Source organism: Sturnira hondurensis, unplaced genomic scaffold (genome assembly GCF_014824575.4).
Source record: "Sturnira hondurensis isolate 20B ecotype Veracruz unplaced genomic scaffold, ASM1482457v3 Scaffold0008380, whole genome shotgun sequence".
Classification (NCBI taxonomy): Eukaryota; Metazoa; Chordata; class Mammalia; order Chiroptera; family Phyllostomidae; genus Sturnira; species Sturnira hondurensis.
The window spans coordinates 1,142,268-1,209,774 of NW_028081011.1; the positions used below are offsets into that span (position 1 = coordinate 1,142,268).

The window sequence follows — 67,507 nt, forward strand, 5'->3', positions numbered from 1 at the left end:
AGGCGAGCAGTCAATGTTTCTCTCTCTCTCCCCTCCTTCCTCCCTCTCTAAAGTCGATAAACATGTATATTTTTTTAATTTTAAAATAATTAAAACGTTGTAGGGCCCTTGCTGGTTAGCTTAATTGGTTAGAACATTGTCCCTATACATCAAGGTTGTAGGTTTGATCCCCAGTCAGGGCACATGCAACGGGCAGTGAATGCATGAATAAGTGGAACAACGAATTAATGTTTCTCTCTGTCTCCCTCCCTCTCTCTCTAGAATCAATAAGTTTTTTAAAAATTAATAAAAATAAAATGGTGCAGTATTTGCAAAGAGGTTACAGCAAGGTAAGCCTACATATTACTTCATTCATATGAATTCAGGAGAGTACTCAGCATGTGGCAAATTCAGGTTTTGTTTCTGGAACTTTATGAGATTTTTTTCCAAATATTTTTGATCCATAGTCGGTTGAATCCATGGCTGTGAGACCCATGGATATGGAGGACCGACTATATTATAACATGATATCTCACTGGCGTCTCAAACTCAACAAGCCTCAGGTGGAACTCAAGATTCTCCTTATCCCACAGAGAGAAAAAAATCATGAACGCTCCTCACCAGACTTCCCCATGCCACAACTACCCACCCATGAGTTCAGTCCAGAAACCTCACCACCACCTTCCTCTCTACCCGCCCAATTCTTAATCAAAGCCTATGATTCCAAGTCAAACTGTATCTCAAATCTGTCTATCTCTCTGTACTTCCACAACCACATCCCAAAGTTACCATCACATACTAACCAAACAGCCTGTTGGCTGATTTTCCTTCCTGCCCTCCATTTCCCTTTTAATCTGCACCTCCCCCTTCTCCCATGCAGCTAAACAGTACTATAAAAATGTAAATCATGTCTCTCCCAGCTTAAGTCCTTTACTAACTCTCATTTCTCTTAGATTAAGACCAAATTTCCTATCAGTTCCCTGCTTGGAGCACCCCTGGCCCACCTCATACATGTCTTTCTCCCCTTGCTTTCTCTGCTCCACCTTCCTTTAACAAGGGAAGGTCTTGTGCACCTCACAGCCTTTGCACTTGCTATTCCCTCTGCCTAGAACACTTTTCCCCCTGGTGTTCATATGATATGACTGCCTTCTTATCCTCCAGATTTCCCCTTACCTGAGGTCTTTCCTTATCACCCTACTTATTAGCTCCGGTTCCAATTATTATTGAACAGAACACCCTGATCCCTGAATTTATTACAGTTTGTGCTTATATATTTATTTCTTTGTTTACAGCCTGTCTTCCCCATCGGAGAGTGGAAAACCTGGGAGTGTGTGTGTATGTGTGCTCCTTGAGGAATAGGTCCGTGTAATTGCCATATTCCTAGCTCTACAATTCATACTTGGCAATAGCGAGTGCTCGGTGAATATGTGTTGGATGAATTATTAAGTTGTTACTTAAAAAGAAAATCATTTGGCCCTGCTTAGTTGGTTAGAGCATCATCACTATATGCCAAGGTTTCAGGTTCGATCCCTGATCAGGGCACATAAAACAATCAACTAGTGAGTGCATAAATAAGTGGAACAAGAAGTCCATGTTTCTCTTTCTCTCAATCAATACATAAAAACATTTTTATAAAAAGTCTGTTGACGAAAGTAGATGGCATTGTGGCAATTATGAAAGTCAGTCCCCCAACTGAGACGTGTAATGACATCATTTCCTGGACGCGCCATTCTGCCCAGGCAGTGGAAAGCAAGTCAAGCTTTTATCCTCCTGAGGTTGGAACAGTTCCAGGGTGTTTAGCAGGACACATTTGCTGGGCGGGGGTGGGGGGGTGAGGAAGAAGTCTGGAGGGGGAGGGGGAGGTTGGACAGCATCTAGCTCTCAAACAACAGGAATCATAGGCCCCTTCAGTCTGATGGTTTACATCGTGTCTGTTTGGGTTTGGGACCTGGGAATATTTTGCCTAGGGTCCTGCCTGCCTAGCAAACCCTTTCTGGCGTTCCTCTCTGCCGCTCTGCCGGCCCTGCCAAGAAGCAGGTGGCAGACCCCTCCCCCCTCCTGTTCTTGGCCCAGACACTTGTCTCTGCTGAGGCATTCTCTTCCCCTCAGGGCTTCAGCTTTTGAAACACGTAAACCAGCTTTTCTACTTTGGGATCTGCCACATATGTTCATCCCCAGGGGCAATGAGCACAGAACCCAGAGCACAGAGAAACAGGACAATATAGGAAGAAAGAAACAAGATTAACATATAGAAATACATTATATGTTGGAAACGATCATCTGGCGACCACTTAGGGGCTGGAGGGACCGAAATGGATAAGCCCCGTGAGGAGGCAGCTTGCGGGGGAGAGAAGTGAGTCGATACACCTGGGAGATAAAAATCAACAGAACTATGTGAGGGGTCACTGGGGGAGGGAAGGAAGAAGGAGGCATCATGAATGACTCCTAAAATGATCCAGTACTGGGAGGTGGGCTGCCTTTGCTGCGGCACAGGGTAGTGCCAGTTTTGGAACACTTTCCTCCACTGTAACCCCTTCCCCTGGCCAACTCCTTCTCATCCTTCGGCTCTCTGCTCAAGCGCTCAAGCATCGCTTCTTCAGAGCCAGCTGCCTCACCTGACACTACGGCCTGTTGAATTCCTCGGTTTTATACTTTCTCTTTCCTTTGTATATTCACTCAGTGTGTGACCACTCTCCCATTAGTATAGTCCTCACCAGACAGCCAGGTCTGAGAATTGATCTGGGCTCCCCCTTGCATCCCCAGTGCCTAGCATACAGTAGGTATTCAATAAACGAAGGCTCAAGAGACTGGCCTGCACCTTGAAGGCTGGGGTGTCTCAAGGGGGAGTGGAGGTCACTGGTTTTCAAAATACACGGATTCCCTCCACCACCTTCACTCCAGGAGAGAAGGTGTCCTCATCTCACTCCCTTTAAGAATCTATGTGTGTGGTGAGACTGTCCCCAGGGTTACAGTGACTGTGCACTTGAGACATGGTAGGAAAGAAGTTCTGTGGTAGGACAAATGTTGCTGTGTTCCCACCGAGGTTCTGAAAGCGAGAGACTGAGGATCTGCAGGCCTGCGGGGAAGCTCTGAGGGGCGGAGGTATGAGCAGGAACTGAAGGTGGCAGAGTGGCCCCCACAGGTGTTCTTGACACCAGGGCTATGATCCTGTGCAGTCCCCGCCTTCAAACGATGGTCCCCCCCAGGCTTCCCCAACCTGCTCAGAAGAAAAATCAACACTCCGAGGAATGCAGGGGCGTGCGGTGCGTGAGCTTGTGGTTTTCTTCACCGCTGTGACTAGGAAGGTGCCTGTGTGTAGAAAGGCACCTGGTAGAGACGTTCCAAACGTGCTGATTGTAGAAGAAAAGAAGGAGCACGTGTTTTCAAAGTGCTCAGGGAGTCTGGGGGAGACACAGGAGATTGCCACTCCCATGTGGGAAGGCTCCTGTGTGGATTACACAAGATAATGTGTAGGAAAGTCCTGGCAGCTTAATAAACTCAGGTTCAAACTCTGGGAAGAGAAGCTGAACTGGGGTGGTGGGGGGAGGGATGGGATGGAAGGAGGCTGGGTGAGAGTCCCAGAGGCACCCTCTGGGGACAGCCTCACGGGAAACCTACTGGGGTCTTAGGGAGCCGCAGCATGTCTGTCACCGCTGCCCCACCCGGCGGGCCCGCAGGAATTTGCCCTGGTGACCTCCCCAGGCAAACTCCTGTCACCACGGCGACCAACCCCGGAACAAGCGGCCTGATTGTCCCTGCTCAGCGGGGCAGGTGAAACCCTGGCCACGTGACCGATACTGGTCCAGGTGCGGTTATGGGACACCCGCCACCTACCCGCTTTAACCCATTCAACACCGCCACCACCTGGGTACAGTGTCCCAGCCTCCGCAGGCCGCACCCGCTGGGCCTGCGGTTCCCAAACAGATGGGCGGAGCACTGCACCAGGAGTCCTTCGGCCAGGGAAGGAATTGGGGCTGGGCGGCACACCGGCTAAGGGACTGGAGCTTGGTTATTTCACCTCTCCCTCTCCGTTTTCACATCAGTAAAATGAGGATGAGAAAGTCCTCTCATTCACAAGGGAAGTCAGGACGCAGAAGTGCAGACTCGACCTCCTCAGAGGGAGCCAGTTATTCTATGCTCCTGTTTCTCTTCCCCATCACTGCAGTCTGTGAGGGGCTCAGAAGGCCTCCCCTCCAGCAACTTAACGCCCACCCTCCAAGAGGGAGACCCTCCCCAACAGTGAGTCTACTGGCCTGTTCCCAATAAGCTGGGGTAGGGGTGGGCAGCCCCCAGGTTGACCCTTCCCCAATACACTGTTACTGGGGCCCTTTTCCTTTGTTAACAACAAAGGAAAACCTCTAGCAAACTGCTTTTTCTGCTTGTTGACCCCACCCTAACCAGCCACGTGACAGAGTTGGGGGTCTCAAGGTTGTTTCTGCCCTTAGACCCAGAATTCTGGCTGGGGGCTGATGTCGAGGGTCTGGGGCCAGGCTCAGTTTACTGGGCCAGACGGGCTGGTATGGGGGTGGGAAGCAGTTTCAAATACTGCTCTTCTGAATTACCAACGTTACATGAACTCCCCCTTCTCCCAACTCTAGCTAAACACTGTTTGTTCCACTCTCTGAGGACCCCTCCCAAGCCTCAGACCAGCCTCCATCCAGGGCTCAGGTGTCCTCCTCACTTCCCTTAATGATTATGCTGGTAAAGAATGATCACACCACCTGGTGTATGTAGAGTCTCCAGTGACTTCAAAGCCCTCCTCAGATTAGAACAAAACACCTGCCAGTCCTCAGGCTGATTTAAGCTGGGAGCCACTTTATTAGGTAAGGCATTTATTAGGCCTTGGAGTGAGAATGCCTTCTACTGGTCCTGACTTCATCTGGCCTACTCTCAAGAGGGGAGAGAAAGGCAGGTATCCCTTGCTAGCCCAGGTTGTCATCTCCTGGAGGGGTCATAGACCCAGCCACCAGGTGAACCTTCAGTTAAGCTTCAGTTACTGCCCTGAATCTCTCCATGATCATCCAGTAAAATTACTACCTCACTTAGCACCAGGTGAACCCCCAGGTTCCCCCGAAGGAACTCTGGGTCCTCCAGGAGCCCCCAGCCTATGGTGGACATAGAGAAGGCCAGGTCTATAGTACTGTACAGTACACTGTCAAATGCTTTGAAAACATAGGGTGAAAGAGATTAGTTTCAATCAAGGAAATCTGAGAAAGCTTGAGGAGGGGGCGGAAGTTACCCTAGACTCAGCGACTAGCTATCTGGAATGCAGGCACAGCATCCCAGCAGACAGAGTGGGGAGTTGTGGTAAAGACCTAAAGGGAGGTGTGCAGTGTGGTTCTCTGGGTGCCTCATTGGGGAGTAAGAGAATGGGGAGAATGGGTGGCAAAGTAGGGAGGATTGGACTGGGGGAGGCTCGGAATGTGGTGAAGTTTCAACTTTCAACTTTAGGGATGGGGAGTCCCCGAAGATTTCTGAGCAGAATGCTGTAGAAAGAGCAACCACTCCTGCAAACCACTGAAGGTCGAAGCCAGCTGAGACTTGAGAGGGCATCACCACCGCCACCTCTACCCCAGACTAGGGAGAGGAGATGGCAGCGGGTCACAGTTCCAAAGGAAGGCAATTCCTCTGCTGGATGCACTGAGTTCTAGGGGTGGGAGGATTGTTTATTGCTCGACTGGTAAAGGGGGGCTAGGGAGAAGGGAGTAGTTTTGAGCCATTTCAACTCAGATGCCACCATCAGTACAAACATCTGACCAGGGTTTTACCCTGGCCTCCCCTTTTGACTAGCATCATGAGCAGCAGGCCAAAGGTTCCGGTTTGCCTGTTCCCCCATCTGTAATGAAAGGGGATAAGGGATAGTTGAAGTTAACTTCCAGAGTCCCTCCTATCTCTTTCCATAGTCCACAACTTCCGGATGAGTAAGAGGTAATCCTTCCTGCCTGTCCCTTTCCACCCACTCGCTGTGAAGCACTGTGCCTCCTAGCTGGAGCCCTAACGCTGGGGAGCCACTCCAGGAGCCTCTCGCCCGCGCCCCCTGGCGGTACAGAAAGTGTAGCACCCACCCAAGGCGTGTGAGGGCAGAGGAGCTGACCAGGTGCAGCGCCTGGCGCGGGTCCTGGCAGGGCCTCCTAGCCTTGCCAAGAGCGTGCCCCGCGGCCGCCCAGAGCTCGTATCAAAATCCACGACTTTCAGAGAAGCTGGGACTGGATTCTCATATCACTGGCCTCAGTCTCCGAGCAAGGATTTTGCACCGGACGAAGCTTCGCGGGGCGGGGCCAAAGCCTTTAGTAGCTTTGCTCAGGGCGTGGCCAAGGGCGGTGCTTTCTCCGGTGGGTGTCTACGGGATTAGGTACTGGCGCAAGGGGCGGAGCTAGAGGAAAATTGACTGATCTATGGCATTACGTAAGGAAACCTGAACGAAGGCGGGAAATTCCGCGATAGCGGGCGGGGGGTGGGGGGGGAGGGCGGAGCTCCAGTATGAACTGGGCGGGACTCAGCAAAGACGAGAGGCGGAGCTAGGACACAGGAAGTGCTTGCAAGGTGCCTGCAGGGAAGCGGCTTCCGGGCATGCTCAGCTGGGCTCGCACGTGGAGGCTCCCGTATGGGGGTCTCAAGCTCTCCAGAACTAGCTTCTCCAGGGTGCTTGTCGCACCCAGCAGCAGCGGCCGAGGCGGTGCCGAGCCGAGGTCAGTGAAGGGCGCCCGGTGGGAGACCGTCCTTCAACCCTCCTCCTCCAGCCCGGCCCCTATGGCCCCACCTTCTCCGCTTGGGCCCGCCTCCTCCCAGGCCTCTTCCTTAACCTCTTCCCCAGCGGACTCAGACTGTACTTCCATCCTTGCTCTATCCTCCAGGTCGGTGCCGCTCTCCTACCAGCTTCTGGATGGAGAGGCGGGCCGCCCAGCCCTCGTATTTCTGCACGGGCTCTTGGGCTGCAAAACCAACTTCAACTCTATCGCCAAGGCCCTGGCCCGACAGACAGGCCGAAGGGTGAGCTTCCGGGAGAGGAGGAGCTCGGAGGAGGCAGGGTGGGATCAGGGATAGGCCCGAGGCGGGGCCAGCTCCTTCGCCCTTTCTCCTGGGCCCAAGCCGAACAGTGGCAGGGCTCTCTGAGCAAAAATGAAAATAGAGATTCACCTTCTAAAGATGGATCCCACAGGGCAGGCCCAGGCCCTAAATGGACTCCTTTCATTCCCTCAAGGTCCCATCCATCCAGTCTGCCTTCATTCGCACGTTGGAAACTGAACTAGGCTCCACTGTCCAGTGCCTAAATGCCAACATCCTCCCTTAAGAGGGCCCAACCCCCTGCTTGTTCATCGGGCATATGAGGGGACTTATCACTTCTTATAGCAACCCAACCTTCTTTGGCATCTGCTTTCTCTGGAGTTGTCACCCAGGCAGGGCAGACCTACAGAAATAAGGTCACACTCCTTGGGCCTTCTCTTCTGTGTGAGTGACCCCAGGTTCTTCCTCTGGGCCCTCTCAACATATGGGCCCTTCTTCCACTTCAGGATCAGTCTCCAGGTTCTCCACCCCCTCAACCTGCAGGTCTTCTAGGACTTTGTGTATGCCGGTGCTGTCCCCCTCTCACCCCACTCCTCAGGTGCTGACAGTGGATGCTCGTAACCATGGTGACAGCCCCCACATCCCAGACATGAGCTATGAGGCCATGAGCCAGGATCTACAGGACCTCCTGCCCCAGCTGGGCCTAGTGCCCTGTGTCCTCATTGGCCACAGCATGGGAGGCAGGACAGCCATGCTTCTGGCACTACAGAGGGTGAGTGGTCCCTATCTGGGGCTTCCTCCCATCCAGGATAAATCCTGAGTGCCCAGCAGGCAACCTGGGACTCAAAGGAGCCTGGAATGGTCCAGTGCAGGATCAGCAACTTGCTGTGCATGCCCTAAGGCTGGTCCCCAGTCCAGTTCTCTCCCACAGCCAGAGCTGGTGGAACGTCTAGTTGCTGTGGACATCAGCCCAGTGAACACCACATCCGTCTCAGAGTTTCCAGCCTATGTGGCAGCCATGAGGGCCATAGACATCCCAGATGAGGTGTCCCGCTCCTGTGCCCGCAAATTGGCTGATAAACAGCTCAGCCCTATTATCCAGGTGATACCCTCCAGCCCCAAGATGGTGGGTCAGGACCTGTAAAGGGAAGAGTGTCAGTGTAAGCCCGGGCCTCCCCCTCCCCCAACAACTGGACCCCACCACAGGACCTGGTTGTGCGGCAGTTCCTGCTCACCAACCTGGTGGAGGCAGACGGGCGCTTTGTGTGGAGGGTGAACTTGGATGCTTTGGCCCAGCATATAGACAAGATCATGGTCTTCCCACCACAACAAGAATCCTACCACGGGCCAACCCTCTTCCTCCTTGGTGGACATTCTAAATTCGTGCAGTAAGTCAGGCTGGGTGGTAGGTGGAGCATGTGTTATAAGGGGGCCTGGGGAGCCTGCCTTGGGAAGGGCTTGGGTGTGGGCAGGGAGTTCCAGAGAGCTTGGAAACACCGTGAGGCATGTGGCGTCCATCTCATTCTGCTCTTTCTCTTCCCATCTTCCCACTTTCACCCCTTTTTGGTGGCCTTTTCTTTGATGGACAGTCCCAGCCACCATCCTGAGATAAGACGACTCTTCCCTCGAGCCCAGATGCAGACTGTGCCTAACGCTGGACACTGGATCCATAGCGACTGCCCACAAGACTTCATGGCTGCCATCCGAGGCTTCCTGGCCTAAGAGTTACTGGCCAGAGGGGCCATGTTTGAAGCCCCAGGCTTCAAGGTCCTGTGGCCTGTTCCATGTTTTTGCGCAGAAGGACTCAGACAGGCACTAAGAGGGCACAAGGTGCAAAGGTGGTCAGACCTCAAGTTTTAATAAATAAAGACATTGCTCTCAAGGTTCAGGGCTGAGCTATCTCACCACCAACGCCCCCACCGACCCAGGGGGAATGGGACTCGTGCCCTGGCTGTTCCAGGTTCCATGGGGACTCTCACAGTGTCCCCGGACTCTTTCTGCAGCTTACTGTCGACCCGCTCCCTCACCATCTGCTGCATATCCTCCTGGGGGCAGGAGAGCAGGGTCAGGGGCAGACCCTGGGCCCACCTACCCACACCTCCCAGGCCCAGCTGGCATTCACACCCTACCTCCCAGGCCTCCACCTCCTGCCTCAGCCTCAGTTTCTCCTCCAGGACCTCCAGCAGCTGGGCCTCCACAACTCGTAATTTGGCTTTGCATGTGTCCAGCTCAGCCTCCACTGCCTGCTTCCTGCAGGTGGCAGGAAGAACAGCCTGAGACCTAGTACCTACAGGTCTGATCCTGGGCCCCAGGGCGGGGGAGGGGGGCAAGTGTGGCCGCAGCTCCTGCCTCGTGACAAGGTGGTGGTTTTTGTGGCTTCTCTTCCAGAAATGACTGGCTTCTTTCTCCTTTCTATCAGGACAGGGTCCTGAGGGTGAGCCACCCACTGCCCCCACAACCCCCACAAGCAGGTGCCTCTCACTTGGCAATGGCTTCATCCCGCTCCTGAAGGACTTGGTCCAGCGAGGCCTCTACCTGGTTGTCCCCCAGTGCTCCAGCCACTTAGGATTCTGGGCTCTGTTGTAGGGTAGCAGAGGAAGGAACAGTGATCTTGGGTTTGCTTGGATGAGATGCCTCACCCTGGCCTTGGCCTTGGCGCTGATATCAGAAGGGGACAGGTCTGAGACACTCCATACCAGCCCCTCAGTGCCCCAGTCTCCTGGATGCGTGAAAGTACAGCATGGGGACTTACGCTGTGGTGAGAGTGTAGCAGGTGTAGCCTGTGCCTGGGCTAAGATTAAGGAGAGAGGGCCTGGTGTTTGGACCCTCAATGGGGAAAGGAGTTCTCACCTGACCCCTAGGAAAGAGACAGGTGGGTTGAGGAGGATACTTACCCCTCAAGGGCCCCAGACAGAGAGGGTGGCCTGGTGACAGGAACTCTTGTCAGCTGGGTGGGGCAGTTGGAGGACGGGGCCCTTTGCCCTCCCTTCCAGGCACACCCTGTTAGGCACCGCCTCAGGCAGGCAGGCCAGGTCCCTGCCTCCTCTCCTAGATCCTGGAGCCCTCTGTGCCCTGAGGGGGCGCTCTGCCTGCATCAGGAAATGAAAAAGGTGGGACAGATGGCTGAGACAGGTGCCCCAGCCCCACAACCTGAAGGTTCGGCATCTTGGTACCTTGAATGGCATTTCCACATGTATAACTATTACCGCACCTCAGCAGGAAACAGAAGGAAAAGTTTAACCATTCCTGTCATGTTCCTACTAATACCTCGAATGTTCATCCTCTCTAGAACTATTGCTCTCCATTCCTCCAATATTTCCCCCGTCCTGATCCTTGAGCAGGGGTGGGTCAGCTGTGCCCTGGAGGGGGTCTCAGTGTCCCACTCCTCTCTGTGTTGTTATTGAGCACATCAGTGACAAGAGGTGTAAAAGGGAATTTTCCTACTGAGAGGCTTCCTCAGTGAGGTTGCAGCCTGAGGACCAGGTTCTCAACTCAGCGCTGAGGAAGGTGTGGGCCGTGGGAGTTGGAGGAGGGTGTGAGGGGATGAGCGGTGAGGGATGGAAACTTGGGGTGCTGAACACACTACAGTGTGCACATGATGTGTTGTGAAATTGTGCACCCGAAACCTGCATAATTTTATTAACCAGTGTCACCCCAATAAGTTCAATAGAAAGGAAAAAAATAGTTCATCCAAGACCCCCCAGGAAATCCCCTACAAACATGACGCCTGGTTGTCTGTGGTTCCCACCCAGGTCACATCCAGCTGCCTGACTTGACAGTTTCTTTGCTGTAACCCCCGGTGAAGAGGTGGGGTTGAGCTGTACCCCCAGCACACCGCCACCTTTGTTGAGATTCAGTGTGTTTCAAGAGGCTGCTCTGTGCCATGATCCGGGCAGGACCCATGGTCTCAGGGACCTCCAGGGATAGCAGGGGTGGAGCATACGTATCGTCAGCACAGGGTTTCAGGGGCCAAGGGCAGTGGGGGCACAAAGGCCCCTTATCCGCAGTTAGCCAGAGGGGGTTCCAAGGGAGCTCATTCAAAATGACTCCTGCAGGCCTGCAGGAGTCAGCCAGGGGAAGGGATAGCACTCTTACCAGGCATTTTTTAAATTTTACGTTTTTGTTTGGGAACATTTTAAACTGCTCTTCGTTGTCCAAAAAATCTGATGTGGTACCAAGCATTGCACTCAGTTGCCACATCTCTAGTCTTTCTTCCTCTAGAACAATTTAAAGGCTGAGTTTGATGACCTTGACATGTTTGAAGATTACAGGGAAGTTATTTTAGACCACCCTTCAACTTGGGTTTGCTACACATTTTGGGAAGAAATAGCACAGAAATGATGCAGTATTCTTGTATCCAGCATCATTTGGAACCATGGCTGGTGGGGTTCCTGTTGACCACTGGGTTGTGGTTAGTAAGTGTTGGGGAAGGGAGGTGATTTGAGGTGTTGAAACTTCCTCTTTTCATCCCGCTTCTACTCAGGTTTCAGCATCCATCACAAATGATGATTTTTCTAATTTCACCATTTCTTCTACATTTATTTGGTAGCATTCTATTGTAAAAAATGGTCTCCTCACCCCCATTTATTCATTTATTCATTTGTATCTGATGGACTTGTGGTTTCCTATTTTATTCAATGCATTATAACCCACTTCCATCACTTATTTCAGTGCTCCAGTTGTCCCAGGTTTAGACAGGTGCCCCTTGCCGATGTCTCGCTGCTTTGAAATGTGCCACCACCCTTTGAACACGGACTTTCTTTCTGGCTCAACAAGATAGTCCAGACTCATCTTGTTCTTCCCTGAGCCAGCCCTGGAATCAGCCATTTCTGCAAGCATACCTGGGTTTTTTGTGTTGTTTTTTTCTGGGGGGGGAGGTAGTATTTAGAAACCAAGGTGTGCTTGTTGCAATCAGGGTAATCTCTGCTCCCAGGCCCACGCCGGAGACACACATTTACAACTGTATTTCTTTATCTGTGTGATGTTAATTTTATGTGTCAATTTGACTGTTTAAACATTATGTCTGGGTGTGTCTGTGAGGTTTGACCTGGTGGGCTGAGCAAAGCCGATAGCCCTCCCCCGTGTGGGTGGACATGATCCAGTCCTTTGAGGGCCTGAACAGAACGAAGAGGCAGAGGAAGGCTGAATTCTCTTTTTCCCTGACTGCCTGAGCCGAGATACTGGTGTTCTCCCGCCTGGGAATTGGCGCCTCTGCCGTTAGTGCTTCCGGTTCTCAGCCGAGGTACTGGAACTGGAACGGCCCCGCCAGCTTTCCCTGTGTGTGTTGCAGGTAGCAGATTGTGGGTCTCCTCAGCCTCCATGACCTGGAAGTCAATTCCACGTAATAAATCTCTTTCTATGTATTTATCCTATTGGTTCTAGTTCTCTGGAGAACCCTAACCCATACAATTAGCATATATGGAAAAAATTTACATTTAGAGCTTAAATTCCAGTCCAACATCACAGGGTTCATCCCAGCTTTCCCCCTTTCCATATCTTACCCCTTTGCCCCAACTGCCTTCAAAGCGTTTCATAATTTGTTCAATGCCCCTGTTTGTAGCTTATCTCCCAAAACAACTGGGCTTGCCCTGACTCGAATGCCCTCTTTACATAGGCTCAGTTCCTGCAGGGCTGCCTTCCCACTCCACCCCACTCCAGTGCCTTCCTCATGCACGGCCCTGGTTGCCACTGGGGAAGGAACATTTCAAACATTTCTAAGGCCTTTACAGTCATTCACTCAGTCCACAAATATTTACTGAGCACCTACTATGTTCCAGGCATGTTTCCACATGATGGACATAAAACAGGAAGACAAATTGAATTCTCTAGGACCTTACGAGCTCACATTCTTTTTTTTTTTTTAAGATTTTATTCATTTATCTTAGAGGGAAAGGGAAGGACAGAGAGAGAGAAATATCAATGTATGGTTGCCTCGTGCATCCCCTGCCGGGAAGCGGGAACTGGCCTGCAACCCAGGCATGTGCCCTGACTGGGAATCGAACCGTGATCGTGTGGTTCGCAGGTCCGCGCTCAATCCACTGAGCTACACCAGCCAGGGCATGAGCTCACATTCTAATGAGGGAGGCAGTCAATAAACAAAGAGTATATCAGATGGTAAGTGCTGTGGAGAAAAATTAAGCAGGGAAAGAGAATGAGGAAGGACCTGGAGACCTATTTCATATAATTCTGTGCTACCTAAGTAGATCACAAATATTAATCCATCACTTAGATTAAAAAAAAAAACAACCATTCTCATGACTTGTAATAATATTTCCATCAATAGCATCATTCATGGACTCAAAACATGCTGTATTTCCCAGCACAAGCGAAGATGCCATGCTCAAGAAAACTATCAGGAAACTCGGGCAGTGCCAGGCACGACATCGGACACTGAAAGGCAGAAACGCACATGAAGGGTTTGAGTAAGCCTTCACAAAGCACAAAAGTAAAAATTGTTTCAAAATAAAGTTATTCTCAAAAGTATGTGATGTCAAACATTTAAATTTTAAATATTTTCATGAAATATTACATAAGTAGGGAGATGCTTATCTCATTTGCATCCTTAAATGTTTAAATTAGGATATCAGGCCAAAAATTTTTTAATCTCATTGGGAGAAGGAGGGAATGACTTTATGTTCAGGCACATAGTGAATTCCATCCCAAGGCCCTTCCTCAAACATCACACACTGAGCCATGGAACTTATCCTCCGCTGCCCACTGCCCACATCACCCTGTCCAGCTCCTCGCTGAGATGGACTGGGGATGGGTCAGGAGCGGGAGGAAGCTGCCAACTGGGCAGGGGGCTGCGCTTTGTGGTCAGAACAGCTGGGATGTGTGGCGCTGGGCATCTTGCAGACCAAGTCACCCAACCCTCACAACCTTGGCTGTGTTCACCTTCCTGAGCCTCATCATCCTCATCTGTGAAGTGGGCTCATGGAGGGCTGCACGGATGGGGTCACGGGAAGGGTTAGCTGAGGCACCTCACACAACGGCCAGTACTTTGATGCACCAGGGTCAGACTTCAAAGGAAAGGAGGAAGAGGGAGTAAGCCCGTTGGAAGGCAGCTATGCTCACCACTATACCACCACCGCTAGAGTAAGCCTGTTGGAAAGCAGCAGAAAAACAATGAGAGAACATCAAACATACACTCCCCACGGTTCTGCCCCAGGGGCAGTTTTGTTTCTGAATCCAACACAAGTTGCCTCCTCTTCCTCATCCAGACCTCTACAGTCCTGTACTTCCCCATCATTGTCTTGTCACTGTCAGGGTGTTTCTCCCACCAGCTGGAGGGCTTCTGAAAGGCCCCTGGTGACTGGCATCACCCCAACCTCAGCACAAGGGTGCTGAACTCTGATGACATCGGTGAGGCAGCACTGGCCTTGCCCAGCAGGTGGCAGCAGCTGCCAACATCAGGGATCCAGTGGGCAAAGGGCCACCCTGGCCTTGCAGCCTATGGGATAGAAACCCAGGGGCCTTGGGAGCTTTCAAATGCCCAGCCTTTTCCCCAGAGCTCCTCTATGGGAACACTGCTCATCCCAGCATGCAGGTGTTTACCACTCACTCCACAAAAACATTTTTGGTGCCAGTCTTGGTTAACCAATGAGAACATGATCCTGTTCCTTCCCTTCATCTAATGAGTGGACACACCCTCACCACAGACTATATTCACACAGGACAATGAGTGCTGTTCTCCATGTGGCCACTTCCTACTCATACTTTAAGCCCCAATTCAAATGCCCTGCCTCTGTGAAGTGGTCCCTGACTGCAGGGAGCTGGCCGCTCTGGGGACCCACGGCATCTGGTGCAGCAGTGCCTCCTACAGCCTTTGCCATGTTCTGGCTCCTCTGTCTCCGCCCACCCTCACCTGCCACTTCCGCCTTCAACCCTTGTTTCTTCTTCCATAGACAGACACACACACACACACACTACAACCCCCACCTTCACACAAAATCAGACTATTCCTGCCTCCCAAGACTCCAGCCGGTGTCCTACACCAACTCCTCACCGACCCACTACATGTCTTCCTGGATGTCGTGGCTACACATCCCGGTCTGAAGTCTTCCACTTCCCTGGATCTGCTCCTCCTCCAAGCACAGTTCTGCTCTCATCTGTGCACAATCAGTCACCAGGGCCTGTGGTCACTAGTTCATAATATCGTTACTGTTTTTATGTTTTATGTAAGATACAGTCTTTTAATTATTGAGATAAAATATAATGATATTAAATAAATCTCTTGAGTGCCTTTGACACTTTCCTGCAGCCCAGTGGGTCCTGCTCACATTTAGTTGGCCACGGTCTCTGGTCTCTCTCCCGGGTACCACAGCAGGCTGCTATAGCCAACTGCCCTCCATGCTGCTACAGAGGGCCCCTTCCCCCACTTTGAAACTTCCTCCATGCTGGCCACTTCCAGCCTGGCCCTCTCCCATGAACCTCAGAGTCTACTCACCTTTCCCCATTGGGAAGTCTAATGTGCAACCCAAACTTAACAGGTTCCAAACCCGAATTCTGATCTACCCCCACCTTCAACTTCCTGCTTATCCAGTTCTTCCTCTGCCTCTGCACATGCAACACCCTCTGCTCTGGTGTTCGGGTCAAAGCCCCTTGACTCCACTCTTCCTTGAGTTCTCTCTTTCTCGAAGTTGGCTCTATGTTTAAAGTGTATCCAGAATATGACCACTTCTCACCACTACCACTGCCATCACCTTTGTCCCAGCCGCCTGCAATATTGCAACCACAAAATGATGTCCCTGTGTCCTCCATGTCCCCTTCAGTCTATGCTCCACCCACCAGTCAGAGTAATCCCATTAAAGTCCAGGATGGAGCCTGGCCCTCCTCTGCTCAAAACTCTCCTACGACAAAAACAAACAAGCAAACAAAAAACCAAAACCTCCTGGGCTCCCATCCCACTTAGAGAGTCAAAGCCAAAACCTGCTATCACTTCTTAGGCCCCTCCCTCAACTTCTCTGACTTTAGCTCTTCTGAGTGCTTCCTCGCCCACCACACTGCACGCATCCTTGCCTTCTTGCTGTTTCTCGACAGGCTCCCTGCTCATGGTCATTTTCCTCATGGTCAAGTTTCCCTGCTCATGATCAAGTTCCCAGAGGGTACTTCGGGTCCCTCTGCCCAGAATGCTTTTCCACCAGAGGCATGCATAGCTCACTCCCTCACCTCTTTCAGATCTTTACTAAAATGCTACCCTCTCAGGCCTCCTCGACCACCTCATTTAAAATTGGAATTCACACCTCAGAACCAGCACCCCCTATTCCTTCTTTCCTACTTTATCTTTTCCATAGTATATCATCACAATTGTATATATTTTTTGTTTGTGTATCATCTCTTTCCTCTTCTAGAACATGGACTCTACGAGGACAAGAACTTTTGTCTGTCTTGTTTTCTACCACATCCCCAACACCTGCAACAATCAGCACATAGTAAATGCTCAATCAATACTTTTTAATTAAAGGAGTGAATGTCTGATACTTGATCTCTTCCTTGTCTGCACAATAAAATTTAACATTCAAGTCCTCCCTCACTTATCTCCTATCCACGCTCACTCTCATACCTAAGCGCAGCACCACAGCAGGCTCCTGCAGTTCTCCAAATGCTCCCCAACCCATGCCTTTGGGTACGCTCCTTTCTCTGCGCAGGAAGCCAGGGCACCACCGCATGCCGCAATCCCACTCCTCCAACACCCAACTCGAACATCGCGGCCTCTCTAGGAAATACCCTGGACCCCTCACATACTGAAATCATGCCTGTCTTTCCCACTACACTGGAAGCACATTAATTTCAGAACAGTGGCCCCAGAGCATGGTTTCCAAGGTCATATTTGATAAGTGATTGAATGAGGATAAAACATATATGAGGCCCTGCCTTGTGTAGCTCAGTGGGTTGAACTCGGGCTGCAAACCAAAGGGTTGCCAATTCAATTTCCAGTCAGAGCACATGCCTGGGTTGCAAGCCCGGTCCCCAGTGGGGGCCATGTGAGAGGCAACCACACATTGATGTTTCTCACCTTCTCTTTCTCCCTCCCTTCCACTCTCTCTAAATGAATAAATAAAATCTTTTAAAAAATATATGAGAAAGGCAGAGTTTAAGGTGAAGGGCACATGTTCACTATTTATTTTCCATGTTATCATTTAATATGCATTTCAATAAGCGATACTTAGCATGACATTTGGGATCTCTGAGGGTAGGAGCTGTGCTTCCTATTATTGCCCTCTCCCCATAGGGCCAGGCACTGGGCTATGGGGTACACCCAGGACCCACCCCACTGAATTATGCTGCGCACACGAAAGCACTCTGCACCAGGAGTCAGGCTGCACCTTCCCCACCATTTGTTCCCTGTAACCCTGAGCCAGTCCCTCTAGCAGGTGAATCATGGTTTTGCATCTGTCAAATGGGCAACACCAAAAAGGGTACAGGGAGGAGGGAACACCACCAATGCTTGTTCTGTGGGACACTCAAGGTCTGGATAACAGGGAAGGGTGTGGCTGTCTCTCATGCCAGGCCATCTCTGAGCTACTTATGGGCCAGATTTTCCATAGATGGCTGGAACAGTGTCTCTAGCCTGTTTACCAGCTAGCTAACCTGTGCCCACAATCTGGGACAAGTGCCAGGCCTGGACATATTGGGCAGCAAGGGGCTGGCCCAGCTCCAGAGCAATACCTTGGCAGCCCTGGGAAAGGGAAAAGGGTGTGCTTGGCCTGAGGTCAAGAGGGTCTGGGCCAGGGCACAGAGGAGGCAGCTGGGGTGTGTGTGTGTGGCTGCTGTCTCAACAGGATGCTGGCAGAGACCAGAAAAGGAGCATCTGCTATTGACTAGCCCCCACCCACAGCCCCTCTACAGTATTGCTAAGATCTTCCCATTAATGCTAGAGGGAGCTGGGTCCCTGCTTCTAGATAGGAAAGAGGATCTCAGGCTTGGAGCTGGGGCTCAGGGCTGGGGATGCAGGGATGAGGGAAGGAGAGGGAGCTATAACTTTGATCTCCCTTCCTCGAAGATAGAAGTGTTCCTGTATCCTACTGCGAGTAGAAACTAAAGGAAAAGGGGGGTGGTCACCCACCATCAGACTTGTGAACTGAGAAATATTTCTGAGGAAAGTGGGGGTCAGAGCCTGAGTCTAGGTGAAAGGGTTGGGAAAAGGGTGTAGGACCGGGGCTCGAAGGCTGGAACACTGGAGGAGGTTTTTGAAGGAGAGGTGCTGGAAGTTCCAAGCATTAAAAGCAAGAGAGGGGTCCAACTTCCAGCAAATCCCTGGGGATGTGAGGGACTGGGGCGGGAGGGGGTCGGGGAAGGTAAAGATCTAGGGTCCAGAACGAAGCTGAGAGGCTGAGTCGAGGAGGAGTTGGAGAAAGATAGGGAGCAGGGGCTCTGAGACCCAGTCTAGGCAGGGATCACGGGTCAAGACGCAGGAAGACGAGATCCCAGGGATTTGACAGATTTCATCTGTGGGAGATGAAAGTAAGGAGCCCGACTTCCAGGTCCTACGCTAGGTCAGAGCCTGGAGGGGAGGGGCGGGACGGACGCTGGGCGCGGCAGGGCTGGGGGCTGGGCCGGGGTCCCGGGGGCCGGGGCGGGGCCCGGCCAGCGCTGCGCAGCCGCGAGGAGGCCGCCGCGCATGCGGGACTCACAAGGCTGCAGCCGGCGCCGCGGCCACTCCCGGGAGCATGAAGGACCGAACCCAAGAGCTCCGCACGGTGAGTTCGGCCTCCGCTCGCCTCCCGTCCTGCGCGCAAGCCACTCCTCACCCAGCTCCTGTAGTCACCGGAACGGCAGCCCCTGCGTCCTCGACCCGGGGAGCGAGCCAGGCGGAACTGGGAACCCGAAGCCCCAAACGGGTCCCACCCCTCCGACCCACTCGGGGTCACGGACTGGCGTGGGCTCAGCCCCGTTGGCCGGCGGGCTGGTGGATAGAGTCCGGGGTCCTAGTTAAACTTTTGCGCCCTTCCTTGTTGCGAGGGGTTGGGGGTGGAGGGTCGAAGGGGTATTGATTGGATATCGATGGCAGGATAGAAGCCTGACCTCTCTCCGGGCCTCCGGAGCTAGTCCGGTCTCTGTCCGGAGCGAGACCACACGATGCCTGATCACTGACCCTCCTGTCCCAGCTCTGGTATAAACAGACGACGGGACCGTGCTGGGAAGGGGTCCGGAGGGGTCCCCTGCCTAGAGCCCCGCTGCGGGATGCGCTACGGAAACCCGGCGGTCGGGTGGGGCCCGGCTCCATGGCGGGCGCTGGCTCACGGGGTGTCCCGCCTCCCCATCCCATCACCTGTAGCTCTCATCACCTGTGGCTTCCCAGTAGGTCGCGATTGGGATCTGCTGCCAGCTCGGTTGCGGGAGGGGTCAGATCCCCCCCCCCCCCCCAGTCCACCTTCATGGCCTGCGGGCAGCTCAGCACAGCATTTCAAGACCCTTCAGGGGTTCTGTAGTCCGATTCAGACCTGAACCTATTTCTCACCTGTGTCTCAGAGGCCTCCGGTGTGTAGCTCCCGCGGCGCGGTTTGCGGGAAGAGGAAGGATGTGCAAAGGTTCTGAGGGCCCACCCTCTCCGCAGCCCTGACAGAGACCCCTACCCTCTCACCTCACTTCTGCCTTTTAGCAAAGTTTGCACCTCTGCCCTTAGGGATTATCAGGTCCGCGGGCCTGTGGGGTGGGGGTGGGGGTCAAGCACTGAAGGAAATGAACCCTACCTGTGGGGAGTGGGGGCCATCAGTGCGCTAGAGCAGGTTGAGTTGTGTCTGGTCCCCAGGCTGACCACCGTGCTGGTAAGCCGCGCCTGCTTTTTTCTGGGGGAGCCTTAGCTCAGCAATCCCCAGAGCCCTTCCCCTGCTGCCCACCTTGGAACCACCAGAGACCTAGGTCCCCTCATACGGAAAGTTCCAAGTGTCCTTTGGGCTTTTGGAAGCCCATGGATCCCATGGCTTGTCCTCCTGCCCAGAGGCTCCCTGTGTTTGTGCCTGGGTCTTCCCCAGTATACCAGTCTTGTGCCCTGGGCAACCTGGGGCTGGGCCCTGTACATTCCTGCCTTCATTTCCCTCTTGCTCTGACTGCTAGGCCCCACCCTACCCAGCAGACCTGTGTTATTCCCAAGTGTCCAGCCCCCAGGGTGAACCCCAGGAGGTTTCAAAGGAAGAAGGCAGTCCCTCATGTCCTATGTGGTGTCTGAACACTTCCCTGCCAGCCTTTGCGGTTGCCCTCAAGTTTCCTGTGCTGCATTGAGTCAGAAAGAGTAATCTGTGCAGTGAATGGTCTTGGGGTGCTTCTGCTGATGTTTGGGTACCAGGTGGGTCAGAGAAGAGTGTGTGTGGGAGCCAATGATCGCAGTCCTCTACATATGACAGGGCTTCTGGCTCTGCTGAAGGGGAAACTGGGGCACAAGAGAGCAAGTGGCTTGCTTGGTAGATCAAGAGGGATGGTAGAAAGGGGCTTTGCGTAGTCCTGAAGGCAGGTGAACTGAGGCCTGGCTGGGACTCTCCCGGGAGAGTGAGTTGTAGGGAGCTTGCACCCAAGTCTGTTGGCTCTGGTTTGTGTTTCTGTGATCCCTCTACTCTGTCCGCCCAGGTGGGTGCTTAGATGGTAAAGCCTGGTTTCTCTGTGAATCATTCCTCTCCAGACCCCAGCCCTCAGGTATTCTGAGCTCATGGAGGCTGCCATACTCATTGCTGGGGGCCTGCCCATTAGGGGTTTCTAGCGCCCTGGATGAGGTACTGGAAGGAACCCACAGTGGTGGGGGAGGGGTGTGGAATAGTTAGTCTGGGGCTGCCATTCCCACAGCTTTCCCCCTGGGCCTCAAGTTCCCATCTATGAAGTGGAGATAGGAAAACCTAGAACCCAGATTCTCAGGGCAAGAGGTGTGGTCATAGGACTCCTGACTCTGACTCCATATTTCAGGGAGACCTTTAACCCCTGGAGCCAGAATTTTCAAACCAGAATTCTCAGGAACCAAGAGGCCAGTAATGGACAGAGGTGGTGCTTGGGACAGCAGCATGCAGTGTCCCCAACCTCCTCATCCCCCTTCCCCACCCAACCCTACCACATTTGGAAGGAAGGCTGGCAAAGGAAATTTATAAAAGTTACACTAGGTGAAGGGGCTGGCTCATTTCCTCAGCGTTCTGCAGGCCAGGTTCAGCCCTCCAGCCTTCTCTAGTCCCCTGATCTTCCCTCCTGTCGTATGGAGAGTGAAGGGGATCATCAGAGCCAGTGTGGGGCCTCAACACTGTGGGCAGTCCTCAGAGATCAGAAGCACAACTGGAGGCTCAAGAAGAGCAAAGACTGACCCAGAGTTACAACTTGGGAGACCTTGGGGACAAGGTGCCTGGAAGCCCTGCCTGGCATGCAGCTGCCTCCTTCCCCCAATTCAGAAGCCTCCCTGGTTTTCTTTCTGAGAACTTCCTGGAGCCCATCCACCCTCCCTGGACCCAGCACTGTGTTTATGTGCATGCTAGGCTATGCGGGACACAAGGGACCTGCCGCAGCAGCCAGAGGACAGAGGGAGGAGGCAGAGTCTGTGTGGCCAGACCCTGGAAGAAGCCTTCTTGGAAGAAGAGGACTTGGGATGACTCAGGAGGAGGAATTTGATATGAGTGGGAGGGAAAAGGTTGTCCAAAAGGAGGGGCCAGAGTGACCAAAGGCAGAGAGGTGGGAATGCCCAACAAGAGGACGGGGTTGGGGGAGGATGGCCCTGACACCAATCTGGAGCAGGGCCCAGCCTACTGGCGCTGCCCAGGAGGGCCCGTGTAAGAAGTCCAGTCCCTCTTTGCCCACCAGTTTCCCTTTTCTCCCTCACTGCTAGGAAGAGACCAGGGGTCCTAGAGTAACACCAGGCAGGTTTGTACCTTATTCTCTCTGTGCTCATTTCACCTGTACAGTGGAGCCAGCAGTATCTGCCTTGAGGAGTAGAAAAAAATGGGGGTGTAAAATAGGCCCTTCTTCCTTCCCTCCAATGATCTCCTTGGGGTTTCCCCAAAAGAAGCGATGGATTTGAGCACATTTTCATCTGGGATGCAGCTGGAATGGCCTTTGGGGATGCTCTGGTCCAACCTCCTATCTTACAAGTTAGAAAACTGAGGTCCAGAAAGGGTCAGGGGTTTTCCAAGGTCACACAGCAGCTGCAGCAGAGCCCAGCCCCTGCCCACCACCTGAAGCTGCCATCCTGAGCTCCTCTGTGGCCCTGCTGAGAGCAGGGATCCAGTGGAGGAGGAAGAACACAGGGTGGGGGATCAGACTGGAGAACCCTCTTGCCTGGAGACCCAGCTCGGCCTCTCACACACCCCACTAGGCTCTGGACCTCTGTCTTCTAATGATATTGACTTTGATTAGTCATTAAAAAGATGAAGGGGGAAAAATAGCCCTTGAGGCAGACAACAACAACTCCTACTCAGTAGGAATGAATCAACCTTGTCGCTAGCCTGCTGCCGCCATCCCTGGGGACTGGCCTGCAGGCGCCTCTTGGAAGAATCAAGCTCTTGTTTCCAGGAAGGTGTCGTGGAATCTGGGAGCTTCTGCCAGGCGCGACCACCAGGACTGCCTAGCCTCCACTGGCAAGAAGCTTAGGGCTTCCTAGTGGTTCTAGCAGGGATCCTCTCCTTCCTGAAGGTTGCTGTGGTTGGGGCAGCGTCCTCTCCCACCCCTGTCCAGTTTTCATTCCTGCTTGCTCAGCCTGGAGGCACTGAGGCCGGGCTGAGACAGCCAGCGTGTCAGAAAGGAGTGAGACCAGACCAGAGGTTCTCAATCTTGAGGGGCCTCACCATTCCCACCCCCATAAATTCTGACTTGATCTTTCTGAAGTAGGACCCTGGAAGCTGTTTTTTCAAATCCCTGGGGTTGAGAACCATTGAAAGATGAACAGAAAACACTAGGACAGATTGAATGCTGGCTGGGTGTGGGGGGAGGAGGGAGAGCGTTGGTGTCTCCCAGTTTCTGACCTGAGGAGCCCTTGGGAGCAGGGGCTCTACGCAGGGGGTCTAGAGGAGGGGTTCAGGAGAAAGACAGAGCCTGTCTTTGGCCAGGTGGCAGGCAGCATGCCCACACGATGGCTGGGTGGGCTGACCCAGAGGACTTTTGAATCTTCAAGCTTGTAGTTGCCCCATGGCTCTAGCTGCCACTTCTGTGCGGGAGCCACCCAAGTACCCAGTTCCACCCCTGCTGTCTTTGTGGAGCTGTGACTGCCACTCAGAGAGGGTTGGTGGGTTCCCGGAGGGGTCAGGGCCCTAATCATTCAACAAACACCACTTCCTGTATGGGGGGTCAGGGCCCTAATCATTCAACAAACACCACTTCCTATATGTGTGTGATACTCACTCCGGCCCGTCCAGGAGTGCGTCTGGGCGAGGGGCAGGGGAGGTAGCGGTGCTGGCTTCCTACATCCTTGTCGTTTACTTGGTGTCCATCGATGAGAACTGATTAGCATGAGAACTGATTAGCGTCTGAGTTGATCTGGGGGACATCTCTAGAAAGGCGCTATTCCAGGGTCTCGGCCTAGATGTGGGTGACATTGCAGGGCATGACGGACTCCTGAGCCATCAGGTTCTCACAGACTAGAACAAGGATCAGAACAAATGAAGAAATGAGACAAAAAAGTTCCTTCACTCAAACCCACAATCTAACCACGAAGACAGTGATAGGGAAGGACTTGAAGCTTTCCTTGACAGGGAGTGCTATAGCATCAGATAATTTATGTGATCTCTGGCTGCATTAACAGAGGTAGAATATGTAGGAAGAGGGAGGGGATGGGCCAGCTTTTTGGCACTGCTCAGACCACAATCAGCAACAGATTGCCTTTGTATCCTGTACTACAGGGGAAGACAGAGGCCAAGCTGAACAAGTTAATGGTCAGCAGCTATAATTTAGGGCCCCTGGGAAAGATCTGAAGGGGTGGGAATGGCCAACAAAAACTCAAGTAGGGTGTGGATGCTGCCTTCAGATTTCTGGCAAGGCCAACCAGGGGAGAAGACACCAAGAGATTCTTTATGGCCTGGGGCTAAACCAGGAAAGGGAGGGACTTTCTAGCAACTGGAGTTGCCCAAGATGGGCAGAGCTGGCTGGGGAAGCTAATGAACTCGCCATCACAGGGGGTATGCAAGCTGAGACTGGAAATGGGGGGTCAAAGAGACTTTGCAGGTCCCTTAGGGTTTGAGAGTCTGTGACTGTGGCTCCATTAGGGGTGTGACTAGGGTGTGGGGAACCAGAGAATCGAGATACTGACCCAAGGGAGCGGGGGAAGACTTTTGGAAGGAGGTGGCATCTAGGGAAGAGGAGAATGTCAGTGTCATTGAATCAGCATCCCAGGCAGAGGGAACTGCATGGGAAAGCAGGGAGGACTGTGGGTGGATTGGAGGGGTAGAGATCAGATTCAATTCCCCTGGAGTATCCCCTCAGGGTTTCACTTGGAGTGACAGCTGGTTTGACCTAAGCTGTGAGGTCAGGCGCTAGCTAGACTCCCCAGTTGTCTTTGGGGCCAATCAGAATGCCCCAACCTGGGTGCCTCAGTCAGACCCTGGCCCCTGTGTCCTGTTCCCAGCTCTACCCTTGTAGATGGAGAGCCTGGAGGGCTTTCTTGCCAACCTTCTGTGGGAGCCTTCGGCTCTCTAGGGACCTGTGAAGGTAGCAAGTCAGAGCTGGCTGGATATCTGGAGAAGATACGTTCCTGTTTTACAGATGGGCAAGCTGAGGCCCAGAACAGGACACCAGCCCAGACTTCCGGGGTCTCTGGCAGTGACTCTTATCTCTGGTGACTCCTGTGCCCTTGTTTTAGGCCCTAGCAGGTCACTACTTTCTCTGGGAAGGGAGCTGGGAAATTCTTCTGCTCCTCTGAGTGCACCCCCGTCCTCCGGGCACGGGGATGGAGCGGGCAGGGCCCTGAATGGTAAGAGCTCCTAGGGTCAGATGCCAGCCTGGCAGGCTGCCCAGGAAAGGGAACTGGGCTCCTTCCAGGCTGCACTCTACCTCAGTTTCCCTGGAGAGTGTTCTTCTAGTTCAGCTCCTGGGCAGGGCATGGTCTGAAAGTGTGGAAATGGCTCCTAGATTTCCTGTGCCTATGAGTGGGCTTGGGAGGGGGAGGGGGGCCACCTGGTAGCCGCTGCAGGCACTTATGGGCGCCAGGATTTATTTTAGCTGCTGGGGAGGAGGTGTGATCTCTCAATGAGAGGGGCCTCTCCAAGCTGTCTCTGTAAAGCTCCTAGCCCAGCCCCACTTTGGTGGGGTAGTGGGACCCCGAGAGCCCTGGAGCACATTCCTTCACAACATGTTGTGCTTCCCCATCCATCCTCAACCCTCCCTCCCTGCAGCCAAGTGTCACTGCCCCCCTTTTGTAGAGGAGCAAATAGACCCACAAAGTAAGTCCCTTAGCTTCCCTCTCTTCTCAGCCTCTGTTTCTCTCCTGGGCCCTGATGAAAGAGAGCAAGGAGGTAAGGGCCAGTACCTAGCTAGCTAGTACCTCCTCCCCTTGGGACACCAAGAAATGAGGAGGTGTGACTGAGCTTGAGAACCCTGAGAGGGACAGTCCTGCCCTGGGTATCCTGGCCTTGGCTGTGGAGAGGTCCTGGGTCTTGCCAGTGGAGTGAGTTTGACTCTGGCAGAGTCAAAGTGTAGGGTGGACAGTAACAAGCACGGCCAGCATGCTGGGAAGTCATAGGCGTAATTACCATGCCCCCCACTCTGTGCTGAGGGTGGCTTTTGTACGGCTGCTCCTGGAGCAGCAGAGCGAGGCCTGCACCTGTGGCTGAGGCCGAAGGTGGGCTCCAGCCAGGTTGCAGCATGACTGGCCTCTTGTGCCTGCTGGGCCCAGCTCTGGGCCTGGATAGAAAGAGGGTAGCCTGAGAGGACTGAGTGGGTAAAGCAGGCACCTGGCAAGGCAATCCCTCTTTCAGGCCCATCTGGGGTACTGTAGGGATGGCCCTGTGTCTGAGCCATCTGGCCTTTTGGGAAAGAAGGCTTGGGAAGACCTAGCTAGGAGAGTAGACAACTCTGGCTCCCAGGTAGCCTGTCTCAGGTGAGGTCTTATGAATTGGGGTCGATGGCCTAGAGACCAAGCCCTGAGGTTTTCTTGCTCGGCCAAAGGCAGGGCCTCCCGAGCAGCACTGTAGAATGAGGGAGGTTCTGGGAGGACCCCAGTCCTGTGGGGAAGGGCAGGCAGCTGGGCAGGGAGGGGAAGGAATCCATGGCCTGGAGACTGAGACTTGGCCCTGTCACCAACTTGACAAGCAAGGCCCCTCTCCTTTTCCCGGGTCACCAGGGATCTTTCAGGTCTGACTGTGGTTGTTCCTGCCCTGGAGCTGCAGCCTGCAAGCCTGCCATGTGTGGGTGCCAGGCAGTTTGGGGTCCCAGGTCCAGTGGTCCTACCATAGGTATGCTCACATGTACCCATCCCTGTGCAGGCTAAGGACAGCGATGATGACGATGATGTCACTGTCACCGTGGACCGAGACCGCTTCATGGATGAGTTCTTCGAACAGGTGGGAGCCAGCACACCTGGCCTTTACCCATACACTGGTGGGCCCTGGGTGACCACAGCTCAGCGCTGAGCTGGGCCCTGCACCTACATTCCTGTTCCCAGCTCAGCAGCCTTCAGGCACCAGTTAAGGAACCTATTTTGAGGGTGAATAGATGGAAGCTCAGAGGGGAGCGAAGTTTAGGGTTGGCCCAGCCCACTTCTCCTCACCCTGGCATGGAAGGTACTTGGAGCAGCCGGTGCCCTGCCACGAGTGGAAGCCTGGCCCTGAGCCTCATCTCTGGCCCCATGTGGATAAGCCATGGGCCCAAGGAGCCTCGACCCTGGATTTTCTCCTGACCACCTGGCCTTGGCCCACAGGTGGAAGAGATCCGAGGCTTCATTGACAAGATCTCAGAGAATGTGGAGGAGGTGAAGCGGAAGCACAGCGCCATCCTGGCCTCCCCCAACCCTGATGAGAGTGAGTGTGTAGGTGTAAGGGATGGGTTTCGGGCTCTATAGGCCTCCAGGAAGGTGCTGTGGCCCCAGGAGGGGCACCTGGGCCTGGCCAGGATGGGGAGGAGGTCAGTGCCCATTATCACATGCTGGACCCAGGCCTCCCACAAAGACTCCCAGGTTGGATGGGTAGCCCTCCTCAGGCCTGGGTGGGGTCAGGAAGCCAGCCTGCGCTCCTCAGGTAAACGCTTTTTCCCTAAGGCCCTGGGCTGACTGCAGCCCTGGGATTCTAGGAGGAAGGCATGGTGGGAGGGAGCTCCCTCTGATGAATAGGAGGCTTCTCAGCCCAGCCCCTCCCTTTCCCTTGCCTCCCTGGGGAGCAGATGGCGCTCTGAAGCAACGACGCTGTAGGAGGGCAAGCTGGCCAAGCAGGCAGAGCTTCCGGAAAGAGCCGGCAGCCTTGATACCTGGCCACTGGTACCCTGGCACTGGGCATTCTCAGGGCTCCAGGAAGTCACCTCCCTCCACACAGGGAGCCTGTGTCCCCAGACACGTCTCCCTGACCCGGTTGTCACAATTCCTGTTGAGGTGTTGATTACTACACTATTGTATGCCAGGCTGACAAGGTGCAAGCCGAAGGTCCTCTCCCCTGGTCGGGGCAGTGGCAGGAGCCAGGGTCACAGCCTGCTACCCAGGCACTCAGGACTTGCTTTTCATTTCATTTCCAGCACTGCTTCCCTGTCCATGACCTTTTACCCCAGGCCCACAGGCATCCGTAAGCACCCAGAAAAATACCTCTCCACAGCCCCACAGTGTGCCAGAACCTAAGGCCAATGCCATACCGCCAAACCCAGTGCCAGGCCCTTGGAAGGCAAAATGAGTCAACTGGCAGCCCGGGTGACTGTCCCAGAAAGGGGTAGAAAGGAGGGAGGGCAGCAGGGCGCACATCCGCACAGCCACACAACCAGTGCAGTGGCCATGCTTCGCCTCTCTCTCCCCGCAGAGGCTTGTCTGGGACAGTAACATGACGTGGTTTGTCGATGTGCCCATGTGTGTCCACGGTGGGTCGAAGGGGGCAGACTGTGGGGCACGAACTATAAAGAACTGCAAATTTGGCCTCTCACCCGCTGGAAGGTGGGGTGGCGTGGGGTGACACGCTGCCTAGCTCCCCCGCCAGACTCCCTTGTGCCACTTTGGCACTTCTTCCCATGTCACACAGTTAGCAGCAGCTAGTTCAGAACTGCCACCTGTGGGCGGAGCAGTCAGGAGGTCGCTGAGACGGGCTGAGTGAAGTGAAGTGTTCTAGGGCAAAGGCAGGCAGAGTTAAGGAAGAGTCACGAGAAAAGATGGCAGTGAATGGGGGGACTTTCCTGGGCTGAGGCTTGCTCTGCCTCCTCTGGGGACAGCCATCCGGGCTGGGCTATTTTGGGTCTGTGCTTAAAAGGCTGAGACGTTAGAGCGGCTGGTGCCCAAGTTTTCCTTTGTTCATACGAAAGAGGCTTCCCTCCTCCTCTCCTCAAAGCCCCACTCCGCCTCACGCATACTGGGCTCTGGAGCAGCCCCACCCGATCCTCCACTGTACACACCCCTCTCCAATCCTTTATAGACCCTTCTAAAGAGGCCCCAGCCCTGGAGGCAAGCGGAGGATGGGTGAGAAAGGTTGCAGCCTGGAGCTCAGTTGTAGTTTCTCCAGAAAGTGGAGTCTGGGGGGCTGCCAGAACCCACTGGTTCACCCAGCCAGTACCTGAGGGAAGCAGCCACCTTGCCCCCTTTGCCAACCAACCCCTCACAGGGAGTGGGGCAAGCTGGGCACCCTCCTGACTTCTGCCACCTTTAGGGAGATCGTTCCAATTGGGACAGGGCCCAGAAACACCAGCTATTGCCCCTCCCTCAACCTCTCCCTCTCATAGGCCCTCTGACTGCTACCTCCAGGGGCCCCACCTCTTTGAAGCTCTTTCCCACCCAGACCTCCAGGTGCCTCCTGACCCCATCCAGCCACTGGGCACTCAGCTGTTTGCCTCCACTGAGCTCAGTACCTAGGGAGGGAGACTTTGTGAGTAGAACAAGGTCTGCCGCCCAGCCCCCTTGCCCCCTGGCCCCCTGGCCCAGGATGTCTTGATGTAGGGGCTGGCTTCTGCCTCCCTGGTCCCTGGTCCTGCCCGCCCACTGGTGGGCCACCAGGTAATGCTAGGTGAGCCCACACCCCCCGCCTTCGATTCAGGCAAATATCAAGTAAATGCACCCCAGTGCCAACTGCAGCATCACCAGCTGCTCCACAATTTATTTTTGCCTTAAATTTAGACCCATCTGTTATCTGCAGGGGTGGGGGAGCCAGGGGAAGAAGGGAGGCTCCTTGGAAGGCAGCACAGGAGGGGGTGCGACTGCAGCTGGTGTGGCCCTGGCTCAGGATCGGAGGGGCAGACAGAGCCTTAGCCAAGAAAGAGGGAAAAGGCAGGACCCAGGGTCTATCTAGACCCCCCCGTTGGCAGGCCCCCTGTGCAGGAGACTGAGCCTAAACACTGGCGTGGGGGAACCCAGGGTGTCTATCCCCAACCTTTTGCCCCCACAGAGACGAAGGAGGAGCTGGAAGAACTCATGTCTGACATAAAGAAGACAGCAAACAAAGTGCGCTCCAAGTTGAAGAGTGAGTCTGGGCTCCAGCTTGTCTAAGGTGGGGGGGCATTCTAGGCCTGTCTCCTCCATGCCCACAGGGTTTCTTCAACGTAAAGGGAGAACACTGAGCCTTGCTTTCCTTTATGAGGCTGCCATCTTGTGCCATTCACTCAATGGCTACCCTGCAGGCCTGTTTGCGCCAGGCTCTGGGCTGGCCCTTAGAACATGTGCCTGAGGCTTCATCCAGGGAGTGCTCCACCCTGGGCACTGTCCTCCACTTCACACCCGAGAGGAGTGTCCAGCACTGCCTGGATCCACACAGAGCCTCCATGCACCTGGGTGGGTACAGATGTGCGTGTCTGAAGGCACAGGCCTAGTGCCTGTGTGCCCTGCAGGTTGCAGCCATCTGGCCCTCCCCATTTGGGCATGGCCTCATGTTGGTTGTACAGCCTTCCTGAGCACCAGAGAGACAGCATGGGCCTGAGCCACCAGGCCCAACATATAGTGGGTGCTCACAAGTGGGGGTGCATATGTGCACATATCTACACATGCATTATGCCTAGAAGGGCCTCTGTTGGCTCCTCCATCAGTTCCTGGCCCTCCCTTTTTTTCTTTTTTCCAGTGACTCCACTTATAGGCCACACAAGACTTCCCAGGGAGTACCTAAGCCAGATCCTGGGGGTGTGGGTCGGGGGTCAGTGGTGAATGGGGGGCAGATTATGGCTGAGCAGCTATCTGTTCCCCCAGGCATCGAGCAGAGCATTGAGCAGGAGGAAGGCCTGAACCGCTCATCCGCTGACCTGAGGATCCGGAAGACGCAGGTGCGGGCTGGGCCTCTGGGGTGGGCACCTGGCCTCTGAGGCTCTCTGGCCATTTGGGACTGGGCCTGACACCTGCACCCCCATCTCGGACCCCCAGCACTCCACACTGTCCCGGAAATTTGTGGAAGTCATGTCTGAGTACAATGCGACACAATCTGACTACAGGGAGCGTTGCAAGGGCCGAATCCAGAGGCAGCTGGAGATCAGTAAGCTGAGGGGGTGGGGCAAGGGCTGAGGTGCCTGGCAGGGCTGCTGCCAAACTCCCTGGGGAGGATTGCACTCTCTGTGACTCCTGCTTGCAGCTGGCCGGACCACAACCAGCGAGGAGCTGGAGGACATGTTGGAGAGTGGGAACCCGGCTATCTTTGCCTCTGGGGTGAGTATGGACTCCACAGGCACCCCTCCCACCGGGACCCCTCCCACCATGACCCTGGAGTGCTTGATATGGGCAGTATTTGGACACAGCCACCTTGTGAGGCAGGTTTTAGAGAAGAGAAGGATGAGTCCCAGAGAGGAGGGGACCAGGTTGAGGTCACATAAATGTTAGTGGCAAAGGTCTCCTCGTTCCTCTCAGTGGAACCACTTTCTTGCCACCCCTGCCCATTCCCCACTGGCTTGGGCCTCCTTCCACCATTCTCAGGACCTTCTTCCCCTCTGGGAAAAGTGTGGTGCTCTTGGCCATCTCTAAATTCAAGTGAAGCTCTGCTCTGTTGAGCAGGGAGCTTCCTGAAGGAGGTGGCATATAGGTGAAGAGGCAGTTTGGGGGAATGGGTTCTGGGAGGAAAAAGTAGGGGACAGCTATATTCAGTACAGGAGGAAAGGGGACTAGAGAAAGGCAGTGTAACACCCAGGCCGATTGGGCAGTCATCTTGGGCTCTGTACCATGCTGGTGATAAGAGCTCTCACTCAGCAGTTACCATGCACAAGCACAGGTAGGGAGTGTTAATAGACCCCATATGGCAGGTAGAAAATCGGGTCTCAGAGAAGTTAGGTAATGGCTAGTAAGAGCTGAGCAGAAACTGGGGGAGGGCCACAGCTAAGGAGGAAGCCTCAGGCTCTCCTTCCAGAAACTTCTGCTTATGCCACTGTCCATTCCAACTGCTTTTGCAGTTGGCTTCCTGTTTTCCTGGTCCCCACCCCCTTTGGCAAACGCCTGGGTCCCAGCCCACTCACTGCTCCTGTCCCTAGATCATCATGGATTCCAGCATTTCGAAGCAGGCACTGAGCGAGATTGAGACTCGGCACAGTGAGATCATTAAGCTGGAGAATAGCATCCGAGAGCTGCATGACATGTTCATGGACATGGCCATGCTTGTGGAGAGCCAGGTGAGCGCCCAGAGCCCTGCTGCTCTGTCCCCCATCCACGGCAGCACCCAGGGCTGCACTAACCCCCACCCTTTCTGCCCGACATGCTGCCCTGCCTGGGAGGGACCATGTCTTCAAGGTAACTCTAATCACCGGCTGTTGAAACTGCCTCCAGGGCCTCACTCCCGGAGTCTCTTCTGCATGGCTCTGCTTGGCCCTCGAGGATCTCAGGCCCTGCATGGCCCTACCCACCTCTTCCTACCTTATCCACTAGCTGTTTGTCATGTAGGCAAGGTGGATGGGCATTTTTCTAGGGACAGTTGAGAGCCTGCTTCCTGGAGCTGAGGTCTATTGGATGAAGGGCAGCGTAAGTAAATGACAACTGTCATTCCAGTTGTGCCAAGTACTCAGGAAATGTTAGAAGGCAGCATGGAGACAGAGCAGTAGTTCTCAAACTTGGAAGTACCCAAGAATCACTTGGAGGGCTTTTCTTTAAGTTTCCCTGTTGTAATTCCCATTCCCAGAGATAAGTAGGTTGGCGTAGGAGTTTGCATTCCTAATATGCTAAAGGGTGATGCTGATGTTACTAATCCAAGGGTCATACTTGGAGTACCACTTTGATACAGTCACTGTGGAGGCCACTTTGGGTGGGGGGTTAGAGGGGCCTCTCTGAGGAGGCAGTGTTTGAGCTCTAGAGACATCACAGAGGAAGAATGAAGAGCTGGCCCAGACAGAGGGACGAGCAACACATATTTGAGGGGCAGAACGGAGGTGCATGTGGCCGGAGCACAGGGGCAGTTGGAGATGAGGTAGACGGGGGCCTTGGCAGGTCGAGTCTCTTCTAGACTGGAGGGTCTTAAGTGTGGGAGTGGTGTGACCCACCGTCAGGAAGCAGGGAGCTCCTGAGCATGCTGCTGCTGCTGCCACCTGGGTGAGAAATTATGGTGACACGGACTCCCATGGAAGCGGTGGACTTGGAGAGAGTTGTCAGTTGTCAGCACAGTGCCGCTAGGACTTTTGGGCGTGTCACAGTCAGAGTGGCCTCTGCAGGCTGCATGGGACCATACTGCAGGGCCCAAGAGGGCTGTGGGGCTGTGGGGGGTATTTTTAAACATTGAAGACCCCCATCATGCCTGGAGAGGATGGAACTGGGGGCTCCCTATGGTCACCTTGTGAGCTACAGCCACACTCCAGCCCATCCACTCCTACCCCTGCCTTCCTCTGCCCCGCACGGTCCTCTGCACCAAGTACTAGGGTCAAGGCCCTAGCTGAGCATTCTTTGCATGGTTTGCATGCCCTTGACTGAGACTGCATGGCCAGTTCCCTCCCCAGGATGGCTGCTCTGTGGAGAGAGGTGGGAACTACCAGGGGTGCCTGGCTTGCAGGGCATAGGTAAGAAGCTGAACCCCATTCTCCTCACACCTTTTCTCTCTTTAACCTCAGGGCACTTTCCTGAAGTCATACCCCAAGCCCCCTCTGGACCCTGAGGAGGGCCTTCTGGAGCTCTCATGCTCCTGGCCCCACAGGGGGAGATGATTGACAGGATCGAGTACAACGTGGAGCACTCCGTGGACTATGTGGAAAGAGCCGTGTCTGACACCAAGAAGGCCGTCAAGTACCAGAGCAAGGCACGCCGGGTCAGTAGCCCCAACACTGCCCAGCCACGTTTCCCATGTACCCATTGGTGATCACAGATCCCCCTCAACTCTGCCTCTGTCCCACCCCTCCCAAGTCTGCAGTGCCTTATTGTAACCACCCCCAGGCCCATTCCAGGTCATCACCTTTCCCACAGTTAGCCTCTCAGACTCTTCAGCCCTCAACCATCATCTCAGTCCCCAACAGACCTGAGACTGCTTGTTCGGGGCTCTGCCAGGTGGCACGTTTACCCACTCAGTCCTCTCAGGAGACTCTAAAACCCCCGTCTCCACAAAGCTCTGCCCAGCCACAGCTGCTCCCGTGCTCTGACTGAGGCCTTTCCTTTTGCTTCCTTGGTTCAGAAGAAGATCATGATCATCATCTGCTGTGTGGTCCTGGGCATTGTCATTGCCTCCATCTTTGGAGGTATCTTTGGATAGAAACTACTCCACTTGCCACTCTACTCTGGATGGTCCACCCTAAGGAAGCCCCCTGGCTGCTGACGCCCTTCGGCTCGGAACCTCTCCTTCCCACCTCACACTGCTCCTTTCTGTCACGGGGCCCTCCATACCCACCCTGCCCTGAGCCGTCGTGTGCATGATCTTTGTAACAGTGTGCGTCTGTACAAGAGGTAGAGGGGAGCCAAGCTGGGAAACAGCCAGTGGGGTGCAGACAGGTCAGCAAGGGACAGACTCAGGCCCTGGCCCAGGCTGCCTCACCCTTCCTAGGCCTCTAGTAATTCCACTCTTAAACTGAGGGGTCTGCCCTCTCTGGGTGTCAAGACTCTCTGGACCCTAACCTTGCCTCCTACTGACACACCCACCTGCCCTGTCTTCTCCAGCTGTCCCCCTAAGCCCAGCCCCCTGAGGGGTGGGGACCAGCTGCACATGGTGCTGCTTTTCAGGTTAGGGGAGGGATGGCCCTGAGAGACAGCCCAGCTCTAAGCCTCTTAACAGCCAATCACTGCCAGGGAGGCTCAGGGTGCTGTGGCCAGATGGCTTCTGGCCATGTCAAGACCAGGCTCCCTCCCCTACCTATGGGCAGAGTCCAACAGGTCTTCGGCTGCCTCAACCTCCCTTCCCACATTCCTAGAGTACCAGGAGCAACCTGGGCTCTGCCTGACCCCAGATCACATCTTGGAAGAGGCTGGCCAGTGCCTGGTCTCCAGCCACCCTTGGAGCTAGAGGCAGAGCAGGCCCCAGTCAGGCCAAGCCCTCAACCTGGGCCAGACATTCTCCTCAGCAGGCCTTTGTTAGGTCCTCAAGCCATTGTGTTGCATGTTTGGGACAGTGGTCCCTGCTCTCTTGTGCTCTGGGAAGTCAGGTGTCACTTCAGGCCTGCAATCACATCCTTTCCTTGCTTGTCCCCCCCCCACCCATTGATGTGCCACGTGAGTGTCAGATGTTTTGGATGCAGTATTCAGCAGCTAGCCAGGGAGTGTTACCTCCCTCCCCACCATCTCGGGGCTTTTCAAGTCAGAAACGAGCCCCCACTTCAAGATCCTTCTCTTCCTCGTTGACAGGCAAGGAGTATGCATGCAAGTGCATGCAGTAGGGAGTGGGGCCAAGTCTGAGCCCCACTTCCCTCAGCTTTGCTCCTGCCCAGTGACTGACCACTGTCCGTGTTGCCTTCTTTAATGACTTCCCTGCCCTCCTTTACCCCTTCACCAAAGGTCTTGGTACAACCAGCTGCCCATTTTGTGAAATTTTTATGTAGAATAAACATTTGTATCTGTACTGTGCCTCTACTTTAGATTCCTTACTATTATGTTATGCCTTAGGACTTGGGGGTGTGTGTGTGACAACATGGGGGAGGGGTTCAGCAGCAAAGTATCCCAGCCTTCAACTCCCAGACCTGGGCCCTCCACTGCAGCCTGAATGTCTCAGCTCCTGCTCAGCATCTGATGTCTGTTCTGTATTGAGGGCACAGATCTTCCCACTTTTCTCAAGTCACTGGCAACCAGTGGATTCTCTCTTACCATTCTTCAGTCCCTCACACACCCCCGTGTAGGAAGGACCTGCCCTTCTGACACCATTAGTGATCAGAGAGGAGACGCCTGAGACAGCCAAGTGCTGGGCTGGTCGGCAGCTGCTGATGCAGCTCAGGGCCAAAGGTCATCCCAGACCACTGGGCTGGACAATGCCTTTATAAAAACTGACTTTAGACAGGGAGGGAGACAGATATCAACTTGTTGTCCCACTTATTTATGCACTCATTGGTTGTTTCTTCCATGTGCCCTACCCAGGGACTGAACCCTCAACTGTAGCATGTCAGGATGACACCCTAGCCAACTGAGCTACCCAGCCAGGGCTGGATAATACCTTCTGACCATAGGGAAACCAGAGATTGGGCAGCAGCTTCAGGCCAATGGGCACCATGGACACATTTCGTCTTGCCCATCCTTCCCAATTTTGCCTACTGTTATAAACCCTAAATTAATCTACCTATGTTCTTTGTAGGTTAAGATAGTACTTTCATACAAGTAAGTTCTTTAAACCTAATCTGGACCCATGGAATCAAGGTATCAAGTGGTAGCTTCCCACCAACAGAGAAACTCAAATTTGTTTAGGATCACAGAGCTGCAAAGTGCCCAAGTTGCACAGAAAGTGGTTTATTGCTTTTAGAACAAAATAAGAAGCTCTCGGAACTCTAAGAAGAAAATACTTTTAGAACTTTTCTAAACACTATTTTGTCAACCAATGAAGTAGACACTTCAATATATACAACTTTGCAGAGGCAAGTGCCTGAGCTGGATGGCACAGCTCACAACTGTGTGCACACCGAGCTGTCCCATCTGATACAGCTAACTGCTCAGAAGTAGGGCTTGCGTTTTCGGCCAGTGTACGGAGTGTCAGGTCTGACTTCCCTGTGAAGAAATAAAGGGCAGGAGGAACATGAGTTCTGGAAGAAAGAATAAAGAACCTATGGGACCCCTTCCAATATAGGTAAGCCTTTAGTTTTAGTGGTCAAGACAGCCCTTTAACCCCAGCAGCCTATCCCCAGTCCAGATACTCACTTGCCCTGACGTCTGCGGCGCTCCTTCTTCTCCAGCACCCACTCACGGCTCTTTCTCACCACTCCACTATTCCTCACCACCCCACTCCTTGCTGTCCTATATGGGACCCTGTGCAGGAAAACAGAGCTGTGAGCTGATGTTTGGAGCAGCCTGGCTAGCACCCAGATTAATCCAGAGAGGGAAAAATGGTGAGCTTCCTTTTTATTTATTGATATATTTTAGGAAGAGGGGGAAGAGAAATACCTACCTGTTCCACTTATCTGTGCATTCTTTGTGGTTGATTCTTGTATTTGCCCTGACTGGGGATAAAACCACAACCATGACACATCAGGACAATGCTCTACCCAGCCAGGGCTAAATGGTGAGCTTCCTTCAAGTTAGAGGTAGCCTCAGATGCCCCTTCTACAATAAAGTCCCACTTGTGGACACATCTCCCCATCCTGGGGTCAAAGCCATCTATTTAAGTAGGAGGGCCAGGAGGTGCAAAGCCCCACTCAACTCATAGGCATCTTTGTGGCAGGTGACAGCTTATTGGGTCTGCACACATCCCTTCTGTGGAGCGAGCAGGTGGGGCGGGTAAGGCTGCTTTTGAGGTAACCTAGGCCAGAATTGGCTTTACAAGAGCCTAGTAGTATCCACAGAAAGCTAGAGGCCCAATGCCCACTGCTGCTACTTAAGGCCCTAGTCTGGTTGTGAGGTCAGCATACCCCATCAAGTAGGGGTTCCCAGCAACAAATAAATGTCTGAGGCAGGAAAACACGGCTGCCCAGCTTGTGGCAGCCCTGACAATAATCCTCAAGGGTTGATCTTGGCCTCCACTCATGGCTGAGGAGAAAAGAAACCCCCTACAGCCCCATGAGAGACAGGCCCTGAGAACAGGGGAAGGCTGCCTGAGCTCCCAAACCACTTTCCCACCTGGCAGGTGGGATCACACTTTCCAGCCTAACTCCCACCAAATAGGGAAGCTTGCCATTTGCCTGACCACCATTTCCCGAGCACCTGCATGCACAGCCCATGGATGTTCCACAATGGCTACGAACCTGCCTTGCCCCTGAAGAGTTCATGGCTGGGCTATGGCAGAGATCATTGACACATGCAAAGTAGAGGAAGGACCAGGAGCTGCTAAGGGGGTGACAGGAAAGTAATAGCACAGGGTCTGGCAAAAATTAGAGAGCCATGGAGATAAGCTGGTATTTCTACAGGCAGGTGGTGCGCATAGAATTCCAGACAAGCAGCAATACATGAAATAAGACGCTTAAAGGAACGAATGGGGAAGGTTAGGGAAGAGGAGTCCTGTGTGCTTGGAGTCAGGGGTATAGTAAGTGTCCAAGTAAGATTCTAAGGGTCTGCAGAGGATTAATTTATCTCTTGCACAAGTTTTCTCCTGCTTGAGGACCAGTGGAAGCCGGACTGTATGACAGACCCTTTCTGTTGCTACTTTTCATGTTTTAGGAAAACTCAGAATCTTACTATTTTTTTAAATCAATCTCACCTGGCTGGCCCAGTTCATGGAGGTGTGAACACCAGCAAGGAGTGTGTCCTCCCTTCAATACCAGCAAGGAATGTGCCCTCCCTTCAGTAAGCAGTGGGAAATCGGTGACATTTTATACCAAACGAATGACACAACATGATCCAGACTTTAGAGTGGAGGGGCAATGATTTGTGAAAGAAACTTAAGAAAGTCCACAACGAGAGAGCTGGAGACAACTGCAAACTGGGACCTGGAGATGCAGGACTAATCTCTATGCATCTGTACAGAAGGGCAAGCCGTGAGCCACAGCAGGAATGATGGTAGAGAGTCATCAGGGGACATAAAGGTAGCAGGTGAAGATGGCGAGTGGCCCAGACTACAGGTGGGTAACTGGCAAATGCCAGAGGTGGACTGAACCTTTCAAGAGTGGTTTAGAAGTGGTCCAGAAGCAGAGGGCAGACAGCAAGAATTAAGGAATGCACAAGTGAAATAGTATTGATACAAAAGAAATAAACAAATCAAATAAAAGGTTTCTAAAACTTTTAAATTCACCTATTTATTTATAAGTGGCCAGAATGTAATTAGAGAGAAGTGATGGTAATGAGAGAAGCCTGATAATCCTTCCAACAGGCAAAAGCCTCTTCCCCTTCTCTTCCCAAATCAGGATTTGGAAGAGTAAGAAAGAGCCTGCCGAACTGGGAGAGACAATGTCTGTGCTAGCCACTGTGCTGAGTCCAGTAAAAACATGTTTTCTACTCAACACCTTCCCCAAGTAGGTAGCAATATCTCCCCTTTTTAAGTAGATAAATGTATCCTAGGCCATAAAAGTTACCCAAGTTTACCGTTAGAACATGTCATCTGTAGACACCGGTGTAAGGATAAGAGGGATCCTAAGATGGATGGAGTGAGTTAAACAACTTGTACTTCATCTGTGAAGTAGATGGGACCCCTCACTGGGAGCAAGTGGTGGCTGCCTTAGAGCAGAAAACATCTAGAAGAGCTCCTAAGTCCCCATGGGGAATGGGCTGAAGAAGCTAAGAGAGGTAACTACAAGGGACAAGGGAGCAAACTGCATAAATCTGTAGTAGACACAAGAACATAATCATCATTTTCACTATCAGTGGGCCTTCCAAAAACTCACTGAATTCTCTGCCCATTTTTCCTCTTAAATGTCTTCAAAGTCTTAACATCTTCCACTCATCAATCAAAACTAAGAAATAACTCCTCCTTCACTATCCTTAATTCTTCATTCAACAAATATTGAATACCTTTTATTAACAAGACACTCTTCTGATGTTAAGGGTATAAAACCAGTCCCTACCAAGTTTTCATTCTCACTGGGGATACAAACAACCAAATAAATACATGATTTAGAGCACGTTAAGGCGTTAAGGAAAATAAAGGAGAACTCAACTGAAGATAATAAACAGAGGAATGGCAAGATATTTTTAACAACGAAAAAGGAAAGGATCAGCCTTGCTGGTGTGGAAAATGGAAAGAAGCAAAGATTGAAGGCAGGGAGACAAGTGAGGCAGCCTTCTGTAATCGAGGCAAAATTGGTGGGAGTGAGGAAAAGGGTTGGAATTGGGATACACCCTGAGGGGAGGGGTGCAGGATTCACTGACGAACTGACTGGGTATGAGATGTAAGGAAGACAGGAATAGCTGAGAATGGTAAAGAATGGAGGAAGGAGGCTTGGGGGTGAAAACCAAGAGCTCTGTTTTGTTCTAGACATATGTGGGAAGTTCAGGTATGGATACTCAAAAGGTGCTTTGGAAATCAGAGGCAGGATTGAAGCCAAGGGTGTAAGTCTCGGAGTAAACAGTAAACTATTTACTACAATTTACTACAGTAAGCCTGTAGTTGGTATTTAAGGCAGTACAGAGAGAAAAGGGGTCCAGGCTGGGCTCCAGAGTGCTCCAGAAGAGGGGCCAGCAAAGTGGGCTGAGAAGGAACAACCAGTAAGGTTGAGAGAAAACCAAGACAGTGAGTGGGGAGCCAAGTGAGAAAAGTGTTAAGTGATGATGCACTGTGTCAGCTCCTTCCAAGTAGGCAAGTTAAGATAAACAAAAAGTAGGAGAAAAGGCTGAGAAGTGATCACAGACTTGGCAAGACAGACTGGTGGTGGTCTTGACAAGAGCAATTTGTGATGAAACAGAAACATGAGCCAGAGAACAGGAGTAAGAGAATGGTAGGGGAGAAGCAAGAACAGGCAAGTAGTTTTGTTATGTAAAAAGAAGCAAATAAATAAGGTGGTAGCTTGGAGTTCTTAAAGGAGTAAAAGGAGGATCTCTTGGAAGACATGAGAAATTTGTGCAGCATGTTTGTGAACTGATAGAAATAAACCAGGAGAGTAAAGATTCGGATGCAGGGAGGGGAGAGTCACAGGAGTCAAGAGGGAATGGGATCCAGGACGCAGGTGGAGGAGGCAGCCTAGGGAAGGAGGGGACAGCTTGCCAGACATGGCAAGAAGGCAGGCAGACAGGAAGGCTTCAAGGCTGCTCACAGACATCCCAGTTTCAGGCAGGAGCAGGCACAGGCATACGGGGTTCCGGTTCTATTACCACTTTGGTGTCACTGCCACATCTGATCCTGAGACTTGGTGAAAGCAGAGAGAAATGGAGTAGTCTTGCTACCTCCAGCTTCCTCTGCCATGTCTAACAAACCTAGCAGCAGTAGCTCCCTGAACATGAGGCATGTTCACCTATGGTTTGCTTTACCTCTTATTCATGAATGTGGATTCCCTGGCGGCCTCTTCATCCTTAACTTCATTCAGGCCCTGTGGGAACCAAAGCACTTTTTGATTACCCTGGAGATCTCTCAACCCATCTGTCCTACCCCAGAGGGCCTGGACAACCACCATACCTAAGCCCTCCTGACAAGGAGGCCAGCCTCACAAGAAGGGAACCCAAAAGACATGGGCCTGAAAACTCAGGGTCCCTCACCTTTGGCAGAAAGGTTGATGGTCCAGAAAATAAACAGAGGTAGAACCTAAAACAAGAAAAGTGCAAGGACTCAAAGCCTTGTAGGGCAAGACAAGTCCTCACCTGCCCTTCCAAAACCAGGTGCTGTGTCTCAGGGACCCAAACACCAACACTACTCTGATCCACACCACCACCCTCTGTCCAGCAGCGCAAGCAGCACACTGGTCCCCAGCACTCACTTCTTTGCTTTGGCACTGTTGGGGTAGTCCACCACCACACCACCAGTGAAGCCAGCCTTAATGGCCTGGGTTGTAATCAGCTCCAGCTGAGGAGAGAACATCTGTGAGTCTGGGGTAACATGGCTTTCCTCATTCCCTGTAAGCCAGTCTAGCTCCAGTACAGATTTTGCCTGGGAGAACTAAAGGTCTTCTTCATTAGAGTCCCCAAAAGCCATGTAGAGGAAAAGTGCAAGCTAGAAATAGCCATGGCAACCACCTCCCTCAGGGAATTACAGAACAAGCAACTCTAACTTCCTAGCCTAGGGACCCATCTACCCACTCAAACCTCAGGAAATAAATGGCCACCAGCTGGGAGGCTGATCCATTCATGGTATTAGCCAGGGGCAACTCACAATTTATGAAGGTCTATAACTCTGACCTCCTCATTACTCCTTCATATTGCATTACACTCCATAGAAAAGACAACTGTAGATGTTCTCTGAAACCTCCCCCATTTATATATCTGGTTATGGAAACCAGTAATATATCATTTTACCTGTGATACCATCTTATCTGTCACAAGATAACAAACAACCTACCCTACCCTGACAGATTATCAGTCCTGATGTCCTCCTTAGGACATCAGGTCATAAAACGTGCAACCAGGGGCCAAAGGGACCACTCTCAGGTATTCATTCCATCATTCTGCATAAATTTCCTTGTTTTGTCACTTCCCAATAGTAGGAGGGCAGGAAAAGGACAGTTTACTTATTCTGGGCCCCTCCACCTTCCTGTACCTCCTGGTAGCCAAGAGGCTCACCTGTTCTGAGTTCTCAGGGTACAGCTGCAGAACAGCTCGGGCTCCCCGGACCTGCAAGAAATGGAAACATTCACTACCTTACAAACCTCCCATGTGGTCAGGACCCAGACACTCCACCCTTTTGTATTCATTGATATTGGAGTTCCATTATGTACAAAGCACTGTTCTTAGCATTGGGGATAGAGCCATGAACAAAAGAGATGGCCTCTGAACTTTTGAAGCAGCTAATTTGCAGCAGTGATTAAAAGCCAGAAAGAAAAATAAATAAGGGCAAAAGGATAGTGAATGACAAGAGACTGCGGAGTTTACTTTTGATTCAAGGAAGGCCTCTCTTAGAGGGACACGTGAGCAAAGACCTGAAAACAGTGAGAGTGGTAATTCAAAGGTGAGGGAAGGGCATCTCAGCAGAGAGAGGCAAACACAAAGGGCCTCAGAATTTCAGGGTTAGGCCCAGTGCACAAAGAGAAGAGAAACTCTGTAATGCATAAGACCAGCCAGCCACCGCTGCAGGAACAACCCACGCTAGGTGAGATGGGGAGACTAAGGAGACCAAGAAACACCCGATTCCTTCAAAAATGCAAAATAACGTTTTTGGGACTTCCTGCTTCCCATCTTGAACATCAGCAGGTAGGAAGAGGAAGGGATGGGAGTTGGAGGATGTGGGCACTCTGGAAGGTATGCTCTGTGTGTCCTGGACACAATGTCTCTATCCTCACTCCGTGAAGTCCATGTCCCCAAGCCAACCTTTGATTAAAATTCAGCAAAGTGGACACAGGAATTGTAACTGGTCTCAGATTTTAACATCTGCATCTTTTGCATTTCATTACAGAGTATGAAGCCCACTGAGCTCTCTGTTTAGGCTGAGGATCACAATAAGTCCTGCCACCCCTTGCAGTCCCATCTGAATAGCCCTGCCTCGAGACTCTACTTCATCTCTTTACTTGCAGGGCAAGGGAGGGACAGGCAGCAAACCCAAATGGGTTGATCTTATACTCACCAGCACAGAATAAAGAGAAGTGAAAAAGCAGTACAGGCGCTTGGCAGGGATGTCAGACTTCTTATTCGCATTACAGAGCCACTGCACAGCAGAAATGCTAAAAAGTGGAAAGAACCTAGTCAGGAAAGTGACCAGCACACACTGCTCACCCCTACCTCTTCAGGACTCATACACCACACATCCTTGATCTCCAGGTAAAACCCTCCTGCCCACTCCCCCTTTCTTTAGTTGTACAGGTCCACTTCAGGTCACTATTCTACGACACCGGACCAACAGGGTACACAGGTCAGCACTAACTTCCTTGCAGTCAGTCCAAAGAAACATTTTCTCAACCTTTTTCTACATGTATCTCAAGTTCAAAATTACTCAACCATATCAAAAGGCTCTCTCTCCCACCTACCTCTTCACGTTCCCTAGCTCCAAATCAAGGGAAATGTTTCACAGTACTTACAAAGTCATTCACTCCCTCTCTTCCAAAATCAGATCCGTCAACTGTACTTGCTAAGTGTCTCCACAATCCCCAGATTTAACATTTCAAGCAACTACCACATCATCCTTTCTGGCATTCACTTCCTCGGTGCTGTGAATACCCATCCACAGAACCTCAAACCCTGCTGATCTGTGCACTGCCTCTCCAAGGTTTTATTTTCCTCTACCCATCTCCTAGGTCAGCACTTACCACCTCAACTGTTTCAACAACCTCTCCTCTCTTCTAAATAATATTCCTAAAACATAGATCTTATATTGTCAATCCCCAGCTCCCCATCAACTACTGAATAACGCTCAAGCTTCTTAGGACAGAGTTAAAAATCTTCTAGAACTCAACTTCACACAATCTCAACTTCCATGAAATTTCTCACTCATGCCTATGATCTATTTGATAGATTCTATCCGATTCCTCTCCCCACCCACCTCCTTGCCTTTGCTCACACTATTCCTTCACTCGGAAAACCTCTCCATGACTATTCAGACTCCGCCTAGCCTTCAAGACCCAACCCCAGCCCCTCCTTTCTTAAGATTTTTCTGTGTTCTCTTGCTTTTCTTCATAACCCTGGTGTACAACTCCCTAATACATACCGCACAATCAGCCTTGTGTTTAACTTGGTCCATGTCTTTTAGCAGCCTATTAAACATGGAGCCTTAAAAACAGGGACTGTATCTCTAAACTCCACAGCACCCTGTAAAATGTCTTACATATAACAAATATAAAAAAAAAAAAAAAAAGGAAGGCCTGCCATCTCATTTCACCTCCTAAAAACGAACTAAAAATGACTACTTACCACTAAAACACACAGATCATATAACTGGTATTTAGTTTTCTACAACTTGAGAACATCTCACCTAATCATTACTAAGAAATAATTACTATCCTTGAAATACTTTTTTCTCTGATCTTCTTCCCAGAAGTGAGCTACAATAAAATCTTCAAATCCAAATTTTTACTCACCCAGATCCCTACTCTGCATCCTTACTGCTCAACATAGTATCACAGTTCTCTCCATCAGATAATGATTAAACTATGACTTCCTCCCCATGCCCTATCTCCACTCCATCAACAAAACACTATGCTGGATACTGACCAGAACTTACCACATAAGACAAAGAGCAACTTTGTTTTAACAGTAACTGCAATTGTCTAAGATTCATTATTAAAGTACTAAGTACACGCTAAACCTTGACTGACAGCCCAGAAAGGACTCCTAAGCGGCTGAAGAGACTGGAGCAGTCTAGGCAACACTCCACTACAAACTTCTAATAAAGCAACATGGCTAGTAGAGCCCCCAAGATGGCTGCTGGGGCTGATACGATGGTGGGTGGGACCCACAAGATGGCAGCTGGGGTGCACAAGATGGCTCCTGCTGGCTCAAGAAGTCCACCCCTCCCCTACCACACACACTCAAAACTGACAGAGAATCCATACAGTGCCTGGACCTGGTAGTGCAAGACAAGCACAGGAGTAGTAGACAGTTTTGAAAAACAAACAAACAAAACCACATTTTGGGGCCTTGTTCCAACCTTATGTAAATCTAAAAATCCCATGGGATATATATTTTTAAGTATCCCATATGACTCAGCTGCACAACCAGGTATAACAAAAAGGGCCTGCAAGTCTAAAAGCAAAACATGAAAACTCTTACCTGATACAACCATCAAAGGAGCCCGGTTTAAAGGGGATGCCCTGGCCCATGTCCCCCAGAAGCAGGTCTCCTTGTGCTTCTCGGTCCAAGGCTGCATCTACATCAGAGAATAATGAGGGAAACAGATGATATGCATATACTGCTCAATATTCATGGGTGTTGTCCACTGCAGTGCTAAATGCACTTACCTAAATGCACAACATACTTACCTAGCATGGCGGGGCTGATGTCGATGCCCACCCAAAAATGTCCCTCATCCGTGAGATAATCTCCACTCAGCCCAGTACCACATCTGGAAAATACAATCAAACAGACTCAACAGTGTGAATAGCAAAGATACCCCACGACCTGGACAATCTGCCCGAGACCCATGATCTCACCCAATATCCAAGAGGTAACAAGGTTTATCATCAGGCAGACAAAGGAGCTCCAATGCTCGCTCAGCCATCTTAGTCTGGATATCAATCATCCTAGAGCTAGGAAGGCAAAAACACAAGCAAGTGGTAAAGCCCTGGGCAAAAACTGCATCCAGACAATGATGACGACAACAACAAAAAAACCCAAATGCACTTTCCCAGTCAATAAAGTCAACTACAACTACTTAAAAGTAATCCCAAATAGCCATATAACAGTGTTTTATTGTGACACAAATTATAACTATACTCAACGCAAAACTAATATAAAGTAAACAAAGCACTTAACTAATTGGGTATTTTCAAATGTATCAGGCTTTGATGTTGTATTACTTAAGAACACTGTCTGGAAACTTACCCACCACACTCTCAGATATAAGGATCAACAATGCACAACAAAATCAACAAATGTGATATCCATGAGAAATATAACATAAGCCATATATAACTTTATAGTAACCATGCTTCAAATGAAACTGTGTAAAATTAACTGTAATAGTTAATCCAATACACCTAAATAATATATTTTACCTAAGCCAATATACTCAAGATATTTCAATACGTAATCAATGAAAATGATCAATAAATTACATTTTCTTTATTCTAAGTTATTCAGACTAGGTATGTTTTCATGGATGACTGATGGCTACGGGTTACCATTGTACAGAATAGGCCTATAATATATCTGGCTTTCTGAAAATCAAGTACCTGCAGAAAAATTTTCTATAGAGTGGTGTATCAGAAAGGACAGATCTGAAAGTCTCTGCTCTAGCCTTCTGCTATTTACTTTCTATTACAGAAATAACTATCCTCTATGAAACTCACATGCTACACCAACAATTATCAAGGGGATTTAATGATATAATACAAGAGAACACAATAAACATTCTATGAACATTATTTCCTTTCCCCCAATAACGCTAACCTCTTATACCTATCCATTGCCTCCAGCCTATTTTACCACATGCCTAAAACCAAGTTGTCACAATGAACTTTGAAAATAACTCGGAGAAACACAGCATCATTCCCATATTCATGCTGAAGTAACTGATGCCCATTTGGTTCAAAGATTTAACTGAAGTAGATTTTGCCATTATAAAAAATGAGATGAACCCTGCTCTCTTCCTCCCACCTCCATCCCCAAAATTCTGCGTGCTTTCCAAGCAATGCCCCGAATCAGGGTGACTTGCGGGTTGCCGACTCCCGACGCTGCTCAACATTCCAGACCCTCTTACTTGCGTAAGTATTTCCGGGCTTCAGTCTTGTCGTAAAACTGCGGGAGAGAAAAGGGGAGTAGGGGGAGAAATTAAGACACGAAGATCCTGTGACAACGGGATGCCCGAGAGCCACACGACTCACCAGCTCCGGGGGTCCCCCGTGCTCCGGTCTGCGTCCACCACTCGCCATATTTTAGCCTCCGCAGCTCGACTGCTGCCGGGTGACTTCTGCGTCCGGCTTTTATATCATCAGCTCCGCGCTCGCCTCGTAATACGCATGCTCCACGCCTCCCTGCCTTATGCTTTACTCGATTGGCTACAGGCCCGGCACGTAGCGAACAACGCACGTTTCCCATTGGCCAGTTAATGTTTGCACCGCCCTCCAGATTCATCAAGATGGCAGCCAAGCTCGACCTGCGGTGGCCGCGGCTGTTAATGTGGAACCTGTGGCTGGTTCGGGGACCTCCACAAAACCGGGTGTCGTGCCTGGGCCTAGAAGTGAGGGCTTATTCTCGGGGCGACGGCCCGTACTCGCGTACGGCGCTGTATGAGCTGCTCGGCGTTCCCTCCACGGCCACACAGGCGCAAATCAAGGCCGCCTACTACCGACAAAGCTTCCTCTACCACCCGGATCGCAACGCGGGGAGCGCAGAGGCTGCCGAACGCTTTACGCGCATCTCCGAGGCATACGTGGTGCTGGGCAGTGCCGCCCTGCGCCGCAAGTATGACCGCGGCCTCCTCAGCGACGTGGATCTGCGTGGACCTGGCGTTCAGCCTTCCAAGGCTCCCTCGGCGGAGTCTGGCTCGCCCCGCACCTCGCCGCCTCGCCCCCACAGCGGTGGTCAGGCTGCGTTGGGCTCCAACCGCACCATGTTCGACTTTGACGCCTTCTACCAGGCACACTACGGAGAACAGCTGGAGCGCGAACGCCGCCTCAGGGCCCGGCGTGAGGCCTTTCGCAAGCAGCAGGAGGATCGGGCTAAGAAGGGCTTCCGTTGGGACGAGACCCGAGACACGGCTTTAGTCTTCCTTTTCCTTACAATCTTCATCATCATGGGCTTTCGTTTTTAACCGCAGAGAGGGGGGGAGCACCCCCCAGCCAGACCCCAGAAAATGGCCTTTCCTGTCTTGAACCCTTCGCCTTCCATAGTCTACCTCTGCTGGGGTCCGAAGGAACCGCTCTCTCCTCGTCCCCACCTTCCTAGCATGGCCATTGACCTGCACATCCCTACCCCTGCCGTCCAGAAAAGGAGACTTTTTGGTGCCCAAGAAGGAGGCCCCAAAATGAAGAGTCCTGAAGGCCCGAGAGTGAAGGGTTTTCTGGAATCCCTTGGGTACCTGTTTCCAGAAGTTGCCTTCTGATGTTGTCAACTTCTGAAACACTGGCTCAGGCTTTTTTGTCTACTCCTGCCCCCATATTCGTACTGGGGGTCTCTGTAACCTTGAAACGCGCAATGTGACCAATTGTTGGCTGCCAAAAGAAAAATTCTGGGGTTGTACAGCCTTGTCTTTCTGTGAGTTCCCCAAGCCACAGGTGAGCCCCGTAGTGTGCCTGATGTAGGCTAAAAATATGATGTGTGGAAACCTTGCTATTCTATGGTCAGTCCCAAACTCCACTCCTCCTTCTATTGGTGACATGAGGGAGTGGGAAAGCAAGGTCATCGAGCATAAGGAATGAATGTTCCTGTGCCCATAGTTATCTAACATATGACCTTGGAGAAGTTACTTTGTGGGTATGGCAGCAGAGAGCAAATCATTTGCTTTCTTGAGGTCTGTCACACTTCCTTGTTTATAAGTCTAATGGGCTCAGTGGTTAAAACATGCTAGTAGAGTCAAGTTTATCCTTGGATCAGTGTGCCTGTCTCCTGGTCATCCCTGTACGAGAGAGTCCAATGGCTAAGGATACAACCCAAACTTTCTAAAATAAAGCAGCTCAGTGTAGCCCATCCTGTTCAGCTTGCAGTGTTCCATGCAGGTCCTAAGAGCTGACTTCTAGAAACATGCATGGTTGCTTGAGGCTGTGGGGAATTTGGGGAGTCTGGAGTTGGTGGGACTACTGAGGATTATTAGGAGGCCAGTGGTGGAAACTCGGTTGCTTGTTCAGAACTGCATGTGGATTTTTTTCTGTTTTGAATTTGTGCTATGCAGTTGGTTAGTCTACTTGACTAGAGCGGTTAATAGCCTCTCTTAACCCCTAGTAACTGCACGTGGGGAGTGTATGGCTGTGAGGTTGTCAGTGCTCAAATGTTTACGAACTGGGGCTGAGTGTAAAGCTGTGTGATAGGAAAACACAGATCTCTCCTTCGCAGGAGATCTATAGATCCACAAGGGTACAGGTCTAAGTCTAGAGCCTAGACAAAGCCAGAGGTGCTTTGGTATATTCATACCAATTCTTGCATTCACACTCCTGTGTGAAATCCTTGTATAAATTGGGATAAACCCATAGCTAGTTCAGTTTGGTCTCTTCACTTCTCTCTAGACTTAGCAAAGTCAGGGGCAAGCTCTTATGGCAGTGGTCCCCAACCTTTTTGGCACCAGGTACTGGTTTCATAGAAGACAGTTTTTCCACAGACCAGGGTTGAGGGGGATGATTTCAGGGTGATTCAAACACATTACATTCAAGCTCACCTCCTGCTGGGCAGCCCGTTTCCTAAGAAGCCCAGACCAGTACCAATCCACTGCTTAGAGGTTGGGGACCCATGCTTTATGAGTTTGTAGTAACCACATAGTTCAATAGTAAAGATTTGAGCCCACCCTGGTTCAGGCCAGCTGTGCTTAGTGAGCCTGAATTTGTGGGGTGAGGCATATGTACTTTGGAAAGAACGTTTAATGTTATATTTCATATTTGAAAAACAAGGGAAAGTCTGTTCTTGAAATAGAAATTTCTAGTAGTGAAGCTTAGTAAAATGTACAGAAATTAGTGACTCTCAACCAAGGAATTGGGGCATAACAGTGTCCTTGGGGCAATATGCTATCAAAAGGAGTTGGAGTTCTTTTGGATCTTGTTTGTAAAAGCACTAGTGATTTGTAATAGCTGGGATCTTCTGCATGGGGTCCTTGACATAGATCTTTCAAGTTTGTTTTCTTTTTGTGAAGATCACTATTAAGAACATTTCCTGGGGCCCCAGCACATAGAAAGAGAGAGACATTTCCAGAAGATTTCAGAAGGGGTGGGGGCATGGTCAAGACTATGAAATTTCTGGAATATTCCAGAATATTTCATGCAGGGTAGTCAATAAAATTTATTAACTGTCTAACTCAGCTTCTCCTTAGGCATAGAACTAGTAAAGTACTCATATAGTACCATTCTCTTGCCTCAGGTTTGTTTTTTGTTATTTTTTATGACAGATCTGAACTCTGAGACACTCCACTCCCTACAACCCCTAAACTGAGTCTGGGAGATAATGTGGTAGGCTTTTTGAAGGACCCCCCCCCCCCATGTTACCTTGTCTCCGTGGTAGCGTTTCTTCCTTCCTACTCTGGAAAGGAATCAGGCTGTGAGCATTAGTCCCTGCCTTCTAGGATTTGTTCCCCAATTCCTGATAGTGGAGGAAGGCTCAGATATGTTTAACTTTATTCCCTTTTCCATGGGAGATGGGCAAGAGGGGCCCAGCCTATCTCAGGCTGTGCTCATTGGAGTGGGATGGGATTGCGAGTATAGAGCAAGGCTGAGTGAACACACAGGTCCTAAATAGGGAGACACGGGCAACAAGATGGGGTCAAATGTGTATGTGTCTAGGCAATTGTGATATTGTCTTTGGAATTGATCAGGATTTGATTTCTCCTGAGGCAAGCTACTTTTCCCTCTGTTGCCCTTTATTTATTGCTGGGTGAAATCCTTTACCCACCCCAGTGATGAGAGAGTAGGATTTCTTGCTTCCTTCTGAGGTTTTAGCATTTTGTTCCTAGAATGTACCTTGCCCGTTATAATGGTTCCAGCATGAGCCAAAACAAATAAGAATAGCCTGTCTTAGGCCAGTTAATTATCCATATGGTCATTATTGTATGCATATATATACATAAATGCATACAATATGTATATGTATGTATACACACACACACACACACACACATACCCCTTACAGCCTGAGGCTGAGGCACCAGGGGTAAAGCCCAAATGAGTGGCCACCACTCTTCTTTTTGGGAAAATGGTGAGGGGACTGAGGCTATATCTTGGACCTTTGGGCTTCCTGGAAGGTCACCATATCTCATGAAGAAAGGCTGAGAGAAAGGACAACTGGTAAGTAGTGGTGAAACTTTAATTTACTTTCTCTTGAATTCAGTGCACTGGAAAAGTGGGCTATCTTAGCTTTTGTCTCCTCTCGGTTGCTCAGTCCTGTGATGAGATCATACACTGCTGTCCATCTAGCCTATGGTCAGGATCATAGGACAAGGCCGCTTTGCCTGCTCTCAGGCCAAACTTGTAGCCCTGGCAGCCATGGGGTTTCTGCGGAGCACCTGAGGGTCCTCTGTTAGTTTGTTAGGATGACAATAAGACCTGAGTTTGGACCTCATGAACTTGTATATGCTGAGAATGCTCAGTGCACTCATCCCTAAGAAGCCAGTGCAGGGTTCACCTTCATCTGTTGTGAGGTCGTAGTGTCAATATGCATGTAGCCATCATTCCTCTCTTAAGACTGTCTGAGCCTGGGGTCCTGTCACTAGCCGAGGTAGGTTGGCCCTACCCATCCTGTTTTTGCCTCCTCAGCATTCACACTTTCAGTCCTGGGAGGAGACTGCCACTAGACAAAAGAAGGCCTATTTCAGAATGACCAAGGACGGACCAAGATTCATGGTCACACAGTGTTTTCCTGTGGCTGGCACGGCATCTTAAAATAACTTTAGCCAACAGTCTTAACTGAGGAGACTTTGCATAAAAATCTAGATTTCTAACTTCTCTCAAAAAATTAGAAAATGTGCCACCATCGAGCTAACTCAGTTAACTGCATTACTGCCTGGGAGAAGCTATAACATCTGCCTTTTAGACAGGATATTTCTCCACATTTCGCTGCACTCCCACCATCAGGGGAATTGTAAAAGGCCTGATGCACACACTTGCACCATTTTGCTCACAGTAGAGAAATATCTCTATATCCCATGTCTATCAAAAGGGGAAATTTTGAAAAAGGACCATGCATTTCCAGAAAAGATGGGAGAGGGTGTATTTCTTTGTGGAAATGGACTGCTTTGCACCTCTGTGATCTTACTGGGCCCTGCAGGCATTTGAGTTTACATCATATATAGGAACTCACACTTTATGCAAGGAGGCAGAGTGAAAATGTTATTTTTATACGGGACCAGAAGAATCTGAAGAGATACGTACCACCAGTGGTAAGGTCCTACACAAAAGCCCTCCCTCTGCAGAGTATAGTAACACCAATTCCTATGCTCAATCTTTTGTGTACAGTCCTTGAATAAATTAGCTAAACCCACAGCTAGTCCAGCTTGGTCTCTTGGAAACCATTTTTCTCTAACCTTGGAGGTCAGGAGCAAGTTCCTAGCCATGGCTTTGCAGTGACCACATGATTCAGTGGTAAATATTTGAGTCCATTATGGTTCAGATCTGCTTAGGTCAGTACGCCTTGACTGGCAAAAAAAAGACAAATAAGTAAAACCCCACATTTAATGTTATGTTTCTTATTTGGAAAACAAGGGGAGAAGCTTAAGGAAATGCAGAAGCTAGTGATTCCCAAGCAAGTGGGTACACAGACTTTGTCAAAAAGCAAGAATTCTTTATCAGAAAGGGATGGGAGTTTTGTTATTTGGACAGCTCTTCGCTTTTACTTTGTAAAAGACTGATAGTCTGTAATAGGTGGTGCCTTACTCATGGGCTCCTTGATACAGACCTTTGAATTTGTTCTCTTGCAGAGGATTATGGTCAGGATCATTCCCTGGGGCCCCAGAACCTGGGAACAGAAAGTTCCAGTAGGTTTCAAGCAGAAAGAGCCCTGCCTGCAACCTTTCAGAACATTCTATGTATCTTCAAGCAGGAAAGTTAGTGAAATTTATTAACTGGCCAATTTTAAGCCTTTCCCAAGTCCCAAAACTAGACCCACTCCACGCTGGTGGTATCTGTACCCACTTGCCACAATCTTCCAGGCTGGAGCTGAACACTAAGGGGCTTCAGTCCCTAACCCCTCTAAAACAGTCTGCGCTCCCTGAGAAAGGCTTGGACTTTGGAAGGATATCCCGTGCAGTTCCATGGTGACACTCTTCCCGCCTCCCTGTCCTTATATTGCTTGGGTGGTTCCTTTTTCTTAACTGCTCTGGTGAGGGGAGGCTGAACTCTCCTTTTTAAGGCTGCTCCCCAATTCATGATAGTGGAGGAAGGCTCAGACATGCCCAGCCTTAGCCCCTTTTCTCCTTTTAGTTACAAAAAAAAAAAAAATGCCTGGAAGCATGGATCCAGAGTGGGAAGCCAGGGCAAGAAGGGCCCATCTTGCCATAGGTCGTGCATAGAATTTGGGAGGGTTTCCAGAGCTGTTCTGTGTATTATTCTCTCAAGCAGAGAGGAGTTGATGTCCCTCAGCCTCTAGCAGCTCAAGTGCTAACAGGAAAGAAGGAAAACCAAGGCCAGTTGGATAGAAGGTCTAAAGGGGGCACTATCAGTGCTTTCTTGGATTGTGTCCCTAATGTGATAAATCTGGACTCCAAGGACTCTCAATGGGCCAGGCCCTCTAACTAATACCTAAATCTCTATAAAGATCAGGCTCACTCAGGTGCTGTTCACACAACTTTAGATGGAGACATCTACTTCAAATAGCAGCCCTGACTTAATAGCGTCATAATGAGCCAAAATATGGCTCCTTAGGGTTTCCACCCATGAGTCTAGCCTCTGACTTCTGACTCTACTTGGTCCCTCAACTGTTCCATGTGGGACTTAGCCCAGTCCTCTTTCTTATTACTACTTCAAAGGTGCTGCTTTGGGGGATCCCGCTTACAGTGTGAAATTTCAGTAAAAAGTCAAGCCAACCCAACACTTCCCTCTTTTCAGATGGTTATATTTCTATTAACATGGGCCAAGATCACATTCACTTCTGGAGCACTCGATTGACTGCCCCCTCTCATTTGTAGGAACTTCCATGCCTCTTGGCCAAACTTTATCTCATCAGACTTGACCTAAGCTGATTTGAGTCATGTTTCTACTCTCCCCTCTTCTTGCCCCACACTCATCAGCCAAGCTAGCCACATAGTGTTTATCCTAGCTGAAGACCTCTTCAGTGCTATAGTGCTCCCTCTCATCACTCAGTGGGGGTGGCCATTTGGGAGGCCAGAGAAGGAACATGTACCATCTTGACTGGGCATACAGGCAACCCAGGCATACAGGTGAGGCAATTGGAGAACAGTGAAGTAAAGCGTGCTTCAGGCCAGAAGTGCTGGGAAATTAAGAGTTAGGAAAGTCTTCCATGGATTGGTAATCAGAAAAGGTTTCATAGAAGAGGCAGGAGCAGTGCTGGACCTGAAGGATAGCCAGGTTTTGGATGGGCAGAGAGAAAAGGAGGGCATCTGAAGAGTAGGAAGTGCAGGAATGGAGATGTAGAGGTTGCAACAGCAGATTGGCTGGTTGAGGGAGCAGAGAGAAGTCGAGCAGCAGCATCATCCTCATCATCACATTTATTGACGGCCCCTGGGAGGTGGGGCTGGGGACAGAACATACAAAGACAAGGACCTGCCCTCAAAAATGTTCCATTCTAAGGAGACAGGACAGAAAAATACAGAATGGTCTTTCCTGGGGATGGCCAACTCTCACCTGTGCAGATCAGGAGTCCCTGGCCTACCTTGTCCCAGGGTCTGGAGCATGAGTGGAGCCCCAGGGCCATGGTGTCTCTGACCCTGCAGCTGGGACCTGACCACCTGGCTCCTAGGCAGTGGGCCCCAGGGGGAAAGGTAGGCTCAGTACATGACAGAACAAGACTGACACTCCTGTCAGCCTTGGCATTGTGCCTGCCCAGTAGAGTGGTAGGGTGCAACAGGCCCATGAGGCAGGGCCCCTCAAGGGAAGTGGGCACCTCCCTAGGTTGCCATGAGTCAAGTTCTTTCACTGGGTCTTACCCATCACCTGGGAGGCCCCAGCCAGGAACCAAAAAAAAAAAAAGGCAGAGTTTCCTCAATGCCAGAGGCATAATACCCTGCCTGCCCACCCCACCCCAAGCCCTCTGGGCATCTTCCAGGTGACCCTCCTCCCCAGTTCAGCCTCCAGGGCCAGGGCCTGCCTGAGGCCAAGGGGAGGGGCCTGCCCCTCCCCCCACCCAGGCAGTGGGGGAGGAGGAGGAGCCACGCATCAAGTTTGTCTTGGCCCCCCACTGGGGAGCCATACCCTGGATCCTACCGGTGGGGCGGCTCTGGCTGCGAGGGCCGAGGGCTCAGCAGAGGGGCTGGGCCAAGGGGGCACCCGGGGGAGCCCTTCAGTGGGGGCACTGGGCGGGAGTCCAAGGGGGGCAGGCTCCGGGGCACTGCTTGTGGCCCCCGGGCAGCCCCGGTGGGCAGGACAGCTGCAGCAGGGAAGGGTTTGGGGGGATCCGCAGCAGCAGCAGCAGTCGGGGCTGGCTGGGAAGACCGCTCCCGGCGCCGCAGCAACTCCTGCAGCTTCTCAGCCTGGGTTCGCCTCAGGTGGGCCAGGGCACGGCCTCGCTGGAAAGCGGGCAAGAAAGCCTCCAGGCTCTGCTCCCCCAGCAGCAGCTGCTCCATCTGCTCCTGGGACAGGAGGAAGGGACAGTTTGGGGAGCACAACCAAAGACTGAGGACTGGCCCTCTCTCCCTCCCATCCTGAATCCCTTCCAATGGAGACCACTGCTGGGGGACAAGCTGCCTGACTTCCAGCTTGGGTGTGCCTCTGAGTTGCTGAGTGACTGCAGACAAATGTCCTCTACTTTCAAGCCTCTATTTCCTTACTATCCCCAGACCTGCTGGGTCAAAGATGAGGCAGGATCAGCGATGGGGACACACTTAAGTAGACTGAGGTGTCACTCATCAAGGTTAGGGCCAGGGTCCCTCCTCCCCTACCTCCACTGACTCACTGAGCACACTATGCTCCCAACCTGGCACTGAAAAGTCTGTCCTAGCTCCTCTGTAGACCCAGCCTACATATCCCTGAGACATTCACAGGGGAGTTCTCCCGGCCTGGCACTCAGGACAGACTTCCTGGAGGAGGGGCTCTCAAGCCTGCAATGTAAAAATGAAGGGGAGGAAATGATTGGATGGGTCTCTCTCGCTCTCCCCAAGCCCAGCCTCCCCTCCCCTCACCTCAGCCTCCTGCTCAGCCTCTTCCAGCTCAGCCTGCAGCCAGCCCAGTGCACAGTGGGGGCTCCAGCGATGCATGCTCTCCTCTGAGGGCCACAGAGGGACAGAGTGAATAACCCCTGCCCTCAGGACCTGTCACCCAGGACAGATAGGCACCCACAGCCCCAGGGCCCAATCCTGACTCTCAGACCCTGTGTGTGATTCTTTGTTTCCCTTCCCCTCTCTGGGGCCTCAGTTTCCTCATCTGTGCAATGCCCACGGCATCAGTTTATGCACCTTCCCCCAAGGATCTATGCACCCCTAGTACAAAGAGGAAGTAGGGGCTTTGTTTCCTAGAGCACTGCAGGCCCATGGGTATTAGGCCCCCTTTTCTCTCACTGTCAGAGCCCCCATCTGGCCTCTACAACCCAGCTCTGCTCACCAACTGCTCACTTCCCCAACTTAGTTTTCCAGGAGTAGCACCCACCAAACTTACCCCAGAGAGTAGGTCTGCCCAAGTCCCACCTTTCAGAGCCTAGCACTTCCCAAGGCCAAGTGCCACCCACCCCAGGCAGTTCTCCCAGCTGTCCCCTCACCCAGTCGCTGCAGCTTGTCCGCACAGCTCTCAGCCACCTCTCGAAGCTCTTGGTACTTGATGGCCAGGGCAGCCCGACCCATCTCCAGGCGGGGCCGTAACGCTAGGTTCTCCTTGGCTAGTGCATAGTTGGAGGCCAGGCATGCCTCGCGCTCCAGCTGCAGGCCCTGGAACTGCCACCAGAGAAGAGCCAAGAGGTGCACTCAGGGAGTCTGCCCACATCCACCTACTTGCCACCCTGAGCAACAGTGGCCACGGGTCAAGTCAAAAGCACCGCAATCTCAGGATGAGGAGCCAACAGGTGTAGGGAGTGCAAGAAGCCAAGATGGCTTTGCCTCTAGCTCCCTCTCTGGGCCTCAGTTTCCTCCTCTACGAAGTGAGCTAAAAAACACTACCTTATAGGGCTGTGGTGAGACTGAAGTGAAGAAAACTATGAAGGCCTCTACAAATGTTAGTTAATTTTTAATTTTTCAATTAATATGTCTGCTCAGGTCCCTGAGGAGTCTCCCTCCCTCTTCTGTCCCATTTTCCATGCATGGGCAGCTAGCTTCCCTCTCATTCCAGGCCTTTGTCTGCTTCCTCCTCAGGTGTTTGTGCTGAAAACACTCCCACCCCTGCTCTGACTCTCCAGAGTGGTCTTCACCCTGTCCCTGCATAGTACCCCCTCAAGCCACCCTCTCTTCCCCTCACACCTCTTCTGCCCGCCACTGGAATCCCCACACCCCCAAGGAATACACACCCCCTTTTCCTCCCGGATTCCCTAGCACCTGCTCCCAGCTTTCCTTCTCTTGCAGAAAGCAGAGCCCCTTTCTTTCCTGGCTCTGGAGAATGCTTTTTCCTTGTTTCTAGGAGCGCCCAGCCTCCCCTCCCTGCCCCTGGGAACACACTACCCTCCATCTGTCCCCTATAAGATGCACATGCCCCTCCTGTCTGCCTCCCTCCAAGACACACTTTCCCTTTCTGCCCCCCACAGCCAACCAGCCCGGGCCTATCGCCTGTGAAATATACAACTTTCTCTTATGGTGGCCTATGGAATACACACCTCAGCTTTCAGTACCCCTACCCAAAGAAAGACACAAAGCCTCCTCTTGCACCCCCAGGATGCTGACCCTCCCACAACAGTCCCCCAGGTGTTAAACAGGCCCTTAGTTCTTCCTATGGAAAGCACCTCCCCTTTCTGGCCCTACAGAACGTGGGTGTGCGAGCCAGGGCCCCCCACAACACAACCACCCCTGTCCCCCGGAACACACCTCCCTGGAGCATCCGCTGTAGGACACGCCTCACAGCCATCCCGGGGGTGCATAGGCGCCTCCCTAGGTCTCCTTGCGCCCCACCCGCCCCAGGCTGGCTCCGGGCGCCCCCTCCCCCGGGGGCGGCTCCGCGGGGCCCACTCATACGTGCCAGGCTCCCGCGCCCACCGGCGGCCCAGCAGCCCAACCCGCGCGGCCCTTCGGTTGCTCCGCAGGTTCGGCAGGCCGCGGCCCGTCCCCCGCGACCCCCGCCCGCGACCCCCGCGCTACCTTCCTGCTGAGCCGCACGATCCGGTCCAGCTTAGGTTCATCCTGAAGCAGGTCTCGGAGCTGCCCGGTGCTGAGGATCCCAAAGCGCCCCGGGCTGCCGGGCTCAGGCCCCGCCCGCGACGCCCGGGCCCGGTACATGCCGCCCGCCCGCGCCCCCAGCTCGGCTGCTGGCTCGGCCCGCTCGGCCCGCTCCGCCCGCTCCGCCCCAGCTCCGCTCCGCTCCGGCTCCGGGATCCGGCTCCGGCTCCAGCCGCGCGCGCCGCTCCACCGCCAGAGGGCGCCCCGCCCGCTCTTAAAGGGGCCGCGACGCGGGGACTGGGGGATGGGGTGGAGAGGGGGTGAGCCGCACCCCTCTTGCCCCGGCAATGCCGCGCCGCGCCGCGCCTCCCGCACCCTCGGACTGGCAGGAAATACCATCCTCCCGCCGCCATCTGGATATCTGAGGCCGCCTCTCTCCGCACTCCTCCTCTCGGCTATCCATCATTCACCACGCCCCCCAAGCACGGATTCTCCCACCCTAGGCGTTTACAATTTGCAGGGCTATTTCACATTTCCCATCCCCACCCCCCAATTCGCACAATCTTCCGAGTTTGGCTGGGCTCCAGGAGCTCCTGCCCTGCAGCTAACTTGGGCAAGTCGTTGCCTTTCCAAGCCTCAGTCTTCTCTTCTGTTAAATGGGGTGATGATATACAATGTGAAGATTAGAGATAGTGTTGAGTGTGACCTGTAGTAAATGAATACCTAGTATGCTGTTATCTTACAGATGAGAAAGCAGATTCACAAGGATGATGTCACTTTCCCAAAGTCACATTACAGGTAAATGATAGGCAATCTCAGTTCTTCCCTTCTGTGCAGGGTACACAGAGCATATAATGCCTGTGTACTGGGCTAGGCCCTGTGGGGGAACCCTTTCTTCTGTAGGAGAGTTCATGGATTTAGACAGAGTCACATTCTCACTCAGCTTACTCTAGGACAAGACAAAATGCTAAGTGTCACCATGTGATGGCTGCCTGTATGATTCCTATATGACGCCTGAGGATGTCATGTACTGTATATTCGCACTAGACTTGGCCAATGCCATTGTCAGGAAACAGACACTCAGAGATTAAGCCACTTGTCTAATATTAAACAGTAATGAGTAGCCTTGTTCCACTTTACCACACTAAGAAAACAGAGAGGTGGGACCAAAGCAATCAGAAAGGCTCACCAGAAGAAGTGACATTTGATCTGGGTTTTGAAGGATGAATAGAAGTTCTGAAGTTGAAGGAGAAAATAATGAAACCAAAGAGAAATCCATAAACCAAGGTATAGGGGCTGAAAGAACTCAACAAAGACTCTTGCAGCCCACCCAGCCCACACTGGGCAGATGCCTGAGAAGGAAGAAACAAAACTGTTGGAGTAGGATGGGACAGGCTTGTTGATGGACTATAAAGCCAACGCTTTTTCTACATTGCTATAACTGAAATTTGGTTTTCCCCTTCAAGACTCAGCGGAAACATCACCACCTCCAGGAAGCCCTCTCTACCTACACAGGATGTGTTTTGTGCCCCTCTCCTCTGAGCTCCCACAGTCCCTGTTCTTCCACCATGGTCCTGGGCATTAGCAAGAGCCTCTCCACACATCCCAGTTTCCTGGCTATGATCTCCCTGGTTCTGCTCAGCCACCTCAGGACCCACCATTTTCACTAAGCTTCCAGGGGCCTTCTATACAACCCTACATAGGCCTCCTTTGGCCCATTTCACTCTGGGCTCCAAGCCTTTTTCACCCTAACAGTGCCGGTAAGACTTGATGGGAGGCCCCTACCTCGGCTTGCCCCTCTGTCTCGCCAGTCTCCCTTTGTTCAGCCCATTGGGCACCCTGTTGAATGCCCCACAACCATGAACTCTGTAAACCTTCCCCACACTCTTCAGACCCCTAAACCCCCTCCTGCCTGTCTCAGTAGATAACTCTGCTGTCCATCACAGGGAGAAGCTTTTGCTGCTTTCTGCCTCACCTCTTTGGATTTTTTTTTTTACCTGCCTCAGTTTCCTTCCTTCCCTCCCACCTCCAGAAAAGGTAGCCACTCCTTCTTTCTAAGCCAATCCAGGTATGCATTCTATGGGTCTCACCTTTACCTGCCTTCTCCAAGATGCCTTGCCCTATTCCATCAGTTATCTCTCTCTCTCTCTCTCTCTCTCTCTCTGCTTTTACACTGACAACCTCCCTTTCACACATCCTCAAATATTTTGAAAGTATCCTATTATGAGCTGAATGTTTGCATCCCCACTCCAAATTTGTATGTGGAATCCCTAACCCCCAATAAAATGGTATCTGAAGATGAAGAATTTGGGAGGTTATTAGATTGGATAGCATCATGAGATTGGGTCCCCCGTAATAACATTAATGTCCTCATAAGGAGAGAGAGGAGAGTTCTTTCTCTCTCAGAGTGAGAACACAATGAGAAAACAGCTGTCTACAAGCCAGGAAGAGGGCTCTCACCAGAAACTGTTGCTAAATCTGCTGGCACCTTGATCTTGGGCTTCCCAATCTCCAGAATTGTGAGAAATCAATGTCTGTTGTTCAGGCCCCTGAGTCTGTGATATTTCACTGTGGCAGTGTTAGGTAGCCACCAGGAATGAGCGGCTGGAGGGGAAATAAAGCGGGGCCCCCACCCAGTGCAATCTAATGAAGAACTTAAAACAGGAGTCTAGAAACAAAAGGGAGACATGTTTCACCCATTGATTCAGCAGTCCTAAGTCTGGTCCGATAAGATTGCCAGGTATTTCAACATCACAAGCAAAACTATGATAGTGCAGGAGGAGGGCAGCCCTTGGAATTCTGTGTGTATCATTTCCATTTGCTGGGAAAGAAAGTCTTTGTAACAATTTCCCTAGCTGGGAAAGAAGGCTTTTGTGACTGTATACTATTTCAAAGGTTTGGAAAGGGGAGGAGGATGGAGAACCCAGGAGCTGGCTAAAATATATAACCCCTAAACCCCAACAGTCCGGGCACTCAGATTAGCTGGGTGCCCACTTGCAGCTCTGAGCTCAAGTGTATAGAACAAACTTACTAACAACTTTATTTCCTCCATATGTGGGGCATTCAAACTAGCTGGGTGGCTGTAGTTTCATGCTGAAGTGTATTTCATAAATAAACCTGTTATGTCATTTCCACTATATGTGTTTGTCATTCGCCTGAATTCTTCTCTTGCAAGCAAGGAAAGAACCAAGGAGGGCAAGCTGACTGGGGCACACCTTCTGCGATCTGCATTCCCTGTGTTCTTTTCTTAGCCTTCCTTATTTCTTGACTTGGTCTGATCTCACCCTCCTCTTACCACTTCAAGGGAACTTCTCCAGCCAAGGTCATTGACCACATTGTCACTTCCAGGGGCCCTCTTTTTCGCATTCAACACCACTGAGTGCTGTCTCTTTCTTGACCACGTAGCAGTCGGAGCCCAGACACTTCGTAGCCATCAGGTTGACAAAAATTAAAGTCAGATAATAGCAAGTATTGGTGAAAACGAGAGTGACAGGAATGCTATGCATGACCAGGAGGGGAGAAGCTCACTGTGGAGAGCAATGTGACAAACCAGTAATTCAAAGATGCTCATATCCCACTGCCCAGCTGTTCCCTTTGTGGCAGGCAAAATAATGGCCCCCCAAAGATGTCCACCTCCTAATCCTGGACCCTGTGAATGTTATCTCCCATGGCAAAAAAAAATATGTGCAGATGTTAATAAGTCAGAGGCCTTGCAATGGAGAGATTATCCACCCAATGCAATCACAAGGGCCCTTATAAAAGGAGCCATGAGAGTCGGGGTCAGAGAAGATGTGACAGTGGAAGCAAAGGGCCAGAGTCAGAGGAATTTGAAGACACTCTGTGCTGGCTTTGAAGGTGCAGTGAGGAGCCACAAGCCAAGGAGTGCCGATGGCTTCTGGAAGCCAAAAGACAGAAAACAAAAAACCCTCAAGGAAATGGATTTTCCCATGGAGACCCTAGAGGGACTGTGACCCTGCCAAAACCTTCACTTCAGTCCAGTGAGAGCCGTGAGATCACGGACCCGTGCTGTCGTCAGCCTCTAGGTTGTGGTCATTTGTTGCACACCAGTCGTAGGAAACTAACTCCTAGGGATTTTCACTCTCTAGGACCAGGAGACGTGAACAAGAATGTTCGTAGCAGCTTGACTTGTAATAACAAAAAACTGGAAGCAACCCAAGTGTCCAAGCCAAGGACAGTGTCAGAGGAACTGGTGTGCCTTCACATGGTGGAATACTTCATACTCTACAGTGACAGAAATGAGCAGAGTACGACACACCTGTCAACATGGATGAACCACACCAAACAACAATGAATGCAAAAAGGCATCTCAGAAGGGTACATTCAGTATAATGTGTTTATATAAAGCTTAAAAACACGTAAAACTGTACTTCGTGTTGCTTGGAGATACATACAAAGGGAAGTACGGGAAATGTAAGTGCCAAATTCAGGAGCACAGTTGTGTGGCAGAAGAGGGTCGGCATCAGAGACCAGACAGAGGAGACTTCAATGGCATTGAGAGAGAGAGAGTTGGAGTTCTTAAGCTGAGTTACACTTTTGGCAAGTCTGAAAACTTCTGTATAAAATTAAGAATTATCTTAGGGTCTATTTTTAGAACTTAGCTTTGGAGTCAGACAGACCCGGGTCAGACATTCTGAGCTCTGCCACTTCCTATGTAACCAAAAGTGAATCCTTTAATTATATCATCTGTACAATGAGAAGCTGAAGGATTAGGTGACTTTATATTAGCATCTAGCATGGTGACTGGCTGTAGTCAGTGCTCCAAAATCAGTAGCTGCAATGGGTTTATCTTTCTGGAAACGCTCCCCTGGCTTGTGACGAATGGAGGAACTACTATCTCCCAGGAAATTCCAAGAGCTGACTGTTTGAAGGGGATGCTTCGCCTCCATGGTTCTCCTCCTTGCTTCAGTCTCTAAATTCATTGTTCTCCAAGGATCTAATCCCTGTCCCCTTTAAAAAAATCAGCTTTATTGATATATAATTCACATGCCATACAATTCAGAAATTTAAATTGTACAATTCAGTGGTTTGGGGTATATTCACAGAGTTGTGTAATCGTCGGCACCATCAATTTTGAACATTTGTCATCATCCCCAAAAGAAACTCTGTACCCACCAGCAGTCACCCCCATTTCCCCAGTCCCACCACCACCCTCAGCCCCAGGTGGTCACTAACATACTTTCTATCTCTGTAGACTTGCTTATTCTGGATACTTCACACCAGTGGAATCTTGTAATACATGGTCTTTCTTGACTGGCTTTCTCATCTCATATAGTGCTTTCAAGATAGGTTCATATCGTAGGGTGTATTAGTAAATGATCCCTTTTGCTTTTTAAAATATGTTTATTGATGAGAGAGAAGGAAAGAGAAAGAAACATTGGCTGGTGTGGCTCAGTGGATTGAGCCTGTGAACTGAAAGGTCACCGGTTCGGTTCCGGGTCAGGGCACATGCCATTCCTTTTTAAGGCTGAGCCATTTCCTATCATATATGTATAGGCCCCAATTTGTTTGTTCATTCATAGGCTGATGAACATTGGGATTGTTCCCACTTTTCGACCATTATAAATAATGTCACTGTGAACATTCACATGCAATTTTTGTGTCACATGTTTTTTTCTCTTGGTTATATACCAAAGGGTGGATATATTATAAACTATACACTTTACCTTTTGTGAAGAAAGATCTGACTATTTTCTAAAGTAACTGCACCATTGCATGGTGCACGAGAATTCCAGTTTTTTCACCACCACCAGTTGCTGTCTATCTTTTCTACGACAGCTGTCCTGGCGGATGCGAAGTGAAAGCTCCTCATTTTGAACTGTGTTTCCCTTGTGACTAATGACGTGGAGCACGCTTTCCCAGGCTGCGATCCTTTGGTTCGCAGGCCTGCGCTTAATCTACTGAGCTACACCAGCCAGGGCAGGAGTTTTTATTTTGATCAAGTCTAATTTACCTATTTTGGGTTTGGGTGCTTGGGCTTTGGCATCAGATCTAAGAACCCATTTCCTAACTCAAGATCATATTTTCTAGGAGTTTGTATAGCATTCGGTCTTCCGTTTAGGTCGTAGATGCATTTTGAGTCAATTTTGGTGTGTGGTAGGGGTCCAACCTCATGCTTTTTTATATGGCTATCCAGTGAGTCCCTCACACATATATGCCCTCCCTCTTTCAAAGTCTGAACCTCAGGTACACAAACACAGATTAATATTAATTCTTGTTTTTCTTATTGATTTAATATATCATCTTTAATATAATTTTAATATATCTCATCTTTAGTTTATATGTGGCCTGGTTTTATTCCATTTACTTATGAATTATTAATATGTAATGAGTGCCCCTGAATTCGCCACCCAACCTCAGGACTGGAACCTCACCAAGCATGTGCCCTTGCCTGCTCACACCCAGGGTAACCACACTCCTAAATCTGGGATTTATCACTCACTCCCTTGCTTTAAAAAAATAGCTTTGTTTAGGTAGAATTGATGCACAATTAACTGTACGTATTTAAAATGCACAATCTGATGAGTTTGGGCATAGGTATACGACCCTGCAACCATAACCAAAATCAAGGCAATGAATATATCTATTACCTACCCAAATTCCTTTACACTCTTGTAATCCCTCTCTCCGGCCTTTCCCATGCTCCCTAACTCCATCCCCAGCTGAACCCTGACCTGCCTTTTGTCACCACAGGTTAGACTGGATTTTCTAGAAATTTTTTAAATATTTTATTTATTTATCTTTAGAGGGGAAGGGAAGGAGAGAGGGAGAGAAATATTGATGTATGCTTGCCTCTCGTGCACCCCCTACTGGGAACTGGCCTGCAACCTAGGCATGTGCCCTGACTGGGAATCGAACCGCGATTGTGTGGTTCGCAGGCCCATGCTCAATTCACTGAGCTATGACAGCCAGGGCTGGATTTTCTAGAATTTTATGTAAATGAATCATATAGTACACACTATTTTTGTATACTTTTCACTCAGAATAATTACTTTGATATCTCGGCAGGTTGTTCCTTTTCATTGCAGTGTAGTGTTCCTTGTATGGAATTCCACTGTAGTGTCGTTATTGTGTGAATATACCACAGTGTGTCTATCCATTCACCTGTTGATGGGCATTTTGGTTACTTCCAGTTTCTTTTCTTCCCTTCTTTCTTTTTTTTTTTTTAGCAGAGATTTTTATTTCACTTGGGTCAACACCTAGGAGTATGATTGGTTGCTGGATTGTATGCTAAGTGTATGTTTAACTTAAAATGGGAAAACCATTTTCCATAGTGGTTGTACCATTTTACATTCCCAGGAGCAACCTGGGAGAATTCCCATCACTCTGCATCCTCACCAACACTGTGTATTGTTTGTTTTATTTTAGCCATTCGAATAGGTGTATGGCAGTGGTAAAGAGGTTTCTCAATCATCTGGGCTAATTTATTGGTGGTGGGTTATTACCAGTGTCAGGCTTTCACAAATAAAGATGCTAAGAGCATGTGTGTACAAGTCTTTGCATGGACGCATCCTTTCATTTCTCTTGACTGAGTACCTAAGCGTAAAGTGTAGGTCAGACAACAGTTGCATGTTCCACGTTTTAAAAAACTGTCAAACAGTTTTCCAAAATGGTGTAACATCCTGACCACAGGGTATCCATTCCAGTTGCTCCACATCCTTGCCAACATTTTATATGGGCAGCCTTTTTCATGTTATCCATCCTAGCAGGTGTGCAGTTCCTTTGTTTTGTTAAAGGAAGTTTGTTATGTAGACACATGCATCTAAACAATATATTTGTTGTGGCTGTTTTTGGACCTTATAGAAAGTGAAGGCTCTGACTTAAGCCATCTTGTCTCTCCGCTGAGGGGACAGCCTCCCACCACACTATGATTGTGTTCACACCAGCACAGGGCTAGGCACGCAGGAGACGTCCATCCAGGCTGAAGAAACAAGCAGACGGACACTATCCGCTGCCTCAGAGCCTGTGACAAGGCTCAGACCTTCCCTGCCAACCCGAGGACAGTTGCCTGCTGGGGGTCACCCACTGACTCTCCTGACTCTGTCTCCTGACTCTGCCCACAGTTTTCCTTCTACCCCCTTATTTGGTTTAGGGGCTCAGCATCCTGCCAAGTGCTCAGGCTCAACCCAGGAAAGGCTCTGGAATCCTCCACCTCTCTCACCCTTAAACCTTCCATCTGTCTCCAAATCCTCTTCATGCAATTCCGCCTGACATTCACAGCATCTTATCTTAGTTCAGGTCTTGTTCTAGGCCTGGATCCAGAGTTGAATGAGACCCAAACCCTTTGGAGAAGCAATAAAGAAGTCACAGCAACAATCTGTCCCTTCACTCCACAAGTCCTCCATCCCCCTCCCTTGTGGGCCTCACCCAGCTCAGGCGGCCCGGCCACTCTCAGGCTTAGGCACCCACCGCTGGGGACCCAGGCTCTCCTCCGCAGTGCTTCTTCCTTGATGCAGCCCCATAAACCCCAGGTGGTCGGTCCTGCCTTGGCCTGACACTCTTCCATGGGCCCTTGTCCTTCCTGGATGGCGTCTCCACTTCTTTGTTTGACACCTGTGTTCTTACCTAATTCTCTCCCTTGTTTTCTTTTCCCTGATCTGATACTCGGTGTATAGTTCCCCCTGCAGTCAAGCCATACTCCTGACTATTCCCCAATTTTCTGCAGCATTTCCACACCTCCCCTGCTTTTGCCCAAGACGTTCCTCCACATAGAAAGCCCTTCCTCCCAGTGCCTTGTCCTGAAGCTCTTGGAGAACTGACCCATCCTTCTTGGCCTTGCACACAGCTCCTCCTCCACAGGCCGAATCAGTCTTCCCTCTTGGCACACTCTGTCGCAGCCCTGATCCCAGCCTGACCTGTACCAGAGTCATTAAAGACTCACCTGTCCCCCGCTGTTAGACTAGAAGTCCCCTGAGAGCAGTCCCAGCCCCTAGCACAGGATCTGTTACACAGCTGGTGCGGGGCCAGGACACCCGGGCTCCAGTCCCAGCTCTGCCATCTGCCACCTGTGTGAACCTCAGAAAAATTACCCAACCTCTCTGTGCTTCTGCTTCTTCATCTGTAAAATGGGAGAAAACACCCATCCCACCTGGTCATCAAAGGGATTTGGTGAATTAACACATAAAGGGTTCAGGAGGTGTAGGTGGAGCCCTGGCAAGCAGCCAAGGCCTGGCAGACTTTAGCTAGAAGGGGAAGTGATCTGCTGAGTGGATGAGACCCTGCCCTCACTCTAGAGCATCTCCACGTGAAGGGGCAGATATGTTCTACTGATCTTCAGGGGACTTTAAAAAATTTTTTTTTTACTTTTTGGATTTTTAATGACTAATACAAAAAAAGATCTAAAACTGCAGCCTCTGGAAGAACCATTTGTTCTTACCAGTCTTATACTTCTCTTCAAACTTGCCCTTGGCCTCCCATTGGGCCTTGTGGTTCAGAGCAGGGTCTCTGAAGATGTCCTTGTTGACGTGAGTTTTGTCCAAGGGGATAGCCACAGAGTACCCTGTGGGCATGAGGTGACTGTAGTTATAAACTTTCACAGACTTGATCTTAGACCTCTTGGCAATTTTCTTCTTGCCCACGGCAGCCGTCACTTTGCAGGAACAGCCGTCAATTCCAGCCACCAGAGCCTGGCTGTAGGGGCCGTCTGACGTGCCATCGTCAATGTGCTTCACCACGAGCAC

The 67,507-nt window shown here is 51.1% G+C and overlaps 6 protein-coding genes, 1 long non-coding RNA gene and 1 other non-coding gene across 13 annotated transcripts in view; 3 read left to right on the forward strand and 5 right to left on the reverse strand.

The window, feature by feature from the left end:
• Nucleotides 1-5,627: 5,627 nt before the first annotated feature.
• LOC118992804 (uncharacterized) lies at nucleotides 5,628-6,942 on the reverse strand. The gene is made up of 2 exons (XR_005067718.1): nucleotides 6,853-6,942; nucleotides 5,628-5,815 (listed from the first exon to the last, which is right to left on the reverse strand). It is a non-coding gene; the product is annotated as an uncharacterized LOC118992804 (long non-coding RNA).
• Nucleotides 6,529-8,866, forward strand: ABHD11 (abhydrolase domain containing 11). Of its 4 annotated transcripts, none has more exons than XM_037054762.1 (6): nucleotides 6,529-6,668; nucleotides 6,834-6,969; nucleotides 7,583-7,756; nucleotides 7,916-8,086; nucleotides 8,191-8,372; nucleotides 8,574-8,866. In XM_037054762.1, exons 1-6 carry the CDS (start codon nucleotides 6,550-6,552, stop codon nucleotides 8,704-8,706), a joined length of 915 nt encoding a protein of 304 aa, XP_036910657.1. In that variant the 5' UTR covers nucleotides 6,529-6,549; the 3' UTR covers nucleotides 8,707-8,866. The 4 variants fall into 4 exon arrangements, with proteins under 4 accessions (XP_036910657.1, XP_036910658.1, XP_036910656.1 ...); XM_037054763.1 differs by having other exon boundaries at nucleotides 8,191-8,389; nucleotides 8,574-8,664; XM_037054761.1 differs by having other exon boundaries at nucleotides 6,529-6,969.
• Nucleotides 8,867-18,608: 9,742 nt separating this feature from the next.
• STX1A (syntaxin 1A) lies at nucleotides 18,609-34,979 on the forward strand. Of its 3 annotated transcripts, none has more exons than XM_037054767.1 (10): nucleotides 18,609-18,683; nucleotides 26,361-26,438; nucleotides 26,795-26,894; nucleotides 29,439-29,513; nucleotides 30,230-30,303; nucleotides 30,401-30,509; nucleotides 30,606-30,679; nucleotides 31,492-31,629; nucleotides 33,135-33,245; nucleotides 33,606-34,979. In XM_037054767.1, the coding sequence occupies exons 1-10, from the start codon at nucleotides 18,654-18,656 to the stop codon at nucleotides 33,681-33,683; spliced, it is 867 nt and encodes a 288-aa protein (XP_036910662.1). In that variant the 5' UTR covers nucleotides 18,609-18,653; the 3' UTR covers nucleotides 33,684-34,979. The 3 variants fall into 3 exon arrangements, with proteins under 3 accessions (XP_036910662.1, XP_036910664.1, XP_036910663.1); XM_037054768.1 differs by lacking the exon at nucleotides 18,609-18,683 and adding an exon at nucleotides 21,955-22,054; XM_037054769.1 differs by lacking the exon at nucleotides 33,606-34,979 and having other exon boundaries at nucleotides 33,052-33,226.
• An 854-nt stretch (nucleotides 34,980-35,833) lies between these two features.
• BUD23 (BUD23 rRNA methyltransferase and ribosome maturation factor) lies at nucleotides 35,834-46,687 on the reverse strand. Its single transcript, XM_037054770.1, has 12 exons — nucleotides 46,600-46,687; nucleotides 46,476-46,513; nucleotides 45,208-45,303; nucleotides 45,037-45,119; nucleotides 44,828-44,924; nucleotides 42,690-42,786; nucleotides 41,693-41,743; nucleotides 40,894-40,979; nucleotides 40,676-40,721; nucleotides 40,451-40,509; nucleotides 36,260-36,367; nucleotides 35,834-36,109 (listed from the first exon to the last, which is right to left on the reverse strand). Exons 1-12 carry the CDS (start codon nucleotides 46,645-46,647, stop codon nucleotides 36,055-36,057), a joined length of 864 nt encoding a protein of 287 aa, XP_036910665.1. The 5' UTR covers nucleotides 46,648-46,687; the 3' UTR covers nucleotides 35,834-36,054.
• LOC118992890 (small Cajal body-specific RNA 20) lies at nucleotides 36,997-37,128 on the reverse strand. Its single transcript, XR_005067728.1, has one exon.
• A 151-nt stretch (nucleotides 46,688-46,838) lies between the features above and the next one.
• On the forward strand, nucleotides 46,839-48,403 carry DNAJC30 (DnaJ heat shock protein family (Hsp40) member C30). The gene has a single exon (XM_037054772.1). It carries the CDS (start codon nucleotides 46,854-46,856, stop codon nucleotides 47,526-47,528), a length of 675 nt encoding a protein of 224 aa, XP_036910667.1. The 5' UTR covers nucleotides 46,839-46,853; the 3' UTR covers nucleotides 47,529-48,403.
• A 5,648-nt stretch (nucleotides 48,404-54,051) lies between these two features.
• Nucleotides 54,052-58,000, reverse strand: VPS37D (VPS37D subunit of ESCRT-I). Its single transcript, XM_037054771.1, has 4 exons — nucleotides 57,792-58,000; nucleotides 56,273-56,444; nucleotides 55,701-55,783; nucleotides 54,052-55,151 (listed from the first exon to the last, which is right to left on the reverse strand). Exons 1-4 carry the CDS (start codon nucleotides 57,927-57,929, stop codon nucleotides 54,783-54,785), a joined length of 762 nt encoding a protein of 253 aa, XP_036910666.1. The 5' UTR covers nucleotides 57,930-58,000; the 3' UTR covers nucleotides 54,052-54,782.
• Nucleotides 58,001-67,138: 9,138 nt separating this feature from the next.
• Nucleotides 67,139-67,507, reverse strand: part of LOC118992802 (60S ribosomal protein L27-like) — a 469-nt gene continuing 100 nt past the window's right edge. Inside the window, exon 1 of the mRNA XM_037054776.1 lies at nucleotides 67,139-67,507. This exon is cut by the window's right edge and continues 100 nt beyond it. Within this exon, the coding sequence (XP_036910671.1) occupies nucleotides 67,166-67,507 (342 nt within the window). The 3' untranslated portion in view covers nucleotides 67,139-67,165.

What these genes read in the sequence shown, in the direction of transcription:
- ABHD11 (XM_037054761.1), top strand. Translation starts at nt 6,550, where the DNA reads ATGCTCAGCTGGGCTCGCACGTGGAGGCTCCCGTATGGGGGTCTCAAG. An exon ending in CCCGACAGACAGGCCGAAGG is followed by an intron (nt 6,970 to 7,582) that starts GTGAGCTTCCGG and finishes CCCACTCCTCAG; the next exon opens with GTGCTGACAGTGGATGCTCG. An exon ending in AGCTCAGCCCTATTATCCAG is followed by an intron (nt 8,087 to 8,190) that starts GTGATACCCTCC and finishes ACCCCACCACAG; the next exon opens with GACCTGGTTGTGCGGCAGTT.
- STX1A (XM_037054767.1), top strand. Translation starts at nt 18,654, where the DNA reads ATGAAGGACCGAACCCAAGAGCTCCGCACG. An exon ending in TGGATGAGTTCTTCGAACAG is followed by an intron (nt 26,439 to 26,794) that starts GTGGGAGCCAGC and finishes CTTGGCCCACAG; the next exon opens with GTGGAAGAGATCCGAGGCTT. An exon ending in CCATGCTTGTGGAGAGCCAG is followed by an intron (nt 31,630 to 33,134) that starts GTGAGCGCCCAG and finishes CTGGCCCCACAG; the next exon opens with GGGGAGATGATTGACAGGAT.
- BUD23 (XM_037054770.1), bottom strand. Translation starts at nt 46,647, where the DNA reads ATGGCGAGTGGTGGACGCAGACCGGAGCACGGGGGACCCCCGGAGCTG. An exon ending in CATCAACCTTTCTGCCAAAG is followed by an intron (nt 40,510 to 40,675) that starts GTGAGGGACCCT and finishes TGGTTCCCACAG; the next exon opens with GGCCTGAATGAAGTTAAGGA. An exon ending in CGCCGCAGACGTCAGGGCAA is followed by an intron (nt 36,110 to 36,259) that starts GTGAGTATCTGG and finishes ATTTCTTCACAG; the next exon opens with GGAAGTCAGACCTGACACTC.
- DNAJC30 (XM_037054772.1), top strand. Translation starts at nt 46,854, where the DNA reads ATGGCAGCCAAGCTCGACCTGCGGTGGCCGCGGCTGTTAATGTGGAAC.
- VPS37D (XM_037054771.1), bottom strand. Translation starts at nt 57,929, where the DNA reads ATGTACCGGGCCCGGGCGTCGCGGGCGGGGCCTGAGCCCGGCAGCCCG. An exon ending in TCGTGCGGCTCAGCAGGAAG is followed by an intron (nt 56,445 to 57,791) that starts GTAGCGCGGGGG and finishes CTCTGGTGGCAG; the next exon opens with TTCCAGGGCCTGCAGCTGGA. An exon ending in AGGCTGAGCAGGAGGCTGAG is followed by an intron (nt 55,152 to 55,700) that starts GTGAGGGGAGGG and finishes CTCCTGTCCCAG; the next exon opens with GAGCAGATGGAGCAGCTGCT.